Source organism: Triticum urartu, chromosome 5A (genome assembly GCF_056163025.1).
Source record: "Triticum urartu cultivar PI428250 chromosome 5A, HENAU_Tu73, whole genome shotgun sequence".
Classification (NCBI taxonomy): domain Eukaryota; kingdom Viridiplantae; phylum Streptophyta; class Magnoliopsida; order Poales; family Poaceae; genus Triticum; species Triticum urartu.
The window spans coordinates 362784207-362856295 of record NC_141877.1 but is presented as its reverse complement, the minus strand read 5'-3'; the positions used below and the strand labels follow the sequence as shown (position 1 = coordinate 362856295).

The 72089-nt window shown below is 45.1% G+C and overlaps 1 protein-coding gene across 1 annotated transcript; it reads left to right on the top strand.

The window, feature by feature from the left end:
- The first annotated feature begins 15454 nt into the window (after positions 1-15454).
- LOC125507032 (uncharacterized) lies at positions 15455-59280 on the top strand. Its single transcript, XM_087523961.1, has 5 exons — positions 15455-15566; positions 56195-57112; positions 57207-57260; positions 57378-57447; positions 59028-59280. Exons 1-5 carry the CDS (start codon positions 15455-15457, stop codon positions 59152-59154), a joined length of 1281 nt encoding a protein of 426 aa, XP_087380087.1. The 3' UTR covers positions 59155-59280.
- The last annotated feature ends 12809 nt before the right edge of the window (positions 59281-72089 follow it).

Sequence of the window (72089 nt, the reverse complement as noted above, 5' to 3'; positions counted from 1 at the left end):
CAAACTATCGGTGTTAGTTTTGGTAATGAGTCTCATGAGTTTAATTTTTCCAAGTTTAGTAGAAATATTCATGAAAAAGAATTGCCTAGTAAGGATGAATTAATTGGTCTTGCTTCTATTGTTGTACCACCTACTGATCCTTTATAGCAATATTTGCTAGACCATGAGAATGATTTTCATATGCATGAAAGAAATGAAACAGCTAAAATTTTCTTTGAACAACGTCCTATGCTTAAACACAATTTGCCTATTGAAACTCTGGGAGGTCCTCCTCCATCTAAAGGTGATCCTGTGTTTGAATTAAAACAATTGCTAGAAACTTTGAAATATGCTTATCTTGATGAAAAGAAGATACATCATGTTATTATTAGTGCTAACCTTTCAGAACATGAAGAAGAAAGATTATTGAAAGTTCTGAGGAAGCACCGAGATGCTATTGGATATACTCTTGATGATTTAAAGGGCATTAGTCCCACTCTATGTCAGCACAAAATCAATATGGAACCTGATGCTAAACCCGTTGTTGATCACCAACATCGATTAAATCCGAAGATGAAAGAAGTGGTAAGAACGAAAATATTAAAACTTCTGGAAGCAGGTATAATCTATCCCATAGCTGATAGTATATGGGTAATCCCTATTCATTGTGTTCCTAAGAAAGGAGGTATTAATGTTGTTCCTAATGATAAGAATGAACTTATTACGCAAAGAATTGTTATAGGCTATGGAATGGTAATAGATTTTAGAAAAATAAAGAAAGAAACTAGAAAAGATCATTACCCTGTGCCTTTTATTGATCAAATGCTTGAAAGATTATCTAAGCACACACACTTTTGCTTCCTTGATGGATATTCTGGCTTTTCAAAAATACCTGTTTCTCAACCTGATCAAGAAAAAACCACTTTTACTTGTCCCTTTGGAACATATGCTTATAGACGTATGCCTTTTGGTTTATGTAATGCACCTGCTACCTTTCAAAGATGTATGACTGCTATATTATCTAAATTTTGTGAAAAGATAGTTGAGGTTTTCATGGATGACTTTTCTGTTTATGGGAAGTCTTTTGATGACTTTTTAAGAAATCTTGATCAAGTTTTGCAATGATGTGAACAAACGAATCTTGTCTTGAATTGGGAGAAGTGCCACTTTATGGTTAATAAGGCATTGTCTTGGGTCATAAAATTTCTAAAAGAGGTATTGAAGTGGACAAAGCTAAGGTTGATGCAATTGAGAAAATGCCATGTCCTAAAGATATAAAAGGTATTCGTAGTTTCTTAGGTCATGATGGTTCTATAGGAGATTTATCAAAGACTTTTCAAAAAAGTCTAGGCCTCTTACTAGTCTCTTGCAAAAGGATATTCCTTTTGTTTTTTATGATGATTTTTTAGAAGGTTTTGAAACACTTAAGAAAGCCTTAATTTCTGCACCTATTGTTCAACCACCTGATTGGAACTTGCCTTTTGAAATTATGTGTGATGCTAGTGATTATGTTGTTGGTGCTGTTCTAGGACAAAGAGTTGATAAGAAACTTAATGTTATTCATTATGCTAGTAAAACTCCAGACAGTGCTCAAAGAATTATGCTAATACTGAAAAAGAATTCTTAGCATTTGTGTTTGCCTATGATAAATTTAGACCTTATATTGTTGATTCCAAAGTAACTGTTCACACAGACCATGCTGCTATTAAATATCTTATGGAAAAGAAAGATGCTAAACCTATACTTATTCGATGGGTTCTCTTGTTAAAAGAACTTGATTTACATATCATTGATAGAAAAGGAGCTAAGAACCCAGTTGCTGATAATTTGTCTAGGCTTGAAACTGTGCTTGATGACCCACTACCTATTGATGATAGTTTTCCTGATGAGCAGTTAGCTGCAATAAATGTTTCTCATAGTACTCCTTGGTATGCTAATTATGATAATTACATTGTTGCTAAATATTTACCACCTAGCTTTACATACCAACAAAAGAAAAAATTATTCTATGATTTAAGACATTACTTTTGGGATGACCCACATCTTTATAAAGAAGGAGTAGATGGTATTATTAGACATTGTGTACCTGAGCATGAACAGGGACAAATCCTACAGAAATGTCACTCTGAGGCTTATGTAGGGCATCATGCTGGAGATAGAAGTGCTCACAAGGTATTGCAATCTGGATTTTATTGGCCTACTCTCTTCAGGGATGCCCGTAAGTTCGTCTTATCTTGTGATGAATGTCAAAGGATAGGTAATATTGGTAAGCGTCAAGAAATGCCTATGAATTATTCACTTGCCGTTGAACCATTTGATGTTTGGGGATTTGATTACATGGGACCTTTTCCTTCCTCTAATGGGTATACTCATATTTTGGTTGTTGTTGATTATGTTACTAAATCGGTAGAAGCTATTCCAACTAGTAGTGCTGATCACAACACCTCTATTAAAATGCTTAAGGAAGTTATTTTCCCAAGGTTTGGAGTCCCTAGATATTTAATGACTGGTGGTGGTTCACACTTTATTCATGGTGCTTTTTGTAAAATGCTTGCCAAGTATGATGTTAACCATAGAATTGCATCACCTTATCATCCACAGTCTAGTGGTCAAGTTGAACTTAGCAATAGAGAAATAAAATTAATTTTGCAAAAGGCTGCTAATAGGTCCAGGAAGAATTGGTCTAAGAAATTAGATGATGCACTTTGGGCTTATAGAACAGCATATAAAAATCCTATGGGTATGTCTCCTTATAAAATGGTTTATGGAAAAGCATGTCATTTGCCTCTTGAGTTGGAACATAAAGCATATTGGGCAATCAAAGAGCTCAACTATGATTTCAAACTTCTGGTGAAAAGAGGTTATTTGATATTAGCTCACTAGATGAATGGAGAGCCCAAGCTTATGAAAATGCAAAATTATTTAAAGAAAAAGTTAAAAGATGGCATGACAAAAGAATTCAAAAGCGTGAGTTTAAAGTCAAAGAATATGTTCTTTTGTACAACTCTCATTTCATATTCTTTGCGGGAAAACTCCTCTCAAAATGGGGAAGGCCCATACATCATCGAGGAGGTTTACCGGTCTGGAGCCATCAAAATGAATAATTCTGAAGGTACTAACACGAAGGTTGTCAATGGGCAACGAATAAAGCATTACATCTCAGGTACGCCTATTAATGTTGAAAGTAATATTATCCAAACTATGACACCAGAAGAACACATAAAAGAGTCCTTCCGGAACACTCCAGAATCGTGAAAATAAGGAGGTACGTGATATGGTAAGTAAACAAACTCCGAAAAATCCGCTAAAATATTTTTTTATCATTTTTGGAGTATTTTAGAATTTTGGGAATAAAGAAACTTCCAGGAAGCATCCCCTGGTGGGCACAAGACACCAGGGCGCGCCAGGCTGGCGCGCCCAGGTGGGTTGTGCCCACCTGGGACACCTTCTGTACTCTGTTTTTCTACCATATACTTGTCCTCTGAGATAAAAAAATCTATTTATACTCCCCGAACCTATTGATCACCGCATCGCGAAGAAATCCCATGTTCTCTTTTCTTGCTATTTTCTGCATAGACCTAAAAATATGTCTTCCCAAGACACTGAGGGAGAGAGCTATGTTGATGATCTCATCGCAAACCCCAAGTCCTATGGGGATGAGGGGCATTATAGCTGGACCTCCGAAGAAGAAGAAGATGAATCGCTTCCTCCCTAGTTCAAAAACGAGAGCATGGAGGCGTTATGCAAGAGGATAATAAAACTTGAGATAGATAATTGCGAGTTGATGATGGATAATTTTATTCTCTGTCAGAAGCTAGAGGAAGCGAAGGGCAAATCTTCTACCTTCTCACCACCACCATTACCTTCTTCTTCACCACCATCACCCTCTTCACCACCAAAGGAGAATTGAGTATTGGGTATGGGCACTCCCCTTGGCTTCCGCCAAGCTTGGGGGAGGTCCCCCAGTATTGTATCATCCCACTATCTTTATGCTTTTACTTATTTTAGTTCGATCCTTTTGCTTTAGATGAATAAAAGTTTAGTTCGATCCTTTTTATTTGTGAGTTTGCTTAGTGATCTATCCTTGTAATCGTGTGCAAGTTATATAATAAAGTTTAGTATGAGTTTTTGCTTTCTTTACTTTCATGTTGCAAATTAAAGAAAAGAAATAAGAAAGGAAACAGATAAAATAAAGGAAAGAAATAAAGAAAATATTATATACTAATCCTATGGTAGGTGATGGCACCACATAAGGAAAAGTATAAGTAGAAAAAAATATTAGAGATTGACAAACATAGCATTTGTTAATGATGCAACTCATGAAAGAATTAATAAGGGAAGAGAAGATTCACATATAAATATACTATCCTAAAAATATTTTGTGATTGTGAGCCCTCATCAAAATATTATATGCCAAAATTGTTGATGTTGGACAAGGAAGACAACTTAATGATTTATGTTTGTTCATATTCACATAGAAGACATATTGTCATAGATCCTTTAACATGTGGTGCTTGCCCACTATCTTTGCTAGCCAAAAATTCCGCACTAAGTACAGATACTACTGGTGCATCCAAAAACCTTCAAACCCAAATCTTATTTTCAAGTGTCCACCATACCTACCTAGGGAATGAGCAAGATCCCTCAAGTAAGTTGTCACCGGTGCAAAAAGGCAATAAAAATTGCTTCTAAAAGTGTGAGATCATTTAGTGTAAGAGAAAATTGAGCGTTACACAAACTTGTTGAAGGAAATATGCCCTAGAGGCAATAATAAAGTTGTTATTTCTATTTCCTTATATCATGATAAATGTTTATTATTCATGCTAGAATTGTATTAACCGGAAACTTAGTACATGTGTGAATACATAGACAAATGGAGTGTCCCTAGTATGCCTCTACTTGACTAGCTCGTTAATCAAAGATGGTTAAGTTTACTAGCCATAGACATGTGTTGTCATTTGATGAACGAGATCACATCATCAGAGAATGATGTGATGGACAAGACCCATCCGTTAGCTTAGCATAATGATCGTTTAGTTTTTTTGCTATTGCTTTCTTCATAACTTATACATGTTCCTCAGACTATGAGATTATGCAACTCCCGAATACCAGAGGAACACCTTGTGTGCTACCAAATGTCACAACGTAATTGGGTGATTATAAAGATGCTCTATAGGTGTCTCCGACGGTGTTTGTTGAGTTGACATAGATCGAGATTAGGATTTGTCACTCCGTATATCGGAAAGGTATCTCTGGGCCCTCTTGGTAATGCACATCACTATGAGCCTTGCAAGCAATGTGTCTAATGAGTTAGCCACAGAATGATGCATTACGGAACGAGTAAAGAGACATGTCGGTGACGAGATTGAACTAGGTATGATGATACCGACGATTGAAACTCGGGCAAGTAACATACCGATGACAAAGGGAACAACGTATGTTGTTATGCGGTTTGACCGATAAAGATCTTCATAGAATATGTAGAAACCAATATGAGCATCCAGGTTCTGCTATTGGTTATTGACCGGAGATATGTCTCGGTCATGTCTACGTAGTTCTCGAACCCGTAGGATCCGCACGCTTAACATTCAATGATGATTTGTATTATGAGTTTCGTGTTTTGATGAACTGAAGTTTGTTCGGAGTCTCGGATGAGATCACAGGCATGACGAGGAGTCTCAAAATGGTCGAGACATAAATATTCATATATTGGAAGGTTACATTCAGACACTGGAATGGTTCGAGTCATTTCGGATAAGTTTTGGAGTACCGGGGGTTACCGGACCCCCCCCCCATCGGGAAGTTCATGGGCCTTCATGGGCCCTAGTGGAAAGGAGAGGAGGGCTACAAGGGAGCCCCCCCCCCCCGGCCAGTCTGAATTGGACTAGGGAGGGGGCGGCACCCCCTCTTTCCTTCTCCCCTCTTCCTCCTTCCCTCCTTCTCCCTCTCTTGGATGGAAGGGGACTCCAACTAGGATTGGGAATCCTAGTTGGACTCCCCATGGCGCGCGCCCCCTCTAGGCCGTCCTCCTCCTCCTCCCCCCCTTTATATACATGGGAGGGGGCACCCCAAAGGACACACAAGTTTCTCTTAGCCGTGTGCGGTGCCCCCCTCCACAGTTACACACCTCGGTCATATCGTTGTAGTGCTTAGGCGATGCCCTGCGTCGGTAACTTCATCATCACCATCACCACGCCGTCATGCTGACAGAACTCTCCCTCGGCCTCAACTGGATCAAGAGCTCGAGGGACGTCATCGAGCTGAACGTGTGCTGAACGCGGAGGTGACTTACGTTCGGTACTTGGATCGGTTGGATCGCGAAGACGTTCGACCACATCAATCACGTTACTAAACACTTCTGCTTTTGGTCTACGAGGGTACGTGGACACACTCTCCCCTCTTGTTGTTATGCATCTCCTAGATAGATCTTGCGTGATCATAGGAATTTTTTTGAAATACTGCGTTCCCCAACAGTGGCATCCAAGCCAGGTCTATGCGTAGATGTTATGTGCACGAGTAGAACACAAAGAGTTGTGGGCGATAACAGTCATAATGTTTACCAGCAATGTCTTACTTTGATTCGGCAGTATTTTTGGATGAAGCGGCCCAGACCGACATTACATGACCGTGTTCATGAGACTGGTTCTACCGACGTGCTTCGCACACAGGTGGCTAGTGGGTGTCTGTTTCTCCAGCTTTAGTTGAATCGAGTTTAACTACGCCCGGTCCTTGTTGAAGGTTAAAACAACACACTTGATGAAAAATCATTCTGGTTTTGATGCGTAGGTAAGAATGGTTCTTGCTAGAAGCCCATGGCAGCCACGTAAAACTTGCAACAACAAAGTAGAGGACGTCTAACTTGTTTTTGCAGGGCATGTTGTGATGTGATATGGTCAAGACGTGATAAGATATAAATTGTTGTATGAGATGATCATGTTCTGTAACAGTTATCGACAACTGGCAGGAGCCTTATGGTTGTCGCTTTATTCTATGAAATGCAATCGCCATGTAATTGCTTTACTTTATCACTAAGCGGTAGCGATAGTCATAGAAGCAATAGTTGGCGAGACGACAATGATGCTACGATGGAGATCAAGGTGTCAAGCCGGTGACGATGGTGATCATGACGGTGCTTTGGAGATGGAGATCAAAAGGAACAAGATGATGATGGCCATATCATATCACTTAGTTTGATTGCATGTGATGTTTATCCTTTATGCATCTTATTTTGCTTAGTACGGCGGTAGAATTACAAGATGATCTCTCACTAAATTTCAAGGTACAAGTGTTCTCCCTGAGTATGCACCGTTGCTACAGTTCATCATGCCGAGACACCATGTGATGATCGAGTGTGATAAGCTCTACGTTCACATACAACGGGTGCAAGCCAGTTTTGCACAAGCAGAATACTCATGTTAAACTTGACGAGCCTAGCATATGCAGATATGGCCTTGGAACACTGAGACCGAAAGGTCGAGCATGAATCATATAGTAGATATGATCAACATACTGATGTTCACCATTGAAAACTTCTCCATCTCACGTGATGATTGGACATGGTTTAGTTGATATGGATCACGTGATCATTTAGATGACTAGAGTGATGTCTATCTAAGTGGGAGTTCTTAAGTAATATGATTAATTGAACTTTAATTTATCATGAACTTAGTACGTGATAGTATTTTGCATGTCTATGTTGTTGTAGATAAATGGATCGTGCTACTGTTCCTTTGAATTTTAATGTGTTCCTAAAGAAAGCTAAGTTGAAAGATGATGGTAGCAACTAAACGGACTGGGCCCGTAACTTGAGGATTATCCTCATTGCTGCACAGAAGAATTACGTCCTGGAAGCACCGCTAGGTGCAAAGCCCACTGCAGGAGCAACACCAGATGTTATGAACGTCTGGCAGAGCAAAGCTGATGACTACTCGATAGTTCAGTGTGCCATGCTTTACAGCTTAGAATCGGGACTTCAACTATGTTTTGAACGTCATGGAGCATATGAGATGTTCCAGGAGTTGAAGTTAATATTTCAAGCAAATGCCCGAATTGAGAGATATGAGGTCTCCAATAAGTTCTATAGCTACAAGATGGAGGAGAATAGTTCTGTCAGTGAACATATACTCAGAATGTCTGGGTACCACAACCACTTGACTCAACTAGGAGTTAATCTTCCCGATGATAGTGCCATTGACATAGTTCTTCAATCACTGCCACCAAGCTACAAAAGCTTCATGATGAACTATAATATGCAAGGGATGGATAATACAATTCCCGAGCTCTTCGCAATGCTAAAGGCTGCGGAGGTAGAAATCAAGAAGGAGCATCAAGTGTTGATGGTCAACAAGACCACTAGTTTCCAGAAAAAGGGCAAAGGGAAGATGGGGAACTTCAAGAAGAATGGCAAGCAAGTTGCTGTTCAAGTGAAGAAGCCCAAGTCTAGACCTAAGCCTGAGACTGAGTGCTTCTACTGCAAAGGGACTGGTCACTGGAATCGGAACTGCCCTAAGTATTTGGCGGAAAAGAAGGATGGCAAAGTGAAAGGTATATTTGATATACATGTTTTTGATGTGTACCTTACTAATGCTAGTAGCGCATGGTTATTTGATACTGGTTCTGTTGCTCATATTTGCAACTCGAAACAGGGGCTACGGATTAAACGAAGATTGGCTAAGGACGAGGTGACAATGCGTGTGGGAAATGGTTCCAAAGTCGATGTGATCGCCGTCGGCACGCTACCTCTACATCTACCTTTGGGATTAGTATTAGACCTGAATAATTGTTATTTGGTGCCGGCGTTAAGCATGAACATTATATCTGGATCTTGTTTGATGCGAGATGGTTATTCATTTAAATCAGAGAATAATGGTTGTTCTATTTATATGAGTAATATCTTTTATGGCCATGCACCCTTGATGAGTGGTCTATTTTTATTGAATCTCGATAGTAGTGATACGCATATTCATATTATTGAAGCCAAAAGATACAAGTTTAATAATGATAGTGCAACTTATTTGTGGCACTGTCGTTTAGGCCATATTGGTGTAAAGCGCATGAAGAAACTCCATGCTGATGGGCTTTTGGAATCACTTGATTATGAATCACTTGATGCTTGCGAACCATGCCTCATGGGCAAGATGACTAAAACTCCATTCTACGGAACAATGGAGCGAGCAACAGACTTATTGGAAATAATACATACTAATGTATGTGGTCCGATGAGTGTTGATGCTCGCGGCGGGTATTGTTATTTTCTGACCTTCACAGATGATTTGAGCAGATATGAGTATATCTAGTTAATGAAACATAAGTTTGAAACATTTGAAAAGTTCAAAGAATTTCAGAGTGAAGTGGAAAATCATCGTAACAAGAAAATTAAGTTTCTACGATCTGATCGTGGAGGTGAATATTTGAGTTATGAGTTTGGTCTTCATTTGAAACAATGTGGAATAGTTTCACAACTCACGCCACCTGAAACACCATAGCATAATGGTGTGTTCGAATGCCGTAACCACATTTTATTAGATATGGTGCAATCTATGATGTCTCTTTCTGATTTACTGCTACCGTTTTGGGGTTATGCTTTAGAGATGGCTGCATTCACATTAAATAGGGCACCATCGAAATCCATTGATACGACACCATATGAATTGTGGTTTGGAAAGAAACCCAAGTTGTCATTTCTTAAAGTTTGGGGCTGCGATGCTTATGTGAAAGAGCTTCAACCTGGTAAGCTCGAACCCAAGTCGGAGAAATGTGTCTTCATAGGATACCCAAAGGAGACTGTTGGGTACACCTTCTATCACAGATCCGAAGACAAGATATTTGTTGCTAAGAATGGATCCTTTCTAGAGAAGGAGTTTCTCTCGAAAGAAGTGAGTGGGAGGAAAGTAGAACTTGATGAGGTAACTGTACCTTCTCCCTTATTGGAAAGTAGTTCATCACAAAAATCAGTTTGAGTGATTCCTACACCAATTAGTGAGGAAGCTAATGATGATGATCATGAAACTTCTGATCAAGTTACTACTGAACCTCGTAGGTCTACCAGAGTAAGATCTGCACCAGAGTGGTACGGTAATCCTGTTCCGGAGGTCATGTTACTTGACCATGATGAACCTACGAACTATGAGGAAGCGATGATGAGCCTAGATTCCGCGAAATGGCTTGAGGCCGTGAAATCTGAGATGGGATCCATGTATGTGTTGGGGAACGCAGTAATTTCAAAAAAAATCCTATGCACATGCAAGATCATGGTGATGCATAGCAACGAGACAGGAGAGTATCATCTACGTACCCTCATAGACCGTAAGCGGAAGCATTATGACAACGCGGTTGATGTAGTCATACATCTTCAAGATCGACCAATCTAGCGCCGAAGGTACGGCACCTCCGTGATCTGCACACGTTCAGCTCGGTGACGTCCCGCGAACTCATGATCTAGTAGAGCTTCGAGGGAGAGTTTCGTCAGCACGATGGCATGATGACGGTGATGATGCTGCTACCAGAACAGGGCTTCGCCTAAGCACTGCTATAATATAACCGAGATGGATTATGGTGGAGGGGGGCACCGCACACGGCTAAAAGATCAACGATCAACTTGTGTAGAGGGGGGCACCGCACCGTATATAAAGGAGTGGAGGAGGGGGAGGGCCGACCCTCTCTATGGCGCGCCCTAGGGGAGTCCTACTCCCTCCGGGAGTAGGATTCCCCCCCCCCCTTCCAAGTAGGAGTAGGAGAGGAAAGAAGGAGGAGAGAGGGAGGAAGGAAAGGAGGGCCGGCCCCCTCCCAATTCGGATTGGGCTTGGGGGGTGCACATCCCTCTTTTCCCTTCCCTTTCCTCTATTCCACTAAGGCCCAATAAGGCCCATATACTCCCTGGGGGTTCTAGTAACCTCCCGGTACTCCGAAAAAATGCCCGAACCACTTGGAACCATTCCGATGTCCAAATATAGGCTTCCAATATATCGATCTTTACATCTCGACCATTCTGAGACTCCTCGTCATGTCTGTGATCAAATCCGGGACTCCATACTACCTTCGGTACATCAAAACACATAAACTAAGAACATGGATCATCACCGAACATTAAGCGTGCGGACCCTACGGGTTCGAGAACTATGTAGATGATACGTCTCCAACATATCTATAATTTTTGATTGCTCCATGCGATATTATCTACTGTTTTGGACATTATTGGGATTTATTATCCACTTTTATATTATTTTTGGGACTAACCTATTAACCGGAGGCCCAGCCCAGAATTGTTGTTTTTTGCCTGTTTTAGGGTTTCGAAGAAAAGGAATATCAAACGGAGTCCAAACGGAATGAAACCTTCAAAAACGTGATTTTCTCATCAGATAAGATCCAGGAGACTTGGATCCTCCATCAAGAAAGCCACGAGGCAGTCACGAGGGTGGAGGGCACCCCCCCGCTAGGGCGTGCCCCCTGCCTCATAGGCCCCTCGAAGCTCCACCAACGTACTTCTTCCTCCTATATATATCCACGTACCCCCAAACGATCAGAGACGGAGCCAAAAACCTAATTCCACTGCCGCAACTTTCTGTATCCATGAGATCCCATCTTGGGGCCTGTTCTGGAGCTCCGCCGGAGGGGGCATCGATCATGGAGGGCTTCTACATCATCATCCAAGCCCCTCCTATGAAGTGTGAGTAGTTTACTTCAGACCTACGGGTCCATAGTTAGTAGCTAGATGGCTTCTTCTCTCTTTTTGGATCTCAATACAATGTTCTCCCCCTCTCTCATGGAGATCTATTCGATGTAATCTTCTTTTTGCGGTGTGTTTGTTGAGACCGATGAATTGTGGGTTTATGATCAAGTCTATCTATGAATAATATTTGAATCTTCTCTGAATTCTTTTATGTATGATTGGTTATCTTTGCAAGTCTCTTCGAATTATCAGTTTGCTTTGGCCTACTAGATTGGTTGTTCTTGCCATGGGAGAAGTGCTTAGCTTTGGGTTCGATCTTGTGGTGTCCTTTCCCAGTGACAGAAGGGGCAGCAAGGCACGTATTGTATCGTTGCCATCGATGATAACAAGATGGGGTTTTATCATATTGCATGAAACTATCCCTCTACATCATGTCATCTTGCTTAAGGCGTTACTCTGTTTTTAACTTAATAATCTAGATTCATGCTGGATAGCGGTTGATGAGTGGAGTAATAGTAGTAGATGCAGGCAGGAGTCGGTCTACTTGTCTCGGACGTGATGCCTATATACATGATCATACCTAGATATTCTCATAACTATGCTCAATTCTGTCAATTGCTCAATAGTAATTTGTTCACCCACCGTAGAATACTTATGCTCTTGAGAGAAGCCACTAGTGAAACCTATGGCCCCCGGGTATCTTTCTCATTATATCAATCTCCATCACTTTATTATTACTTTGCTTTTACTTTGCTTTTACTTTTCACTTTGCATCTCTATACCAAAAATACCAAAAATATTATTTATCATCTCTATCAGATCCCACTTTTGTAAGTGACCGTGAAGGGATTGACAACCCCTAAGCGCGTTGGTTGCGTTGACTATTGTTTTTGTGTAGGTACGAGGGACTCGTGCGTAGCCTCCTACTGGATTGATACCTTGGTTCCCAAAAACTGAGGGAAATACTTACGCTACTTTGTTGCATCATCATCTCCTCTTCGGGGAAATCCAACGCAGTGCTCAAGAGGTAGCAAGAAGAATTTATGGCGCCGTTGCCGGGGAGTCTGCGCAAAAGTCAACATACCAAGTACCCATCACAATCCCTATCTCCCGCATTACATTATTTGCCATTTGCCTCTCGGTTTCCTCTCCCCCAAATTCACCCTTGCCGTTTTATTCACCCTCTCTCTCTCTCTCTCTATCCTCCCTCTCTTTCTCTGTTTGCCTTTTTGTTTGCTCGTGTGTTAGTTTGCTAGCTTGTCGTTATGTCAAGTCCTTTACCTTCTGCCTCTATGTCTGAAATTGGGGAAATTATTGTCGATATGGGCAATAATAATATCATGAAAAATTCTGATGCTCCTACTAAAGAACCTACCATCTTCCATACAAAAAAATTCCGTGTTGGTAGTGGTAATATTATTGGAAAAGGAGTTATTCAAGATTTCTTTACTTGTGTTGGTGCTTTACCTTCTATGGGAAGTTCTATCCTTCATAGAACTAGTAGTCTTGCGGACGCTATTGCCATGCTTGTAGTTGAACTTGAAAGACAATTCATGCACATACATCCTTCCATACAAAGGATTTTTCTGGAATTTTCTAATATTGAGCATTCTTCTGTTAAGCGTGCCGCTACTATATTTTTGGCTCATGAGTTTAGATTCATAATAAAAGAAGCCAAAGAAATCTTTGCGCATTATAGGGTGCACGCTTTCCGCCCTCCCATAGAGGTTATCCTCTTTGATCAAGAAGAAATAATGCGCTTTCAATCTCTAGACTATGTTGCTTTCAATGAAAATCTTAGAAAAAGGGTTCCTACCAATGTTTTAGTTGATAGAATTTCTGAACTTAATGACGATTTGGCTATTCGAAATAATGAACTAGGATATTCTCTTGAATATAATATCACAAAGTCCTGTCAAAAGAATGCTTATAATGATGAATTGGTTGTGCATTATGAAGGACCAAAGGAGGAACCTATACCTCCCAAGGTTGATCTTGGGGACTTTTGTCCCATTAAATTTAGCCCTTTTGATTACTTTTGCTTGCCTCAAAGAAAACTTGCTGCTGAACGTAGATAATACGAAATGAGTTTTAATAATCTATCTTACTATTATGGCAATACCTAGATCTATTCTTGCTTGTTATGCCTAGCTAGGGGCGTTAAACGATAGCGCTTGTTGGGAGGCAACCCAATTTTATTTTTATTCCTTGCTTTTTGCTCCTGTTTAGTAATAAATAAATTATTTATCTTCTGTTTTGGTTGTGTTTTTTGTGTTTAATTAGTGTTTGTGCCAAGTAGAACCGTTGGGAAGACTTGGGGAAAGTCTTGTTGAACTTGCTGTAAAAAAACAGAAACTTTAGCGCTCACGAGAACTGCTGTCATTTTTATTTGGAGAGTGCTATTTAGTTAATTCTTTTTGCAGATGATTAATAGATAAATTCCTCACTTCCAGAAATTTATTTTAGATTTTTGGGGTTCCAGATCTTGCGCTAGCTACAGATTACTATAGACTGTTCTGTTTTTGACAGATTCTGTTTTTCGTGTGTTGTTTGCTTATTTTGATGAATCTATGGCTAGTAAAATAGTTTATAATCCATAGAGAAGTTGGAATACAGTAGGTTTAACACCAATATAAATAAAGAATGAGTTCATTACAGTACCTTGATGTCACATCCCTACCTTTACCTTGACCTAGACTAGCTAGTCATGTGTGCATCATGTTTAAATTTCAATGAATTTGAATTGGGGACTGTTGAAACCCTGGCACAGATGAATCCAACTAGGTTCAAAAAAATTTATTTTCAATGAACCCAAAATTCCTTTGGAAAAGTTCATCATTTTTGAATTGTTCTAGAACCTCTGCCATAAAAATGGTGCACATTTTCCTAGGTCACTTTGGATTTTTGAATGAATTCATAAAGTATTTGAATTTGGGCATTTAATTGCAATGAATAATTAAAATGCCCAAATAATTCTGAAAGTGGTTGAGGGCTATTGGAAATATTTTCAAAAGTGCCCACAATTATTTTTAGAGTTTTTGAAAAAGGCTTAGCATTTTATTTAAGTCAAAACAATTGCAGAAAAATAGAAAACAGAACAGAAAAATAAAACAGAACACAAACTTACCTGTAGCCTACCTCGGCCCAGTTACTGTGAAGCCCAGCCCACGCAGCCATCTGCCAGTCGTCGTCCTCCTCTTGATAGAAGGACGCGAGGGCGTGTGCCCACCGCGCGCCGGCACGTGCCGGCCACCTCCTGCTTACCTGCTCGCCGCTGGAGGCACCCGAGGGCGCCACGCACTCCCCTCAACCCCTTGCACCTCTCCCCTCTCTCCCAGGACTCCCTCTCCCTCCTCTGCTCGCTTCCGCAGCGCCACCGAGTGCTACCGTCGCCGCCGCTCGTCGTTGCCGCGTCCACCGGCCCTCCCTCGCCCATCCAGCGTGTCTAGAAGAACCGCCGCGGTCCGCTACGTCGTCTCGCCCGAGCCCCGAGCGCTCGCGCGCGTCGACGCGACCACCCTGACCTCGTCTTCATCGTTCGGACGCCGAGATCGCCGGCGACCTCCCGTCCTCATCAGACCCTCCCCGAGCTCACCGACCCGCTCGTCGTGTTCTATGTGAGCTTCTGATCATCCTCCCCTCTCCGTTCTCTCTCTTGCACTCTGTAGCCGCCACGCCCCTCTCGCCCGACTGCGCCGCCGCCTGCACTCGCCGCCGACACGACTCCGGCGACCATTTCGTCCAGGCGTCGTGTCCAACACACTCGCTGCCTCGCGTAGCCGATGTAGGGGTCACGCACGCGCTTCCATGACCACTGCTTCTGCATCACCGCGCTCACCCGAACGCCGCCGCCGCCCCGAGCTCGTTTCCGGCGAGCTCCGGCCGTCCCCGCTGCCACCACATGCCACGCTGGATGCGGGTGAGCTCCAGCTCCCCACAGCTACCCTCGCTGCTCGTTTGGGCGCCGGGGAAGCGATCCCGACGCGCTCCGCCGCGTCTGGACTCACCGGCGGCTAAACGCCGGCGACCGCTGACCCGTTGACCGGCGTGGGTTGACCCCACTACCCGGTTTGACCTCCCCCTCTCTCTCACTAACTTGCGAGCCCCGCCCGACTAATTACTCTAGTTAGCACTAATTAACTAGTTAGGTTAGTTACTACAGTCACTGACTAGTGGGCCCTGCCCAGTTAGTTAGGGCTAACTAACTTAGTTAGTTGACTGGGTCACTGACCAGTGGGTCCCACTGGTCAAGTTTGACCTGGTCGACGCTTGTTGACTGTCGACGTCACCCTGACGCAGTGCTGACGCAATAATGTAATTTCTGGATTAAAAACAATTCTGGAAATCCCTGAAATTGCTTTAAACTTCCAAAAATCATAGAAATTCAACCGTAGCTCAGAATGAAATAAATTATATATGAAAAATGATCAGAAAAATCCAAAGAATATGAATATGGCATTTTCATGCATGTTTGAACAACTTATGCCTACTGATCAGGTTAAATCAAACAAGGGGCATTTAAATAATCACATATGGAGTTGAATTTGAATCTCTGGTTCAAACCAACTTCATTTAATCTAGTTTTAGTTGCATTAGCTCAAATCACAAAATATTGCCATGTCATAATCATGCATCATATTGTTGCATTGCATTGATTGTGTCCCCTCTCATTTGCCGGTGTTTGTCCCCTCTTAGTAGACGTGGTTTCGACAATGAGTTCGATGACACCGATGAAGAGCTATACTATCTTCAGAAGTGCCAGGCAAGCAAAACCCCCTTGTTCATTCCGATACAATCCCACTCTCTCCTCCTGCTCTCTTTTACTGCATTAGGACAACAACGATTCAACTGTTGCATGATGCGGTAGTTGAACCCCTTTCCCCTGCATGACCTGTCATTGCCATAGTAAATAGATGAAACCCACTAGCATGAGTAGGAATTGTTTGAGCCCTGATGTGCCTACTCATTCATGCTTGTTGTCATGCCTGCTACTGCTTAGAGTTGAGTCAAGTCTGATTCATCGGGAATGAATTGGAACATGGTGAACATGTCCTACCGTTGAGAGCTAAGTGTGTGAACACGATTTGGTAAAGGTAGCGGTGAGAGGCCATGTAGGAGTACATGGTGGGTTGTCTCATTGTAGTCGTCCTCAGGAACTGAGTTCTGTGTTTGTGACCCATGAACAGTTACTACCACACATTGGGCTCCGGGCGCTCCAAGCTCCCTCGACTTATTAATCAACCTGATCTCTGTCCAGGAGTTGCAACTAGTTTCTGGTGTTTGTAGGTAGTGTTAGTAGTCTACCAGGTGGCACCCGGTACAGGTGGGCTTGGGACAGACTAGGCACAGTGGCCCGGTGTACCAAGTGTCACCCAGATGGTGGGCTTGGGAACCCTGCTCACATCGTTTGGGGCCATGAGCGACACCCCGGCCGGATCTCCTTGCGGATGGAACCCGAATAGGCGATAAACCTGGACTAGAGACTTGTTGGTTAGTCAGGTCGTGGCCGACTCCCTCGCCAGGCTTCCGCTTGAAGGTTGCCGAGATACACGATCTGTACATGGTGGTAAGTGGCGAGAGCGTGTGTGAAGAAGTACACCCCTGCAGGGTTATCATTATCTATTCGAATAGCCGGATTCCTCGGATATGGAAACTTGGACCCCTTGCATAGTTCATAGACAAGTGAAAGTGGATACTCTAAAATGTGCAAGATAAGCGTGAGTGCTATGGATGGCGTTCTCGTAGGGAGACGGGAGCGGATCCATAGTGGTGTATTGGTATGGTGAATATGTGGACTCGTGTGTGCCACCTCAAAAGAGTTACTTGTAGTCATAGTTTAGGTTAGCCACTGAGTCAAAGCTGGCTTGCTGCAGTCAAACTCCACCACCCCCCTTTGTAGATATTGATGCATATGTAGCTCGTTCTGATGTAAGTCTTGCTGGGTACATTTGTACTCATGTTTGCCTATTTTATGTTTTGTAGAGAGACGTCAGTCTCGCTAGTAGTTCCGTGTGGACTTCGACGTTTAGCTTGATACCTCAGCTACGGTCTTGCACCCTCAATAGGGTCTTGTAGATAGTCAGGCTTCTGAGCCTTCTTCATTTGTAGTTGTCTGTACTCAGACAAGTTAAGCTTCCGCATGTGCTTGTTGCTTGTATGCTCTGTATGTTGGGTCATGAGACCCATGTTTGTAATACTTGGCTCCTCGGAGCCTAATGAATAAATACTCTGAGTCGTAGAGTCTTGTTGTGATGCCATGTTGTATTGCACATATTGAGCATATTGTGTGTATGATTGAAATGCTTGGTATGTGTGGGATCCGACAACCTAGTTGTTCATCCTTGGTAGCCTCTCTTATGGGGAAATGTAGTCTTGTGCTTCCATGAGCCATAGTAGTCCGCTACATCCCGGTTCACCGGAGTCCTGCTAGCCCAGCACTACTGCTCCGGAACACTTGACTGGCCGGCATGTGATTCACTCCGTTCCTGTGTCTGTCCCTTCGGGGAAATGTCACGCGGTGACATCCGGAGTCCTGCCTAGCCTGCTACAGCCCGGTTCACCGGAGTCCTGTTAGCCCAGTGCTATAGCCCGGATTCGCACGCTGCTGACCGACATGCTCGATGTTGATTCATGTATGCCTGTCCCCATAAGTTAGTGCCACTTTGGGTTCACGACTAGTCATGTCGGCCTGGGTTCTTTGTCATATGGATGCTAGCGACACTATCATATACGTGAGCCAAAAGGCGCAAACGGTCTCGGGCCATGGTAAGGCGACACCCGTGGGAATACCGTGCGTGAGGCCGCAAAGTGATATGAGGTGTTACCGGCTAGATCGATGTGACTTGGAATCGGGGTCCTGACACTTGAAGTGGTCTTTTGTTTTCTTTCGCTAACGGAGCTCACGAGATTTTCTACTTTAAGTTTTGTGTTGTGAAGTTTTCAAGTTTTGGGTAAATATTTGATGGGTTATGGAACAAGGAGCGGCAAGAGCCTAAGCTTGGGGATGCCCATGGCACCCCCAAGATAATCTAAGGACACCTAAAAGCCAAAGCTTGGGGATGCCTCGGAAGGCATCCCCTCTTTCGTCTACTTCTATCGGTAACTTTACTTGGAGCTATATTTTTTTTCACCACATGATATGTGTTTTGCTTGGAGCGTCTTTTATGATTTGAGTCTTTTCTTATTAGTTTACCACAATCATCCTTGTTGTACACACCTTTTGAGAGAGCCATACATAATTTGGAATTTGGTAGAATAATCTTTGTGCTTCACTTATATCTTTTGAGTTATATAATTTTGCTCTAGTGCTTCACTTATATCTTTTAGAGCACGGTGGTGGATTTGTTTTATAGAAACTATTGATCTCTCATGCTTCACTTAGATTATTTTGAGAGTCTTAATATCATGGTAATTTGCTTAATAATAATATGCTTGGTATAGATTTGTAAAACTTTCTTTTGAGTGCGTTGAATACTGAGAAAAAATTGATGCTTGATAATTGTTTTGAGATATGAGGATGGTGATATTAGAGTCATGCTAGTTGAGTAGTTGTGAATTTGAGAAATGCTTGTGTTAAAGTTTGTGATTCCCGTAGCATGCACGTATGGTGAACCGTTATGTGATGAAGTCAGAGCATGATTTATTTATTGATTGTCTTCCTTATGAGTGGCGGTCGGGGACGAGCGATGGTCTTTTCCTACCAATCTATCCCCCTAGGAGCATGCGTGTAATACTTTGCTTTGATAACTTCTAGATTTTTGCAATAAGTATATGGGTTCTTTATGACTAATGTTGAGTCCATGGATTATACGCACTTTCCTTCCTTCCACCATTGCTAGCCTCTCTAATACCGCGCACTTTTCGCCGGTATCATACACCCACCAAATACCTTCCTCAAAACAGCCGCCATACCTACCTATCATGGCATTTCCATAGCCATTCCGAGATATATTGACATGCAACTTTCCACCGTTCCGTTCATTATGACACGCTCCATCATTGTCATATTGCTAGCATGATCATGTAGTTGACATCGTATTTGTGGCAAAGCCACCGTTCATAATTATTTCATACATGTCACTCTTGATTCATTGCATATCCCGGTACACCGCCGGAGGCCTTCATATAGAGTCATATTTTGTTCTAAGTATTGAGTTGTAATTGTTGAGTTGTAAGAAAAATAAAAAGTGTGATCATCATCATTTTTAGAGCATTGTCCCAAGTAAGGAAAGGATGATGGAGACTATGATTCCCCCACAAGTCGGGATGAGACTCCGGACAAAAAAAAAGAGGCTATAAAAAAGAGAAGGCCCAAAAAATGAGAGAAAAAGAGAGAAGGGACAATGTTACTATCCTTTTACCACACTTGTGCTTCAAAGTAGCACCATGATCTTCATGATAGAGAGTCTCTCATTCTGTCACTTCCATATACTAGTGGGAATTTTTCATTATAGAACTTGGCTTCTATATTCCAATGATGGGCTTCCTCAAAATGCCCTAGGTCTTCGTGAGCAAGCAAGTTGGATGCACACCCACTTAGTTTCTTTTGTTGAGCTTTCATATACTTATAGCTCTAGTGCATCCGTTGCATGGCAATCCCTCACTCACATTGATATCTATTGATGGGCATCTCCATAGCCCGTTGATATGCCTAGTTGATGTGAGACTATCTTCTCCCTTTTGTCTTCTCCACAACCACCATTCTATTCCACATATAGTGCTATATCCATGGCTCACGATCATGTATTGCGTGAAGATCGAAAAAGTTTTGAAAATGTCAAAAGTATGAAACAATTGCTTGGCTTGTCATCGGGGTTGTGCGTGATTTAAATACTTTGTGTGGTGAAGATAGAGCATAGCCAGACTATATGATTTTGTAGGGATAGCTTTCTTTGGCCATGTTATTTTGAGAAGACATAATTGCTTTGTTAGTATGCTTGAAGTATTATTATTTTTATGTCAACATGAACTTTTGTCTTGAATCTTTCGAATCTGAATATTCATACCACAATTAAGAAGATTTACATTGAAATTATGCCAAGTAGCACTCCGCATCAAAAATTATGTTTTTATCATTTACCTACTCGAGGATGAGCAGGAATTAAGCTTGGGGATGCTTGATACGTCTCCAACGTATCTATAATTTTTTATTGCTCCATGCTATATTATCTACTGTTTTGGACATTATTGGGCTTTATTATCCACTTTTATATTATTTTTGGGACTAACCTATTAACCGGAGGCCCAGCCCAGAATTGTTGTTTTTGCCTGTTTTAGGGTTTCGAAGAAAAGGAATATCAAACGGAGTCCAAATGGAATGAAACCTTCGGAAACGTGATTTTCTCATCAGATAAGATCCAAGAGACTTGGACCCTCCGTCAAGAAAGCCACGAGGCGGTCACGAGGGTGGAGGGCGCCCCCCCTAGGGCGCGCCCCCTGCCTCGTGGGCCCCTCGAAGCTCCACCGACGTACTTCTTCCTCCTATATATATCCACGTACCCCCAAACGATCAGAGACGGAGCCAAAAACCTAATTCCACCGCCGCAACTTTCTGTATCCACGAGATCCCATCTTGGGGCCTGTTCCGGAGCTCTGCCGGAGGGGGCATCGATCACGGAGGGCTTCTACATCATCATCCAAGCCCCTCCGATGAAGTGTGAGTAGTTTACTTCAGACCTACGGGTCCATAGTTAGTAGCTAGATGGCTTCTTCTCTCTTTTTGGATCTCAATACAATGTTCTCCCCCTCTCTCGTGGAGATCTATTCGATGTAATCTTCTTTTTGCGGTGTGTTTGTTGAGACCGATGAATTGTGGGTTTATGATCAAGTCTATCTATGAATAATATTTGAATCTTCTCTGAATTCTTTTATGTATGATTGGTTATCTTTGCAAGTCTCTTCGAATTATCAATTTGGTTTGGCCTACTAGATTGGTTGTTCTTGCCATGGGAGAAGTGCTTAGCTTTGGGTTCGATCTTGCGGTGTCCTTTCCGAGTGACAGAAGGGGCAGCAAGGCACGTATTGTATCGTTGCCATCAAGGATAACAAGATGGGGTTTTTACCATATTGCATGAAACTATCCCTCTACATCATGTCATCTTGCTTAAGGCGTTACTCTGTTTTTAACTTAATACTCTAGATGCATGCTGGATAGCGGTCGATGAGTGGAGTAATAGTAGTAGATGCCGGCAGGAGTCGGTCTACTTGTCTCGGACGTGATGCCTATATACATGATCGTACCTAGATATTCTCATAACTATGCTCAATTCTGTCAATTGCTCAACAGTAATTTGTTCACCCACCGTAGAATACTTATGCTCTTGAGAGAAGCCACTAGTGAAACCTATGGCCCCCGGGTCTCTTTCTCATTATATCAATCTCCATCACTTTATTATTGCTTTGCTTTTACTTTGCTTTTACTTTTCACTTTGCATCTCTATACCAAAAATACCAAAAATATTATTTATCATCTCTATCAGATCTCACTTTCGTAAGTGACCGTGATGGGGTTGACAACCCCTAAGCGTGTTGGTTGCGTTGAGCTATTGTTTTTGTGTAGGTACGAGGGACTCATGCGTAGCCTCCTACTGGATTGATACCTTGGTTCTCAAAAACTGAGGGAAATACTTACACTACTTTGCTGCATCATCCTCTCCTCTTCGGGGAAATCCAACGCAGTGCTCAAGAGGTAGCAGTAGACATGACCGAGACATGTCTCCGGTCAATAACCAATAGCAGAACCTGGATGCTCATATTGGATCCTACATATTCTACGAAGATCTTTATCGGTCAAACCGCATAACGGTATACGTTGTTCCCTTTGTCATCGGTATGTTACTTGCCCGGGATTCAATCGTCGGTATCTCAATACCTAGTTCAATCTTGTTACCGGCAAGTCTCTTTACTCATTCCATAATGCTACATCTCGTAACTAACTCATTAGCTACATTGCTTGCAAGGCTTATTGTGGTGTACATTACCGAGAGGGCCCAGAGATACCTCTTTGACAATCGGAGTGACAAATCCTAATCTTGATTTATGCCAACTCAACAAACACCATCGGAGACACCTGTAGAGCACCTTTATAATCACCCAGTTACGTTGTGACGTTTGGTAGCACACAAAGTGTTCCTCCGGTATTCGGGAGTTGCATGATCTCATAGTCATAGGAACATGTTAGTTATGGAGAAAGCAATAGCAACAAACTAAACAATCATGGTGCTAAGCTAACAGATGGTTCAAGTCAATCACATCATTCTCTAATGATGTGATCCCGTTAATCAAATGACAACTCATGTCTATGGTTAGGAAACATAACCATCATTGATTCAACGAGCTAGTCAAGTAGAGGCAAACTAGTGACACTCTATTTGTCTATGTATTCACACATGTACTAAGTTTCCGGTTAATACAATTCTAGCATGAATAATAAACATTTATCATGATATAAGGAAATATAAATAACAACTTTATTATTGCCTCTAGGGCATATTTCCTTCAGTCTCCCACTTGCACTAGAGTCAATAATCTAGATTACCTTGCAATGATTCTAACACCCATGGAGTCTTGGTGTTGATCATGTTTTGCTCGTGAGAGAGGCTTAGTCAACGGGTCCGCAACATTCAGATCCGTATGTATCTTGCAAATCTCTATGTCTTCCTCCTTGACTTGATCGCGGATGGAATTGAAGCGTTTCTTGATGTGCTTGGTTCTCTTGTGAGATCTGGATTCCTTTGCCAAGGCAATTGCTCCAGTATTGTCACAAGAGATTTTCATTGGACCCGATGCACTAGGTATAACACCTAGATCGGATATGAACTCCTTCATCCAGACTCCTTCATTTGCTGCTTCTGAAGCAGCTATGTATTCCGCTTCACACGTAGATCCCGCCATGACGCTCTGCTTCGAACTGCACCAACTTACAGCTCCTCCATTTAATAAAAACACGTATCCGGTCTGTGACTTAGAGTCATCCGGATCAGTGTCAAAGCTTGCATCGACGTAACCGTTTACGACGAGCTCTTTGTCACCTCCATATACGAGAAACATATCCTTAGTCCTTTTCTAGTATTTCAGGATGTTCTTGACCGCTATCCAGTGATCCACTCCTGGATTACTTTGGTACCTCCCTGCTAAACTTATAGCAAGGCACACATCAGGTCTAGTACACAGAATTGCATACATCATAGAGCCTATGGCTGAAGCATAGGGAACACCTTTCATTTTCTCTCTATCTTCTACAGTGGTCGGGCATTGAGTCTAACTCAACTTCACACCTTGTAATACAGGCAAGAACCCTTTCTTTGCCTGATCCATTTTGAACGTCTTCAAAACTTTATCAAGGTATGTGCTTTGTGAAAGTCCAATTAAGCGTCTTGATCTATCTCTATAGATCTTGATGCCCAATATATAAGCAGCTTCACCGAGGTCTTTCATTGAAAAATTCTTATTCAAGTATCCTTTTATGCTATTCAGAAATTCAGTATCATTTCCTATTAACAATATGTCATCTACATATAATATCAGAAATGCTACGGAGCTCCCACTCACTTTCTTGTAAATGCAGGCTTCTCCAAAAGTCTGTATAAAACCATATGCTTTGATCACACTATCAAAGCGTATATTCCAACTCCGAGAGGCTTGCACTAGTCCATACATAGATCGCTGGAGCTTGCACACTTTTTTAGCACATTTTGGATCGACAAAACCTTCTGGTTGCATCATATACAACTCTTCTTTAAGATATCCATTAAGGAATGCAGTTTTCACATCCATTTGGCAAATTTCATAATCATAAAATGCAGCAATTGCTAACATGATTCGGACGGACTTAAGCATCGCTGCGGGTGACAAGGTCTCATCGTAGTCAACTCCTTGAACTTGTCGAAAACCTTTCGCAACAAGTCGAGCTTTGTAGACAGTAACATTACCGTCAGCGTCAGTCTTCTTCTTGAAGATCCATTTATTCTCTATGGCCTGCCGATCATCGGGCAAGTCAACCAAAGTCCATACTTTGTTCTCATAAATGGATCCCATCTCAGATTTCATGGCTTCAAGCCATTTTGCGGAATCTGGGCTCATCATCGCTTCCTCATAGTTTGTAGGTTCGTCATGGTCAAGTAACATGACTTCCAGAACAGGATTACCTTACCACTCTGGTGCGGATCTTACTCTGGTTGACCTACGAGGTCAGTAGTAACTTGATCAGAAGTTTCATGATCATCATCATTAGCTTCCTCACTTACTGGTGTAGGAATCACTGGAACTGATTTCAATGATGTACTACTTTCCAATAAGGGAGAAGGTACAATTACCTCATCAAGTTCTACTTTCCTCCCACTCACTTCTTTCGAGAGAAACTCCCTCTCTAGAAAGGATCCATTCTTAACAATGAATGTCTTACCTTCGGATCTATGATAGAAGGTGTACCCAATAGTCTCCTTTGGGTATCCTATGAAGACACATTTCTCTGATTTGGGTTCGAGCTTATCAGGTTGAAGCTTTTTCACATAAGCATCGCAGCCCCAAACTTTAAGAAACGACAACTTGGGTTTCTTGTCAAACCACAGTTCATAAGATGTTGTCTCAACGGATTTAGATGGTGCCCTATTTAACGTGAATGCAGTAGTCTCTAAAGCGTAACCCGAAAATGATAGTGGTAAATTAGTGAGAGAGATCATAGATCGCACCATATCTAGTAAAGTACGATTATGACATTCGGACACACCACTACGTTGTGGTGTTCCAGGTGGCATGAGTTGCAAAACTATTCCACATTGTTACAAATGAAGTCCAAACTCATAACTCAAATATTCGCCTCCACGATCAAATCGTAGAAACTTGATTTTCTTGTTACGATGATTTTCCACTTCACTCTGAAATTCTTTGAACCTTTCAAATGTTTCGGACTTATGTTTCATTAAGTAGATATACCCATATCTGCTCAAATCATCTGTGAAGGTGAGAAAATGATGATATCTGCCGCGAGCTTCAATGTTCATTGGACCACACACATCAATATGTATGATTTCCAATAACTCTGTTGCTCGCTCCATTGTTTCGGAGAACGGAGTTTTAGTCATCTTGCCCATGAGGCATGGTTTGCAAGTACCAAGTGATTCCATAAGTCCATCAGAATGGAGTTTCTTCATGCGCTTTACACCAATATGACCTAAACGGGAGTGCCACAAATAAGTTGCACTATCATTATCAACTCTGCATCTTTTGGCTTCAATACTATGAACATGTGTATAACTACTATCAAGATTTAGTAAAAATAGACCACTCATCTGGGGTGCATGACCATAAAAGATATTACTCATATAAATAGAACAACCATTATTTTCTGATTTAAATGAATAACCGTCTCGAATCAAACAAGATCCAGATATAGTGTTCATGCTCAACGCTGGCACCAAATAACAATTATTTAGGTCTAATACTAATCCCGAAGGTAGATGTAGAGGTAGCATGCCGACGGCGATCACATCGACTTTGGAACCATTTCCCACGTGCATCGTCACCTCGTCCTTAGCCAATCTTCGCTTAATCCGTAGCCCCTGTTTTGAGTTGCAAATGTTAGCACTGAACCAGTATCAAATACCCAGGAACTACTGCGAGCATTACTAAGGTACACATCAATAACATGTATATCAAATATACCTTTCACTTTGACATCCTTCTTCTCCTCCAAATACTTGGGGTAGTCCCGCTTCCAATGACCAGTTCCTTTGCAGTAGAAACACTCAGTCTCAGGCTTAGGTCCAGACTTGGGTTTCTTCACTTGCGCAGCAACTGGCTTGCTTTTCTTCTTGAAGTTACCCTTCTTCCCTTTACCCTTTTTCTTGAGACTGGTGGTCTTGTTGACCATCAACACTTGATGTTCCTTCTTGATTTCTACCTCCGCAGCCTTTAGCATTGCGAAGAGCTCGGGAATCGTTTTATCCATCCCTTGCATATTATAGTTCATCATGAAGCTCTTGTAGCTTGGTGGCAGTGAAAGAAGAACTCTGTCAATGACACTATCATCAGGAAAATTAACTCCCGGTTGACTCAAGTGGTTGTGGTACCCAGACATTCTGAGTATATGTTCACTGACAGAACTATTCTCCTCCATCTTGCAGCTGTAGAACTTATTAGAGACTTCATATCTCTCAATCCGGGCATTTGCTTGAAATATTAACTTCAACTCTCGGAACATCTCATATGCTCCATGATGTTCAAAATGTCGTTGAAGTCCCGGTTCTAAGCCATAAAGCATGGCACATTGAACTATCGAGTAGTCATCAACTTTGCTCTGCCAGGTGTTCATAACATCTGGCGTTGCTCCTGTAGCGGGTTTGTCACCTAGCGGTGCTTCCAGGACGTAATTCTTCTGTGCAGCAATGAGGATAATCCTCAAGTTACGGACCCAGTCTGTGTAGTTGCTACCATCATCTTTCAACTTATCTTTCTCTAGGAACGCATTAAAATTCAACGGAACAACAGCACGGGCCATTGCTACCTCTTGAGCACTGCGTTGGTTTTCCCTTGAAGAGGAAAGGGTGATGCAGTAGAGCAGCGTAAGTATTTCCCTCAGTTTTTGAAAACCAAGGTATCAATCCAGTAGGAGGCCACGCACGAGTCCCTCGCACCTACACAAACAAATAAACTCCTCGCAACCAACGCGATAAAGGGGTTGTCAATCCCTTCACGGTCACCTACGAGCGTGATATCTGATAGATATGATAAGATAATGTTTTTGGTGTTTTTATGATAAAGAGAAATAAAGATGCAAGTAAAATAAATGGCAAAGGAAATAACTAAGTATTGGAAGATTAATATGATGGAAAATAGACCCGGGGGCCATAGGTTTCACTAGAGGCTTCTCTCGAGAGCATAAGTATTACGATGGGTGAACAAATTACTATTGAGCAATTGACAGAATTGAGCATAGTTATGAGAATATCTAGGTATGATCATGTATATAGGCATCACGTCCAAGACAAGTAGACCGACTCCTGCCTGCATCTACTACTATTACTCCACACATCGACCGCTATCCAGCATGCATCTAGAGTATTAAGTTCAAGAGAACAGAGTAACGCTTTAAGCAAGATGACATGATGTAGAGGGATAAACTCATGCAATATGATATAAACCCCATCTTGTTATCCTCGATGGCAACAATACAATATGTGCCTTGCTTCCCCTATTGTCACTGGGAAAGGACACCGCAAGATTGAACCCAAAGCTAAGCACTTCTCCCATTGCAATAAAGATCAATATAGTAAGCCAAACCAAACTGATAATTCGGAAAGACTTGCAAAGATAACCAATCATACATAAAATAATTCAGAGAAGATTCAAATATTGTTCATAGATAAACTTGATCATAAACCCACAATTCATCGATCTCAACAAACACACCGCAAAAGAAGATTACATCGAATAGATATCCACAAGAGAGGGGGAGAACTTTGTATTGAGATCCAAAAAGAGAGAAGAAGCCATCTGGCTAATAACTATGGACCCGTAGGTCTGAAGTAAACTACTCACACTTCATCGGAGAGGCTATGGTGTTGATGTAGAAGCCCTCCGTGATTGATACCCCCTTCGGCGGAGCTTCGGAAAAGGCCCCAAGATGGGATCTCGTGGATACAGAAAGTTACGGCGGTGGAATTAGGGTTTTGGCTCCGTATCTGGTAATTTGGGGGTACGTAGGTATATATAGGAGGAAGGAGTACGTCGGTGGAGCAACATGGGCCCCACGAGGGTGGAGGGCGCGCCTGGGGGGGTAGGCGCGACCCCCTACCTCATGCCTTCCTTGTTGATTGCTTGACGTAGGGTCCAAGTCCCGAAGGTTTCCGAAGGTTTCATTCCGTTTGGACTCCGTTTGATATTCTTTTTCTGCGAAACCCTAATAGGCAAAAAAACAGCAATTCTGGGTTGGGCCTCCAGTTAATAGGTTAGTCCCAAAAATAATATAAAAGTGTATAATAAAGCCCAATAATTTCCAAAACAGGATATAATATAGCATGGAACAATCAAAAATTATAGATACGTTGGAGACGTATCAGCCATCTATCTACAACAACATAGACATGCAAAATACTATCAGGTACTAAGTTCATGATAAATTAAAGTTCAATTAATCAAATTACTTAAGAACTCCCACTTAGATAGACATCTCTCTAATCATCTAAGTGATCACGTGATCCATATCAACTAAACCATGTCCGATCATCACGTGAGATGGAGTAGTTTTCAATGGTGAACATCACTATGTTGATCATATCTACTATATGATTCACGCTCGACCTTTCGGTCTCCAGTGTTCCGAGGCCATATCTGCATATGCTAGGCTCGTCAAGTTTAACTCGAGTATTCTGCATGTGCAAAACTGGCTTGCACCCGTTGTATGTGAACGTAGAGCTTATCACACCCGACCATCACGTGGTGTTTGGCACAACGAACTGTAGCAATGATGCATACTCAGGGGGAACACTTATACCTTGAAATTTAGTGAGAGATCATCTTATAATGCTACCGCCGAACTAAGAAAAATAAGATGCGTAAAGGATAAACATCACATGCAATCAATATAAGTGATATGATATGGCCATCATCATATTGTGCCTTTGATCTCCATCTCCAAAGCACCATCATGATCACCATCGTCACCGGCTTGACACCTTGATCTCCATCGAAGCATCATTGTCATCTCGCTAACTATTGCCTCTACGACTATCGCTACCGCTTAGTGATAAAGTAAAGCAATTACATGGCGATTGCATTTCATACAATAGAGCGACAACCATATGGCTCCTCCCAGTTGCCGATAACTGTGTTACAAAGCATGATCATCTCATACAATAAAATTTAGCATCATGTCTTGACCATATCACATCACAACATGCCCTGCAAAAACAAGTTAGACGTCCTGTACTTTGTTGTTGCAAGTTTTACGTGGCTGCTACGGGCTGAGCAAGAACCGTTCTTACCTACGCATCAAAAACCACAACGCGGTATAGTGATTGCTTTTTAATCTTCAGAAAGAACCCTGTTCATTGAATCCGATTCAACTAAAGTTGGAGAAACAGACACCCACTAGCCACCTGTGTGCAAAGCATGTCGGTAGAACCAGTCTCGCATAAGCATACGCGTAATGTCGGTCTGGGCCGCTTCATCCAACAATGCCGCCGAATCAAGAATCAACTAGTGATGGCAAGCAATATGTATATACCCACGCCCACAACTCCTTTGTGTTCTACTCGTGCATATAACATCTACGCATAAACCTGGCTCGGATGCCACTGTTGGGGAACGCAGTAATTTCAAAAAAAAATCTACGAACACGCAAGATCATGGTGATGCATAGCAACGAGAGGGGAGAGTATCGTCTACGTACCCTCATAGACCGTAAGCGGAAGCGTTACGACAACATGGTTGATGTAGTCATACGTCTTCCTGATCGACCGATCTAGCACCGAAGGTACGACACCTCCGTGATCTGCACACGTTCAGCTCGGTGACGTCCCGCGAACTCACGATCCAGTAGAGCTTCAAGGGAGAGTTTCGTCAGCACGACGACGTGATGACGGTGATGATGATTCTACCAGAACAGGGCTTCGCCTAAGCACCGCTACGATATAACCGAGGTGGATTATGGTGGAGGGGGCACCGCACACGGCTAAAAGATCAATGATCAACTTGTGTATCTATGGGGTGCCCCCCTCCCCCATATATAAAGGAGTGGAGGAGGGGGAGGGCCGGCCCTCTCTATGGCGCGCCCTAGGGGAGTCCTACTCCCTCCGGGAGTAGGATTCCCACCCTTCCAAGTAGGAGTAGGAGAGGAAGGAAGGAGGAGAGGGGGAGGAAGGAAAGGGAGGCCGTCCCCCCTCCCAATTCGGACTGGGCTTGGGGGGCACGCCTCCCTATTTTCCCTTCCCTCTCCTCCATTCCACTAAGGCCCAATAAGGCCCATATACTCCCCCTGGGGTTCCGGTAACCTCCCGGTACTCCAGAAAAATGCCCGAACCACTCGAAACCATTCCGATGTCCAAATATAGGCTTCCAATATATCGATCTTTTACGTCTCGACCATTCCGAGACTCCTAGTCATGTCCGTGATCAAATTCGGGACTCCGAACTACCTTCGGTACATCAAAACACATAAACTCATAATACCGATCGTCACCGAATGTTAAGCGTGCGGACCCTACGGGTTCGAGAACTATGTAGACATGACCAAGACATGTCTCCAGTCAATAACCAATAGCGGAACCTGGATGCTCATATTGGCTCCTACATATTCTATGAAGATCTTTATCGGTCAAACCGCACAACGGTATACATTGTTCCCTTTGTCATCGGTATGTTACTTGCCCGAGATTCGATCATCGGTATCTCAATACCTAGTTCAATCTTGTTACCGGCAAGTCTCTTTACTCGTTCTGTAATGCTACATCCCGTAACTAACTCATTAGCTACATCGCTTGCAAGGCTTATTGTGGTGTACATTATCGAGAGGGCCCAGAGATACCTCTCCGACAATCAGAGTGACAAATTCTAATCTTGATTCATGCCAACTCAACAAACACCATCGGAGACACCTGTAGAGCACCTTTATAATCACCCAGTTACGTTGTGACGTTTGGTAGCACACAAAGTGTTCCTCCGGTATTGGGGAGTTGCATGATCTCATAGTCATAGGAACACGTATAGTTATGGAGAAAGCAATAGCAACAAACTAAACGATCATGGTGCTAAGCTAACGGATGGGTCAAGTCAATCACATCATTCTCTAATGATGTGATCCCGTTAATCAAATGACAACTCATGTCTATGGTTAGGAAACATAACCATCATTGATTCAACGAGCTAGTCAAGAAGAGGAAAACTAGTGACACTCTGTTTGTATATGTATTCACACATGTACTAAGTTTTAGGTTAATACAATTCTAGCATGAATAATAAACATTTATCATGATATAAGGAAATATAAATAACAACTTTATTATTGCCTCTAGGGCATATTTCCTTCAATATGAGAACAAAGTATGGACTTTGGTTGACTTGCCCGATGATTGGCAAGCAATAGAGAATAAATGGATCTTCAAGAAGAAGACTGACGCTGACGGTAATGTTACTGTCTACAAAGCTCAACTTGTTGCGAAAGGTTTTCGACAAGTTCAAGGAGTTGACTATGATGAGACCTTCTCACCCGTAGCAATGCTTAAGTCTGTCTGAATCATGTTAGCAATTTCCGCATTTTATAATTATGAAATTTGGCAAATGGATGTCAAAACTGCATTCCTTAATGGATATCTTAAAGAAGAGTTGTATATGATGCAACCAGAAGGTTTTGTCGATCCAAAAGGTGCTAACAAAGTGTGCAAGCTCCACCGATCCATTTATGGACTGGTGCAAGCCTCTCGGAGTTGGAATATATGCTTTGATAGTGTGATCAAAGCATATGGTTTTATACAGACTTTTGGAGAAGCCTGTATTTACAAGAAAGTGAGTGGGAGGTCTGTAGCATTTCTGATATTATATGTGGATTACATAATGTTGATCGAAATGGTACTGTATTTCTGAATAGCATAAAAGGATACTTGAATAAGAATTTTTCAATGAAAGACCTCGGTGAAGCTGCTTATATATTGGGCATCAAGATCTATAGAGATAGATCAAGACGCTTAATTGGACTTTCACAAAGCACATACCTTGATAAAGTTTTGAAGAAGTTCAAAATGGATCGGTCAAAGAAAGGGTTCTTGCCTGTGTTACAAGGTGTGAAGTTGAGTCAGACTCAATGCCCGACCACTGCAAAAGATAGAGAGAAAATGAAAGTCATTCCCTATACCTCAGCCATAGGTTCTATCATGTATGCAATGTTGTGTACCAGACCTGATGTGTGCCTTGCTATTAGTTTAGCAGGGAGGTACCAAAGTAATCCAGAAGGGGGTCATTGGACAGCAGTCAAGAACATCCTAAAATACCTGAAAAGGACTAATGATATGTTTCTCGTTTATGGAGGTGACAAAGAGCTCGTCGTAAATAGTTACGTCGATGCAAGCTTTGACACTGGTCCGGATGACTCTAAGTCACAAACCGGATATGTATTTTTACTGAATGGTGGGGCTGTTAGTTGGTGCACTTCTAACCAAAGCGTCGTGGCGGGATCTACGTGTGAAGCGGAGTATATAGCTGCTTCAGGAGCAGCAAATGAAGGAGTTCATATCCGATCTTGGTGTGATACCTAGTGCATCGGGTCCAATGAAAATCTTTTGTGACAATACTAGTGCAATTGCCTTGGCAAAGGTATCCAGATTTCACAAGAAGACCAAGCACATCAAGAGATGCTTCAATTCCATTCGCGATCAAGTCAAGGAGGGAGACATAGAGATTTGCAAGATACATATGGATCTAAATGTTGCAGACTCGTTGGCTAAGCCTCTCTCACGAGCAAAACATGATCAGCACCAAGACTCCATGGGTGTTAGAATCATTACTGTGTAATCTAGATTATTGACTCTAGTGCAAGTGGGAGACTGAAGGAAATATGCCCTAGAGGCAATAATAAAGTCGTTATTTATATTTCCTTATATCATGATAAATGTTTATTATTCATGCTAGAATTGTATTAACCGAAAAATTAGTACATGTGTGAATACATAGAAAAACAGAGTGTCCCTAGTATGCCTCTACTTGACTATCTCGTTAATCAAAGATGGTTAAGTTTCCTAGCCATAGACATGTGTTGTCATTTGAAGAATGGGATCACATCATTAGAGAATGATGTGATGGACAAGACCCATTCGTTAGCTTAGCATAATGATTGTTTAGTTTTTTCTGCTATTGCTTTCTTCATAACTTATACATGTTCCTCAGACTATGAGATTATGCAACTCCCGAATATCGGAGGAACACCTTGTGTGCTATCAAACGTCACAACGTAACTGGGTGATTATAAAGATGCTCTATAGGTGTATGCGATGGTGTTTGTTGAGTTGGCATAGATCGAGATTAGGATTTGTCACTCCGTATATCGGAGAGGTATCTCTAGGCCCTCTCGGTAATGCACATCACTATGAGCCTTGCAAGCAATGTGTCTAATGAGTTAGCCACGGGATGATGCATTACGGAACGAGTAAGGAGACTTGCCGGTGATGAGATTGAACTAGGTATGATGATACCGATGATCGAATCTCGAGCAAGTAACATACCGATGACAAAGGGAACAACGTATGTTGTTATGTGATTTGATCGATAAAGATCTTTGTCAGTGTCAAAACCGGCGGATCTCAGGTAGGGGTCCCGAACTGTGCGTCTAGGCCGGATGGTAACAGGAGGCAAGGGACACGAAGTTTTACCCACGTTCGGGCCCTCTCGATGGAGGTAAAACCCTACGTCCTGCTTGATTAGTATTGATGATATGGGTAGTACAAGAGTAGATCTACCACGAGATCAGAGAGGCTAAACCCTAGAAGCTAGCCTATGGTATTATTGTTGATGTGTATGTTGTCCTACGGACTAAAACCCTCCGGTTTATATAGACACCGGAGAGGGTTAGGGTTACATAGAGTCGGTTACAATGGTAGGAGATCTGAACATCCGTATCGCCAAGCTTGCCTTCCACGCCAAGGAAAGTCCCTTCCGGACACGGGACGGAGTCTTCAATCTTGTATCTTCATAGTCCAGGAGTCCGGCTGAAGGTATAGTTCGGCTATCCGAACACCCCCTAATCCAGGACTCCCTCAGTAGCCCCTGAACCAGGCTTCAATGACGACGAGTCCGGTGCGCAGATTGTCTTCGGCATTGCAAGGCGGGTTCCTCCTGCAAGTACTTCATAGAAGATTTTGAACACAAAGATAGTGTCCGGCTCTGCAAAATAAGTTTCCACATATTGCCATAGAGAGAACAATATTTACACAAATCTAATCTGCTGATGTACTCCGTAGTGTGACATCACACCACGGCCAAGCTTTTATTCAAACCGTTTTACTGTCCCATCTTAGCACGTTATGCGAGGCGGTTTCCTTGGCACGTCTTGTTAAAGCAGAGATCGTGTCCCCTTATTCCGGGATTCTCATTAATACGGGCGTGGGTAACCCAACCGCGCCATTGATTACGGCGCTTGGAGATAAGCGAGTTTTACCAGGCTGGTGGGGACACGTAGTTGTGCCCACCCATATAAGGGGATAAGGATCCACCTTTTCACCCACGCCTTCTTCCTCCTTTGCCTATCCATTCTTGCGCACTCGAGCTCCAGCGCCCAAGTCCGCACTACCACCTCAACCTTCTCCAGTCATGTCCGGAGCGGGAGGCAAGTGGATGGTCTCCTCCATCACGGAGGGACACATCAAAAAGCTGAGGAAGGCCGGATATCTGGCTAGCGACATCGCGCACCGGCTTCCCGAAAAGGGGCAGCTCATCCCCACTCCTGGGCCCCATGAGAGGGTGGTATTCCTCCCCCATTTCCTCCGTGGACTGGGCTTCCCTCTGCATCCATTTGTCCGGGGGCTCATGTTCTACTACGGCCTGGATTTCCACGATCTGGCTCCGAACTTCGTCCTCAACATCTCGGCATTCATCGTCGTGTGTGAGGCGTTCCTCCGCATCCGCCCCCATTTCGGCCTATGGCTTAAGACTTTCAACGTCAAGCCAAAGGTGGTGCGCGGTAGCCAGGCGGAGTGCGGCGGTGCCATGGTTGGCAAGATGGCCAACGTCCTGTGGCTTGAGGGCTCCTTTGTGGAGACCCTGAAGGGGTGGCAATCATGGTGGTTTTATGTCACCGAGCCGCGCGACGCCGAATGGGTCGCACCCCCTAAGTTTCGATCCGGCCCCCCTATGCGGCTCACCTCCTGGAAGGAGACAGGCCTGTCTTGGGGTAAAAAAGGAGAGCTGACCGGACTCCAAACATGCATCCAAACCCTGGTGGACAAGAAGCTCAAGCTTGTCAACGTAGTCCAGGTTATGCTCATCCGCCTGATCCTCCCGTGTCAACAACAGGCCTTCAATCTGTGGGAGTTCGACCCGGCGCTGTTGGGGAACCTAGCATAAATTCAAAGTTTTCCTACGTGCCACCAAGATCTATCTATGGAGTCATCTAGCAATGAGGGAGGAGTGGATCTACATACCCTTGTAGATCGCGCGCGGAAGCGTTCAAGAGAACGGGGTTGATGGAGTCGTACTCGTCGTGATCCAAATCACCAATGATCCTAGCGCCGAACGGACGGCACCTCCGCGTTCAACACACGTACAGAGCAGCAACGTCTCCTCCTTCTTGATCCAGCAAGGGGAGAGGAGAGGTTGATGGAGATCCAGCAGCATGATGGAGTGGTGGTGGAAGTAGCGGGATTCCAACAGGGCTTCGCCAAGCGCTGCGGGAGGAGGGAGATGTGTCATGGGAGGGAGAGGGAGGCGCCAGGGCTTAGGTCCGGCTGCCCTCCCTTCCCCCCCACTATATATAGGGCCAAGGGAGAGGGGGGGCGCAGCCTTGGCCCTTCCTCCAAGGAAGGGTGCGGCCAGGGAGGAGTCCATCCTCCCCAAGGCACCTAGGAGGTGCCTTCCCCCTTTAGGACTCTTTCTTTCCCTTATCTCTTGGCGCATGGGCCTCTTGGGGCTGGTGCCCTTGGCCCATATAGGCCAAGGCGCATGCCCCTACAGCCCATGTGGCCCCCCGGGGCAGGTGGACCCCCTTGGTGGACCCCCGGACCCCTTTCGGCACTCCCGGTACAATACCGATAATGCGCGAAACTTTTCCGGCGACCAAAACAAGACTTCCCATATATAAATCTTTACCTCCGGACCATTCCGAAACTCCTCGTGACGTCCGGGATCTCATCCGGGACTCCGAAAAACTTTCGGGTTACCGCATACTAATATCTCTATAACCCTAGCGTCACCGAACCTTAAGTGTGTAGACCCTACGGGTTCGGGAGACATGCAGACATGACCGAGATGACTCTCCAGTCAATAACCAACAGCGGGATCTGGATACCCATGTTGGCTCCCACATGTTCCACGATGATCTCATCGGATGAACCACGATGTCAAGGACTTAATCAATCCCGTATACAATTCCCTTTGTCTAGCGGTACGATACTTGCCTGAGATTCGATCGTCGGTATCCCGATACCTTGTTCAATCTCGTTACTGGCAAGTCTCTTTACTCATTTCGTAATACATCATCCCGTGATCAACTCCTTGATCACATTGTGCACATTATGATGATGTCCTACCGAGTGGGCCCAGAGATACCTCTCCGTTTACACGGAGTGACAAATCCCAGTCTCGATTCGTGCCAACCCAACAGACACTTTCGGAGATACCTGCAGTGTACCTTTATAGCCACCCAGTTACGTTGTGACGTTTGGCACACCCAAAGCACTCCTACGGTATCCGGGAGTTGCACAATCTCATGGTCTAAGGAAACGATACTTGACATTAGAAAAGCTTTAGCATACGAACTACATGATCTTGTGCTAGGCTTAGGATTGGGTCTTTGTCCATCACATCATTCTCCTAATGATGTGATCCCGTTATCAATGACATCCAATGTCCATGGTCAGGAAACCGTAACCATCTATTGATCAACGAGCTAGTCAACTAGAGGCTTACTAGGGACATGGTGTTGTCTATGTATCCACACATGTATCTGAGTTTCCTATCAATACAATTCTAGCATGGATAATAAACGATTATCATGAACAAGGAAATATAATAATAACTAATTTATTATTGCCTCTAGGGCATATTTCCAACAGTTTCCCACTTGCACTAGAGTCAATAATCCAGTTCACATCGATATGTGATTAACACTCAAGGTCACATCCCCATGTGACTAACACCCAAAGAGTTTACTAGAGTCAACAATCTAGTTCACATTACCATGTGATTAACACTCGATGAGTTCTGGGTTTGAACATGTTATGCTTGTGAGAGATGTTATAGTCAACGGGTCTGAATCTTTCAGATCCGTTTGTACTTCGCAAATCTCTATGTCATCTTGTAGATGCAGCTACTCCGCTATATTTGCTGCCATTTCAAATAACTATTCTACTTGGAGATATTCTAAATTGTTGCTCCATTATACGTATCCGGTATCTCTACTCAGAGCTATCCGGATAGGTGTTAAGCTTGCATCGACGTAACTCTTTACGTCGAACTCTTTATCACCTCCATAACCGAGAAACATATCCCTATTCCTCTAAGGATAATTTTGACCGCTATCTGGTGATCTACTCCTAGATTACCTTTGTACCCTCTTGCCAGATATGTGGCAAGGCACACATCAGGTGCGGTACTCAGCATGGAATACCGTATAGAGCCTATGACAAAAGCATAGGGGACGACCTTCGTCCTTCCTCTTTCTTCTGCCGTGGTCGAGCTTTAAGTCTTAACTTCATACCTTACAACTCAGGCAAGAACTCCTTCTTTGACTGGTCCATCTTGAACACCTTCAAGATCATGTCAAGGTATGTGCTCATTTGAAAGTACCATTAAGAATTTTGATCTATCCTTATAGATCTTGATGCTCAATGTTCAAGTAGCTTAATCCAGGCTTTCCATTGAAAAATACTTTCCAAATAACCCTATATGCTTTCCAGAAATTCTACGTCATTTCTGATCAACAATATGTCAGCATATATTTATCAGAAATTCTATAGTGCTCCCACTCACTTCTTTGGAAATACAAGTTTCTCATAAACTTTGTATACACCCAAAACTTTGATCATCTTATCAAAGCATACATTCCAACTCCGAGATGCTTACTCCAGTCCTTAGAAGGATTGCTGGAGCTTTGCATACTTATTAGCATCTTTCAGGATTAACAAAACCTTCCGGTTGTATCACATACAACCTTTCCTCAAAAATCGTCGAGGAAACAATGGTTTTTGGCATCCTATCTGCAAGATTTCACAAATAATGCATTAATTGCTAATATAATTCCAATAGACTCTTAGCATCGCTACGAGTGAGAAAGTCTCATCGCAGTCAACTCCTTGAACTTGTCGGAAAACATCTTAAGTCGAGCTTTCTTAATGGTGATACCTACCATCATTGTCCGTCTTCCTTTTAAAATCCATATGTACCTAACAGCCTTACGACCATCAAGTAGTTCTCCCAAAGTCTACACTTTGTTTTCATATATGGATCCTCTCTCGGATTATATGGCCTCGAGCCATTTTGGAATCCAGGCCCACCATCGCTTCTCCATAGCTCGTAGGTTCATTGTTGTCCAGCAACATGACTTCCAAGACAGGATTACGTACCACTCTGAAGTAGTATGCATCCTTGTCATCCCACGAGGTTTGGTAGTGACTTGATCTGAAGTTTCATGATCACTATCATAAGCTTCCACTTCAATTGGTGTAGGTGCCACAGGAACAACTCATGTGCCCTGCCACACACTAGTTGAAGAGATGGTTCAATAACCTCATCAAGTCTCCACCATCCTCCCACTCAATTCTTTCGAGAGAAACTTTTCCTCGAGAAAGGACCTGATTCTAGAAACAATCCCTTATTGCTTTCGGATCTGAGACAGGAGGTATACCCAACTGTTTTGGGTGTCCTATGAAGATGCATTTATCCGCTTTGGGTTCGAGCTTATCAGCCTGAAACTTTTTCACATAAGCGTCGCAGCCCCAAACTTCTAAGAAATGACAGCTTAGGTTTCTCTAAACCATAGTTCATATGGTGTCATCTCATCGGAATTACGTGGTGCCCTATTTAAAGTGAATGTGGTTGTCTTTAATGCCTAACCCATAAACTATCATGGTAATTCGATAAGAGACATCATGGTATGCATCATATCCAATAGGGTGCAGTTATGATGTTCGGGCACACCATCACACTATGGTGTTCCAGGCTGTATTAGTTGTGAAACAATTTCCACAATGTCTTAATTCTGTGCCAAACTCGTAATTCAGATATTCATCTCTATTATCATATCATAGATATTTTATCCTCTTGTCACGACGATCTTTCAACTTCACCCTGAAATTACTTGAACCTTTCAATAATTCAGACTCGTGATTCATCAAGTAAATATACTCAACATCTACTCAAATCATCTGTGAAGTAAGAACATAACGATATCCACTACATGCCTCAGCACTCATTGGATTGCACACATCAAAATGTATTACTTCCAACAAGTTGCTTTCTAGTTCCATTTTACTGAAAACGAGGCTTTCAGTCATCTTGCCCATGTGGTATGATTTGCATGTCTCAAGTGATTCAAAATCAAGTGAGTCCAAACGGTCCATTTGCATGGAGTTTCTTCATGCATATACACCAATAGACATGGTTCGCATGTCTCAAACCTTTCAAAACAAGTGAGCCCAAAGATCCATCAACATGGAGCTTCTTCATGCGTTTTATACCGATATGACTTACGTGGCAGTGCCACAAGTAGGTGGTACTATCATTACTATCTTTTGGCATGAACATGTGTATCACTATGATCGAGATTCAATAAACCATTCATTTCAGGTGTAAGACCATTGAAGGTATTATTCAAATAAACAGAGTAACCATTATTCTCTTTAAATGAATAACCGTATTGCGATAGACATAATCCAATCATGTCTATGCTCAACGCAAACACCAATCTCGATGGCAGAGGGAGCGTACGATATTTGATCAACCTTGGAAATACTTCCAACACATATCGTCATCTCACCTTTAGCTAGTCTCCGTTTATTCCGTAGCTTTTATTTCGAGTTACTAACACTTAGAAACCGAACCGGTATCTAATACCCTGGTGCTACTAGGAGTACTAGTAAAGTACACATTAACATAATACATCCAATATACTTCTATCGACCTTGCCAGCCTTCTTATCTACCAAGTATCTAGGGTAATTCTGCTCCAGTGGCTGTTCCCTTTATTACAGAAGCACTTAGTCTCGGGTTTGGGTTCAACCTTGGGTTTCTTCACTAGAGCAGCAGCTGATTTGCCGTTTCATGAAGCATCCCTTTTTGCCCTTGCCCTTCTTGAAACTAGTGGTTTCACCAACCATCAACAATTGATGCTCCTTCTTGATCTCTACTTTTGTGGTATCAAACATCGTGAATATCTCAAGGATCATCATATATGTCCCTGATATATTATAGTTCATCACGAAGCTCAAGCAGCTTGGTGGTAATGACTTCGGAGAACCATCACTATTTCATCTGGAAGATCAACTCCCACTCGATTCAAGCGATTGTTGTACTCAGACAATCTGAGCACAAGTTCAACAATTGAGCTTTTCTCCCTTAGTTTGCAGGCTAAGAAAATCGTCGGAGGTCTTATACCTCTTGACGTGGGCACGAGCCTGAAATCCCAATTTCAGCCCTCGAAACATCTCATATGTTTCGCGACGTTTCAAAACGTCTTCGGTGCCTCAACTCTAAGCCGTTTAACTTAACTATCACGTAGTTATCAAAATGTGTATGTCAGATGTTCGCAACATCCATAGACAACGTTCGAGGTTCAGCACACTGAGCGGTGCATTAAGGACATAAGCCTTCTATGAAGCAATGAGGACAAACCTCAGTTTACGGACCTAGTCCGCATAATTACTACTATCAACTTTCAACTAAATTTTCTCTAGGAACATATCTAAACAGTAGAACTTAAGCGCGAGCTACGACATAATTTGCGAAGACCTTTTGACTATGTTCAGGATAATTAAGTTCATCTTGTGAACTCCCACTCAGATAGACATCCCTCTAGTCATCTAAGTGATTACATGATCCGAGTCAACTAGGCCGTGTCCGATCATCACGTGAGACGGACTAGTCATCATCGGTGAACATCTTCATGTTGATCGTATCTACCATACGACTCATGCTCGACCTTTCGGTCTCTTGTGTTCCGAGGCCATGTCTGTACATGCTAGGCTCGTCAAGTCAACCTAAGTGTTTCGCGTGTGTAAATCTGTCTTACACCCGTTGTATGTGAACATTAGAATCTAACACCCGACATCACGTGGTGCTTCGAAACAACGAACTGTCGCAACGGTGCACAGTTAGGGGGAACACTTTCTTGAAATTATTATGAGGGATCATCTTATTTACTACCGTCGTTCTAAGTAAACAAGATGCATAAACATGATAAACATCACATGCAATCAAATAGTGACATCATATGGCCATCATCACTTTGCTCCTCTTGATCTCCATCTTCGGGGCTCCATGATCATCATCGTCACCGGCATGACACCATGATCTGCATCATCATGATCTCTATCATCGTGTCTTCATGAAGTTGTCTCGTCAACTATTACTTCTACTACTACAGCTAACGGTTAGCAATAAAGTAAAGTAATTACATGACGTTTATGTTGACACGCAGGTCATAAATAAATTAAGACAACTCCTATGGCTCCTGCCGGTTGTCATACTCATCGACATGCAAGTCGTGATTCCTATTACAAGAACATGATCAACCTCATACATCACATATATCATTCATCACATCCTTTTGGCCATATCACATCACATAGCATACCCTGCAAAAACAAGTTAGACGTCCTCTAATTGTTGTTTGCATGTTTTACGTGGCTGCTATGGGTTTCTAGCAAGAACGTTTCTTACCTACGCAAAAACCACAACGTGATATGCCAATTGCTATTTGCCCTTCATAAGGACCCTTTTCATCGAATCCGATCCGACTAAAGTGGGAGAGACAGACACCCGCTAGCCACCTTATGCAACTACTGCATGTCAGTCGGTGGAACCAGTCTCACGTAAGAGTACGTGTAAGGTCGGTCCGGGCCGCTTCATCCCACAATGCCACCGAATCAAGATTGGACTAGTAACGGTAAGCATATTGAACAAAATCAACGCCCACAACTACTTTGTGTTCTACTCGTGCATAGAAACTACGCATAGACCTAGCTCATGATGCCACTGTTGGGGAACGTAGCATAAATTCAAAATTTTCCTACGTGTCACCAAGATCTATCTATGGAGTCATCTAGCAACGAGGGAGGAGTGGATCTACATACCCTTGTAGATCGCGCGCGGAAGCGTTCAAGAGAACGGGGTTGATGGAGTCGTACTCGTCATGATCCAAATCACCGATGATCCTAGCACCGAACGGACGGCACCTCCGCGTTCAACACACGTACGGAGTAGAGACGTCTCCTCCTTCTTGATCCAACAAGGGGGGAGGAGAGGTTGATGGAGATCCAGCAGCATGACGGCGTGGTGGTGGAAGTAGCGGGATTCCAACAGGGCTTCGCCAAGCGCTGCGGGAGGAGGGAGATGTGTCATGGGAGGGAGAGGGAGGCGCCAGGGCTTAGGTCCGGCTGCCCTCCCTTCCCCCCCACTATATATAGGGCCAAGGGAGAGGGGGGGCGCAGCCTTGGCCCTTCCTCCAAGGAAGGGTGCGGCCAGGGAGGAGTCCATCCTCCCCAAGGCACCTAGGAGGTGCCTTCCCCCTTTAGGACTCTTTCTTTCCCTTATCTCTTGGCGCATGGGCCTCTTGGGGCTGGTGCCCTTGGCCCATATAGGCCAAGGCGCACACCCCTACAGCCCATGTGGCCCCCCGGGGCAGGTGGACCCCCTTGGTGGACCCCCGGACCCCTTTCGGCACTCCCGGTACAATACCGATAATGCGCGAAACTTTTCCGGCGACCAAAACAAGACTTCCCATATATAAATCTTTACCTCCGGACCATTCCGGAACTCCTCGTGACGTCCGGGATCTCATCCGGGACTCCGAACAACTTTCGGGTTACCTCATACTAATATCTCTATAACCTTAGCGTCACCGAACCTTAAGTGTGTAGACCCTACGGGTTCGGGAGACATGCAGACATGACCGAGATGACTCTCCGGTCAATAACCAACAGCGGGATCTGGATACCCATGTTGGCTCCCACATGTTCCACGATGATCTCATCGGATGAACCACGATGTCAAGGACTTAATCAATCCCGTATACAATTCCCTTTGTCTAGCAGTACGATACTTGCCCGAGATTCGATCGTCGGTATCCCGATACCTTGTTCAATCTCGTTACCGGCAAGTCTCTTTACTCGTTTCGTAATACATCATCCCGTGATCAACTCCTTGATCACATTGTGCACATTATGATGATGTCCTACCGAGTGGGCCCAGAGATACCTCTCCGTTTACACGGAGTGACAAATCCCAGTCTCGATTCGTGCCAACCCAACAGACACTTTCGGAGATACCTGTAGTGTACCTTTATAGCCACCCAGTTACGTTGTGACGTTTGGCACACCCAAAGCACTCCTACGGTATCCGGGAGTTGCACAATCTCATGGTCTAAGGAAACGATACTTGACATTAGAAAAGCTTTAGCATACGAACTACATGATCTTGTGCTAGGCTTAGGATTGGGTCTTTGTCCATCACATCATTCTCCTAATGATGTGATCCCGTTATCAATGACATCCAATGTCCATGGTCAGGAAACCGTAACCATCTATTGATCAACGAGCTAGTCAACTAGAGGCTTACTAGGGACATGGTGTTGTCTATGTATCCACACATGTATCTGAGTTTCCTATCAATAAAATTCTAGCATGGATAATAAACGATTATCATGAACAAGGAAATATAATAATAACTAATTTATTATTGCCTCTAGGGCATATTTCCAACAGGCGCAGCATCAAACTCTAAACAGGCTCTTCGACACGACGTACGAAGATGCCTGGAGGATGCTTTTCAAGGGCGCCGAGGCTCCTGCATCCGCTACCGAGGATCGCGGATTCAGCGTGCAGTGTCACATGCTCGCGGTAATCAGTTTTCCATAGTTTTACTCTATGCGGGATCTAAGCTCCCTTTCCTCTGACCGAATTGGCAGGTGACGTCCGGACAGATCAACTGTCTGGCCCCTTTGCCCGAAGGCCCAGCGGACGCTCGCTTGGCGAGGCTGCTGGTTCCGGCGCCCTATGTGGTGCCGGAGAAGAAGGCCACTAAAAGGGCCACGGGGACTTGAAAGAGCGCCCGGCGCCAGGAGGTGTCGGATTCATCATCCGACGGTCCCGGAGCGCCTTCCTCTCGCGAAGATGAGGAGGAAGAAGAAGAAACCTCTCCTTCTCCAGCGGGAGGAGAGAAGAAAAGGAAGGCCGCCCTCCCTGAGGAGGCCGGAGGGTCCAAGAAGGGGAAAACCCTTCCTCCGGACTACTCCGCCGACGCCGATGACGGCGGAGATGAGTGGCAGCCCAGGGCCAAGCCCCTGGCAAAATCGTAAGTATCCGGATACCGGAGTAATTCATAGTATTCGTTTATTGCACAGCTTTCCCTTATGTCGAATTTGCTTATGCAGCCCACCCAAAGACTGGCTCGATGCGTCGTCGAGCGGCTCACTGGACTCGTCGGATGTGAACTCGCTTCCGACGGCTTCCTCCCCCCGCCCTACGGACGACACCGAGGTGTTGTCCCAATAGGTTCCATGCAGGGAGGAGGTGGTCCCGGAGGCGCCGCAAGGCGACCTCCCGGACTCCAGGAGTAAGGGGGTGAAACCCCCCAGGGCTCCAAGTTCGGCTCTAGGCCGGACACTGCTCCAGAACCTTCAAAGGTTCCGGAGTCCGGCGGGGGACCTCCTTCCAAGAGGAGCAAGTCCACCGTGCCGGCGGCCTCCGTCCAACCGGAGGCGCCGGACAATATGCTGGAGGCGCTACAAGGCGCCTCCATCGACGAGGAGCACCGCGCTATTATGAGTGCGGTGGTCCAGAAGGTTCAGTCCGCAAAAAACGGACTGACTGAAGCTTGTACTAGCCTTTTGACAGGCTTCGAGGTAAGTAAAGAAAGTGTAAATAATAGTACCGCATAGACAGTACCCCCTGATGCTCTGTTTGGCGTTCAGGAAGAAAAGCCGAATAGAGGATCAAACAGAATTCGCAGGAGTCTAACAAAAATGAGTCGATATGCATGTGCAGGCTACCCTGCTTGCGTCCGCCGCACTGACTGCGGAAGTGGACACGCTAAAGTAGGACCTCGAAAGGTCCGAGCAAGAGCTCGAGCGTGCCAAGAAGTAGCTCGAGGACAATGAAGGTAAGAAATACCTTGGTTGAATATGTATATATAAAAAAGGTGCAATTGCAAGAAATGACAGGATTAACATGGCTATTGTAGGGGCCACATCTGAGGTGGCGACCCTTAAGCAAGCGCTGCTCGAGGCCGAGAAGAGTGCGGCCGCGAAGCGCACCGAGCGGGAGAGGTATGAGGCCGAGGTTGGCAAGGTGCGGCAAGACCTCCAGGTTCTCATGAAGAAACATGAGAGTTTGGAGCTTGACTCGAAGACGCGAGCGTCCGAGCTCACGGCGGCTATTGAAAATGCCAAGTCTGCCAAGACCGAATCCCAGAAGACCCTCCAGGAGTTGGATGAGGTGAAGAAGATAGCGGCGGGTAAGGCATTCTTTATGCAAAGTAAACACGTAAACGTGAGTTACTTGATACTTACCCAAATCCGGAGCTCTCCAGGGGCATTTGCAGATCTTCCCTGGAGTGTATCCGATGCCGCCGCATTCTATCGAGCCGAGGAGGGCAGCTCAACGGAGAAGGTGTTCTGGTCTCAGTATGCTGAGGCCGGACACCCCGTGTCCCTGAGCGACCAGCTGAAGCAAGTGGTCGAGCTCCATAAGGCGGCCGAACAGGCCATGAAGGGCCTCCTAGTTTGGCTGTGGCCTGGAGAGGCTCTGCCTAGGAGCTATTTCGGGCTGGTGCGGCGGCTGGTGGAGGCCTGTCCAAGGCTCGAAGTCATCAAGCGCTCCATCTGTATTGAAGGTGCCCGTAGGGCCTTTGCCCGTGCTAAGGTGCACTGGGGCAGGCTGGATGCAGAGAAGCTTGTGAAGGACGGGCCACCAGCGGGGAAAGAGCATCGCAAGCCCAAAAATTACTATAAGGATGTTCTGAAGGGTGCCCGCCTTGTGGCGGATGAATGTACTACGGATGTAATTTTTGAGTAAAACTCGCTCGTGTTTGTCCTGTGCGCTGAAAACTTGTTCATATGCGCTGAGCAATGCTGCTTGAATTTAAAATATTACCTTCTGTGCGGCTGTTTATCAATACTGAAAGATGGCGAGTCGTCGGCTTCTGCCCCCTTGCCGCTAGTGCTGGGGTGTTTGGGGATAAACCTGGGCGCTCTTTTTCCCATATTTGGGTTCTTCGAGGGAGGCGCTCAGCCCAACGAACGAGGCAATTGGACTATAATGCGTGAACACTCTCACTTAGCCATAGAATTCTATAATTTTAAATTTCGGCGAAGCCCCTAGTATTCGGAAGACCGAGTTCGGGGCGCTATCCACGCCTTGGCCGGACAGAGCCGACTCCTCGCCCTAAGCGGCATAAGTCTTTAGGGACTCGAAAAAACCTCTCGAACAGCGACCAGCTCTCGCTTCATCATGACAGTCAGTTTTAGCTTTCTCCACTGAGGTGCTCGGCCCAGCTCAACTGGGGCACAATCGCAATGGTTCTCCTAGTGCTACCTTAGCCGATATAGCGGAACGTAAGGCACCAAAACATAGGAGCCGGGCAAACCCAACTATTGACCCAAGACATGATTCGGAGCCGATGCATATAGTGCTATAAGTTCGGGTGCCGCACTTGTGAAAGTGTTCGGACTTCTCACACCATATTGAGGGGTGCTAAAAGCCCCTGGCGTATTTTGGCCGTACCAAGCTGTACGGGTGCAACATGTCGTTAAGGAACATTTATTAAAAAGATAATGCAAAAAATAGACAAAAGCTATGCGTTGTTTAAAAATAGCTGCGATCAAAGCAGAACGATACAAGTAATGCGATAAACGAAAAGTTGGACTATTTAACATGTCTGCTCCAGGGGCAAGCTGTGGAATAGTATGCGAAACAGGTATACTGCTCGTGATAGAGACCACCTGGGATTTCCGTAATGCGGCAGGGCTTGTCTGCTTCCCTGGTCCTTGCATCGTTTGTGCGGCAATTGAACTGCCGAACAGGCCTTCCGAAGAGTAAAGTCCTGGAAGTAAGAGAAAAGTAAAAAATCGGCAGCCCCTGGTGCGGTTTAAGTTGTGTTTTGGGCGTGCCGTGATGGTGCCCCTCCCCCTATGCCCATGGTATTTCTAGAGCGTAGTTATGTGCGCGAAGTATTGGCGTCGCCTTTTTGCGAGGGTTGGGGTTGGGGCCGCATTGCTACGCCTGCTCGGAACGTGCCAGGCGGTCTTGTTGTAGGTTACTCCGGGCGCGCTTGACGGTGTCCGGAAGTTTAATGGCCGTACTGGAGAGCTTCCTGAAGAGGCTGCTTCGTACTTCCACTGCAAGGGCCGCCGTGTGCTCCTCCGTTCAGAGGGAGCGTTCGGCGTTTCCATTGACCGTAATTACTCCACGAGGGCCTGGCATCTTGAGCTTAAGGTATGCATAGTGCGGTACCGCATTGAATTTGGCAAATGCGGTTCGTCCAAGCAGTGCATGATAGCCACTGCGGAATGGAACTATGTCGAAGATCAATTCCTCGCTTCGGAAATTATCCGGGGATCCGAAGACCACTTCAAGTGTGACTGAGCCTGTACAGTTGGCCTCTACACCTGGTATTACGCCTTTAAAAGTCGTTTTAGTGGGCTTAATCCTCGGGGGATCAATGCCCATTTTTCGCATTGTATCCTGGTAAAGCAGGTTCAGGCTGCTGCCGCCGTCCATGAGGACTCTAGTGAGATGAAATCCGTCAATAATTGGGTCTAGAACCAATGCGGCAAATCCTCCATGACGGATGCTAGTGGGATGGTCTCTTCGATCAAAGGTGATCGGGCAGGAGGACCATGGGTTGAACTTTGGGGCGACTGGCTCTACCGCATATACGTCCCTTAACGCGCGCTTCCGCTCCCTTTTGGGGACGTGGGTGGCGTATATCATGTTCACCGTCCGCACTTGTGGGGGAAAACCCTTCTGTCCATTGTTGTTCGGCGGCCGGGGCTCCTCGTCGTCATCGCTATGCAGCCCCTTGTCTTCATTGTCGGCGCTTAGCTTGCCTGCCTGCTTGAACACCCAACAATCCCTATTGGTGTGATTGGCCGGCTTTTCGGGGGTGCCATGTATTTGGCACAAGCGGTCGAGTATTCGGTCCAAGCTGGACGGGCCCCTAGGATTCCTTTTGAATGGCTTCTTCCGCTGACCGGATTTAGAGCCTCTGGATCCGGCATTAACTGCCGTATCCTCAGCATTGTCGCCGTTAATGCGGCGCTTCTGCTGTTGCGACGCGACCTGCCACTAATGTCACTGGTGTCCGAACTACCAGGGTTCTTGGTCATATTGTTGCTACGAGCGAGCCAGCTGTCTTCTCTCGTGCAAAAGCGGGTCATGAGTGTCGTGAGTGCTACCATAGATTTCGGCTTTTCCTGTCCGAGGTGCCGGGCCAGCCACTCGTCACGGATATTGTGCTTGAAGGCTGCTAGGGCCTCAGCGTCCGGACAGTTGACTATTTGATTTTTCTTTGTTAGGAACCGTGTCCAGAATTGTCTGGACGATTCCTTTGGCTGCTGGATTACGTGACTTAGGTCATCGGCGTCTGGGGGTCGCACATAAGTGCCCTGGAAATTGTCGAGGAATGCGGCTTCCAGGTCCTCCCAACAACTGATTGATCCTGTTGGCAAGCTGTTGAGCCAATGCCGAGCTGGTCCTTTAAGCTTGAGTGGGAGGTATTTGATGGCGTGAAAATCGTCGCCGCGGGCCATGTGGATATGAAGGAGATAATCCTCGATCCATACCGCAGGGTCTGTTGTGCCATCATATGATTCGATGTTTACGGGTTTGAAACCCTCGGGGATTTGATGATCCATTATTTCGTCTGTAAAGCACAGTGGGTGTGCAGCGCCTCTGTACTGGGCGATATCATGACGTAGCTCCAATGAGCTTTGTCTATTGTGTTCGGCCCTGCCGAATTTTTGGCCGGCGTGACGGTTACTGTCTCGAGCCGTGGGGTGCCCACGCGATCCGTAGATCGATCGTGTTTGCCTTGCCTTGTCCTCCAACATGTCTTGTAAGTTCGGCGCATATTCCTGTGCCTTGGTACGGGGTGCAGCTTGAGTGGAGGGCCGGGAGGCCTCTCTGTCGCGGCCACAAGGTGGCCGTTCGGCCGCATCAAGTGCTTCCTCCTCTAATCGGGGTAGCAACTTGCGCTTTGGGTAACTCTTGGAGGGGCGTTCGAGTTTATGCTCTTCAGCTGCAAGGACTTCAGTCCATCTGTCAACCAGCAAATCTTGATCAGCTCTGAGTTGTTGCTGTTTTTTCTTGAGGCTTCTTGCCGTGGCCATAAGCCTGCGTTGGAAACGCTTTTGCTCAACGGGATCCTCTGGCACGACAAATTCGTCGTCGCCGAGGCTTGCCTCGTCTCCGGAGGGAGGCATATAATTATCGTCCTCGACCTCTCTGTCTGCCGCTCTCTCATGAGGGCTGGTTTCTCCATCCTCCTGTGCTAAACCTTGCTGGAGGGGGTTTTCTTCGGCACTCTCCGGAGTATTATTATCTCCCGTGCTGGAATCACCGTTTTTGTGTTGGCAGGATTTTGAGCGGCGCCGCTGACGCCGGCGCTTGGGCTGTTTCTTGGAGGGGTCATCCTCCGTCGTTCCATCGCCCTCTCCCTATTTTGGGGTGTCCACCATGTATATGTCATATGACGAGGTGGCTTTCCAGGGCCTAGTAGGCGCTGGTTCTTCATCATCTCCTTCATCGGCGTCCATACCGTCGATGTCTTCGGAGTCGAAGTCGAGCATGTCTGTTAAGTCATCGACAATGGCTACAAAGTGGGTGGTGGGTGGGTTTTGAATTTCTTCATCGTCCGTACCCCAACCTTGCTGACCGTAGTCTGGCCAGGGCTCTCCTGATAAAGAGAGAGACTTCAGTGACTTCGGGATATCGCCGAAAGGCGAGTGCTGAAAGATGTCTGCGGCAGTGAACTCCATGATCGGCGCCCAATCGGATTCGACTGGCAGGGGCGCAGAGGGTTCGAAGTCCAGAGAGGAGTCCGGCTCCTTGGAGTCACGAGCCTCGCAGAGTATGGGGCTGGTGTTCGGCTCAATCGCCGTTTGGATCGCAGCCCCCGAGGTGGCGTCCAACCGCCCATCCTCGATCGGCGCAGTTGACTCCGAACTAAGGGTCGGAGCCGGTGCGGGTGCGGCCTCCAGGGCACCGTTCGGCGGCAGAGTTAGATCATGCTCGTCATGACAGTGCGGCACGCTCGGCAGTGGTTCGAATCCGTCAAAGATCAAGTCCCCGCGGATGTCAGCCGTGTAGTTTAAACTTCCGAATCTGACCTGATGGCCAGGGGCGTAGCTTTCGATCTGCTCTAGATGGCCAAGTGAATTGTCCCGCAGTGCGAAGCCGCCAAAGACGAAGATCTGTCCGGGGAGGAAGGTCTCACCCTGGACTGCATCACCATTGATGATCATAGGAGCCATCGGGCCTGACGGCGACGGCATAGAGGAACTCTCAATGAAAGCACCAATGTCGGTGTCAAAACCGGCGGATCTCGGGTAGGGGGTCCCGAACTGTGCGTCTAGGCTGGATGGTAACAGAAGGCAAGGGACACGAAGTTTTACCCAGGTTCGGGCCCTCTCGATGGAGGTAAAACCCTACGTCCTGCTTGATTAATATTGATGATATGGGTAGTACAAGAGTAGATCTACCACGATATCAGAGAGGCTAAACCCTAGAAGCTAGCCTATGGTATGATTGTTGATGTGTATGTTATCCTACGGACTAAAACCCTCCGGTTTATATAGACACCGGAGAGGGTTAGGGTTACATAGAGTCGATTACAATGTTAGGAGATTTGAACATCCGTATCGCCAAGCTTGCCTTCCACGCCAAGTAAAGTCCCTTCCGGACACGGGACGGAGTCTTCAATCTTGTATCTTCATAGTCCAGGAGTCCGGCTGAAGGTATAGTTCGGCTATCCGAACACCCCCTAATCCAGGACTCCCTCAATCTTCATGGAATATGTAGGAACCAATATGAGCATCCAAGTTCCGCTATTGGTTATTGACCGGAGATATGTCTAGGTCATGTCTACATAGTACTCGAACCCGTAGGGTCCGCACGCTTAACGTTCAATGACGATTTGTATTGTGAGTTTCGTGTTTTGATGAACCGAAGTTTGTTCAGAGTCCCGGATGAGATCACGGATATGCCGAGGAGTCTCGAAATGGTCGAGACACAAAGATTCATATATTGGAAGGTTACATTCGTACACTGGAATGGTTCGAGTCGTTTCGGAGTACCGGGGGTTACCGGAACCCCCCCCCCCCTGCGCGGAAGTTGATGGGCCTTCATGGGCCCTAGTGGAAAGGAGAGGAGGGCCACAAGGGAGGCCGCACGTCCCCCCCATGGACAGTCCGAATTGGACTAGGGAGGGGGGCGGCGCCCCCTCTTTCCTTCTCCCCTCTTCCTCCTTCCCTCCTCCCTCTCTTGGATGGAAGGGGACTCCAACTAGGATTGGGAATCCTAGTTGGACTCCCCATGGCGCGCGCCCCCTCTAGGCTGGCCTCCTCCTCTTCCCCCCTTTATATATGTGGGAGGGGGCACCCCAAAGGACACACAAGTTTCTCCTAGGCGTGTGCGGTGCCCCCCTCCACAGTTACACACCTCGGTCATATCGTTGTAGTGCTTAGTCGAAGCCCTACGTCGGTAACTTCATCATCACCATCACCACGCCATCGTGCTGACGGAACTCTCCCTCAGCCTCAACTGGATCAAGAGCTCGAGGGACGTCATCGAGCTGAACGTGTGCTGACGCGGAGGTGCCGTACGTTCGGTACTTGGATTAGTTGGATCGCGAAGACGTTCGATTACATCAACCGCGTTACTAAATGCTTCCGCTTTCGGTCTACGAGGGTACGTGGACACACTCTCCCCTCTCATTTCTATGCATCTCTTAGATAGATCTTGCATGATCATAGGATTTTTTTGAAATATTGCGTTCACCAGCACTTGTGATGGTGAATAATAAAAGCGACAGACTGCATAATAAAGGTCGCTATCACAAGGGTCAATGTAACATGACGTTCTTTTGCACTAAGGGATTGAGCATACAAACAAATAAGCGCATGGCAACCTCTGCTTCCCTCTACGAAGGGCCTATCTTTTACTTTTATGTATTTACTTTTATGCAAGAGTCAAAGTTTTTCTCTCTATTCCTTTTATTTTTTTTCTCTTTTGGCAAGCATCATGTGGTGGGCACATATGTCCATTCGAATATGGGTGGCATGAGTTATTATTGTTGACATCACCCTTGAGGTGAGTATGTTGGGAGGCGAAACCATAAGCCCCTATCTTTCTACGTGTCCGGTTGAAATGTTTTGCTCATGGGTACAAGGTGAGTGTTGGCAATCATAGAAGACTATATGATGGTTGAGTATGTGGACTTGCCTAAAGGCTCCGACATGTGACCCTTCCTGAAAAGATGATGAATTGTAGTTGCAAAGTTGACTGAGAACATAGTGTGTTGGTTTCTAATAGAGTTTTTTTGCTTTATACTTTGATTGTGTGATGAACTATTACTTATTCATGAGAAGTATATGATAAAAGTCCTATGTTTAATTTTGTTGTTGTTATAATAATCAACATGATGCTTCTATGTCCGTATTTTGTTTTTATCGACACCTCTCTCTCAAAGCATGTGGACATGTTTTTTTATTTCGGTTTTCGCTTGAGGACAAGCGAGGTCTAAGCTTGGGGGAGTTGATACGTCCATTTTGCATCATGTTTTCTTACTGTTATTTACAATGTTTTTATCCATAATAATGCTTCTTGGAGTAATTCTAATGCCTTTTCTCTCATAATTTGCAAGGTACACACTAAGGGGGAGAATTCTGGCAGCTGGAAATCTGGACCTGAAAAAGCTACGTCAGGCCACCTATTCTGCACAACTCCAAACAAGCTGAAACTTCACGGAGATTTTTTATGGATTATTTAAGAATTATTGGAGCAAATAACTACCAGATGGGGCCCACCAGGTGGGCACAACCCACCTGGGCGCGCCAGGGAGCCCAGGCGCGCCCTCGTGGGTTGTGCCCTCCTCGGCCCACCTCCGGTGCCCATATGTTGGTATATAAGTCATTTTGACCTAGAAAAAATAAAGGGAGGGCTTTTGGGATGAAGCGCCGCTGCCTCGAGGCGGAACTTGGGCAGGAGCACTTTTGCCCTCCGGTGGAGCGATTCCGCCGGGGGAACTTCCCTCCCGGAGGGGGAAATCATCGTCATCATCATCACCTACAATTCTCCCATCTTGGGGAGGGCAATCTCCATCAACATCTTCAACAACACCATCTCCTCTCAAACCCTATTTCATCTCTTGTGTTCAATCTTGTTACCGGAACTATAGATTGGTACTTGTGAGTGACTAGTAGTGTTGATTACATCTTGTAGTTGATTACTACATGGTTTACTTGGTGGAAGATTATATGTTCAGATCCTATATGCTATTTAATACCCCTCTGATCATGAGCATGTTTATCATTTGTGAGTAGTTACCTTTGTTCTTGAGGTCACGGGAGAAATCATGTTGCAAGTAATCATGTGAATTTGATATGTGTTTGATATTTTGATAGTATGTATGTTGTGATTCCCTTAGTGGTGTCATGTGAACGTCGACTACATGACACTTCACCATATTTGGGCCTAAGGGAATGCATTGTGGAGTAGCAATTAGATGATGGGTTGCGAGAGTGACAGAAGCTCAAACCCCAGTTTATGCGCTATTCCGTAAGGGACCGATTGGATCCAAAAGTTTAATGTTATGGTTAGAATTTATTCTTAATACTTTTCTCGTAGTTCCGGATGCTTGTGGGAGGTTTAATCATAAGTAGGAGGTTTGTTCAAGTAAGAATAACACCTAAGCACCGGTCCACCCACATATCAAATTATCAAAGTAGCGAACACGAATTAAACCAACATGATGAAAGTGACTAGATGAAATTCCCGTGTACCCTCAAGAACGCTTTGCTTATCATAAGAGACTGTTTTGGACCGTCCTTTGCCTCAAAAGGATTGGGCTACCTTGCTGCATTTTTGTTACTAGTATCGTTACTTGCTTGTTACAAATTATCTTGCTATAAACTACTCTGCTACTTACAATCTCAGCACTTGCAGACATTACCTTACTGAAAACTACTTGTCATTTCCTTCTGCTCCTCGTTGGGTTCGACACTCTTACTTATTGAAAAGAGCTACAATTGATCCCCTATACTTGTGGGTCATCGGCGCAGGAGCCTCTCCAGCGGCGTTGACGAGCTCGGCGATGCGGTCCAGCCAGTCCTCATAGAGGTCGTCGGCCGAGCGATAGCGCAGGAGCTCGCGCGCCATGAGCAACGCAGCCTGTGTAACACCCTGGATTTTGGCTTTTTCTTTTTCTTTTGATTTCATTTGAGTTATTGTTTTGATTTGCTTTTCCGTGGCTCTGTGATCCAAAAACTTGGGAAGATCATGTCTTCCTAGGTTTCATAGTGGCTTGTCATGCTCTAAATCATCCCAAGACCCTGTCATTTCTCATCCTAACCCAAATCCCAATATTCTTTTATTGGGAATATTCCTTTTTTATTTAAGAAATAATTCTTTTGCCCTAGGTTGTGAAGCAACCTATATTTCTGTCACTCCCAAAATTCCCAAATAATGCTCATAAATTGTTTGGGTCATATCCTCCTAAAATATGTCAAAACCTTTCCTTGGCATCATCAAAGATAATTCACAAATATTACTTTTCTCATTCTGCCCTAAGTGGCTTTTTGAGAAGGAAGTGTCATTTATCTTTGCTTGATTGACCCCAAACTTTTTGGACACCTTTTCATGTCCATATCATTGCCTCCTGTCAAAATTCAACTCAATTTTCCTAGTGAATATTACTGAGCAATTTTTCAAAGTTCCTGTCTAAGGGAATTCTTTGTGAAGGAAGTACTAGCTAGGTTAATACAATTGAGTTGAAATTTTGGGTCCTTAATATGATCAAATCATCACTCTCCTCAAGATTTGGGCTCATTTCATCACTCTATGTGACCTCAGCATCAAATCTTGATTTCTGGTCGGATTTTCAGGTTGTGAAGCAACTATATTTTATATTGCTTCAGTTAAGCTGAACATTTACCAGGACAATATCCTATCCATATCAACTCTCTCCACAAATTTTTGGCTCATTTTATCTAGCCAATTTTCCTCAGCTATTTTTCTTAAATTCTGTCCAGAGAGCTGCGTTGTGAAGCAAGTACCATTTTGGTATTTCCAAATGGCATGAAACATTTACATCAGCTTCATATCACCAAATAACTCATCTTCTCCAATTTTCAGCTCATGGAAATCATTTTTGTGAGTGCTACTTCATCATTTCCAAATCTGACCAGTGGGCCACTCTCTACAGCAAGTGCACTCTAGAGAGCTCCATTTCGTCTGATATTTGGTCACCACAATTACCTTAGCTTGTTATCAAGCTAGGCCAAAGCCCAGAGTCTTTGCACTGCTCTAGATCTCACAATTCGCATCAAACAGGTTGCCGCTAAAACGTTTTGGAGCTTGGTGCTAATCTCTTCTTTGCCCCTGGGATCTTTTCTTTCTTCATTGCAACTAAAGGCACTAAGGACTATCTACTGGACATGGTCGGTCGGGCCAAAACGTGCCGCGTGCGCTAGTTCACGCGGTGACCACGGGTCATGCCAGCCAAATCTCGTGCTCTGGCACATTCTCGTCCTTGTTCCGGCCTCTTCCCTCCGCGTCTCGACGCCTCTCCTTGTCCAGGAGCACCCCCGTGCTCATTTGCATCCTCTGGTGCCCAGGCCCGCCTTATCTCGTCGTCGTTCGGCCGCAAACGCCATGCCCGTGCCGCGTCCAGCCCCTGTCCTCCATTAGAGCCACGTTGGAGCTCGCCCATGATGCTCTAGTTCCCTCCCCTCGGCTATTTAAGGAGTGCCCGACCTCCTCCGCAGCTCGTGCACCCCTCCCCCTCTCTTCTAGCTCACCGGAGCTCGCTGCCAGTGCCCCAACCGCCGCGGCCATCGCCGGCCTCCTATCGATTCCGACCGCCCTAGTCCCCCTCCACTCCTCTAGGTCACACCAGGAGACCACCCCGACCCCGGCGCACCTCTCCCTCCACTCTCCCCGCCGCCGGAGCCCCTGTGGCCGCTGTCCCCTAGTCCGACCACCGCCTCCCCGCTTCTTTGTCGCCGCAAGAGCTCCGTCGCGCCGGCCCTTCCTGGTGCTGCTGCTGCGTCAGGTGGACGCGGAGCCGTCTCCCGAGCCCGCCGGTGGCCTCCTCTTGGCCGGAGGTGGCCGGAGCCGGCCATATCGCCGGCGCCCTCCCCTGCCTCGCCTCCTCTATTTCGATCAGGGGCAGGGCGAGGAGGAAGAAGACGGGGGCCAGGCAGGCCCCCTCCTCCTCGCGGACCCCACTCGTCAGCCACTGGGCGTTGACCAGCCCCGGGCCCACGCGCATTTAAGTGAAAACGTATGTGTTAGTTACGTTTTCCCCGAAGCAAAGCATATTCTGGAGCTCTTCGGCTGTAAGTGCGCTTTCTCAGTTCTGAAAACGTAACTTTACTTAGTGTGCTTTCTGTTTTAACCTCCAAGGGCCTGTTTGTGAATATTATTTTACAGATTGGTCCCTGAACTTCTTCCTTCCGTATCTCCGCGATTGTAACTCCGATCGAGGTGAAACCAACGCCCGCTTCTTCGTCTCATCGAGATCTTTCTGTTGGTGCCATTTTCACTAGGTGGTCTCACTGTGAAAATGACCTTTGTACCTTGCTTCTAACCATCCCCTTCAAGAGAGAAGTATGTCCGGCATTTCGTTTTGTGGCTTCACCGCACTTCTTCCCGGAGTCTCCGTCACCCCCAGGCAAGCCACAACAGCCACTTGCATGATAAGCATGTAGTAGCCATGGTTTCTACTTGAATATTTAATAAATGTTTGACCATTTACTGCCTGCTTATTTGCTGCTACTGTCGTTGTTTCGATTATGCTCGTGGATTCATGTCCACCTTCATGCTATGTTCTGATGCATCTTGTTATCTTGTACTACTTGCTAGTATTATTTTCTCCTGTCATGCTTGGTAGTAGTAGCACATGCTAGTGGTAGTGTTGTTCATTCTAATGCATGCTTACCGTTTGTTATCCAGTACCGTTGCATCTAGTTGGTTACATGCTTACTTGGTAGTATTCTTGTTGTGTTCTTGCATGGTATTTATTTCTGATGCTAGTGGTCATGCTATGCTCATGTGTAGTGTTATGCTCATGCTCGCCAGTATGCCATGCTCGGTTTCATAAATGATCCATTATTGTTATGCATGATGATTATGTTGCACCTCCATGCTTATGATGATATCATGATCCTGCATTGTAGTTGAATCATGTTATTTTAATATGGCTCAGCTTATTACATTCAAGTTTAACCGGACTTAAATGAACTTGAACAACTGTTGGCTGAGTCATAGTGCCATCGAAATCGAGCTGACCAGTGCAAGCACACTTGCTTTATGGGGGCTCCTAACTAGGTCTATTGTCATGCCTCTCATCGGTGCCTCCATCTAGGGAAGGTTATGGGCGCGCGCTACCTTGGCCAGGTAGGCGGACATAAGCCTTGTGAGCCCGAGTTTGGCTATGTGCACATGTCCCCGTTTGGGACCGGTTTTGTCTTGCCACGACGGTGGTCGTTGGATGTCCAGAGTGGCATTGGGGCCACCCATGACTTAGCCCAAAGGGGAGTTTGTCAGAGTGGTTGGGAGAGTGTCATGGCAATAGATCAGTTTTGTCGGAACGCCGTTGGTCCACCCAAATGGGAACACGAGGCCATGGGTTCCGTGGTGTGGGTACAGTGTGCTAACCTTTGCAGAGTGTTTAATCTATTGATAGCCATGCCCGCGGATAAGGGCCCAGTTCGTAGTAGGTCACACTATAGGTCAACAGTAATAATAACATGTTTAATAATAACCCCGGTTCGATGATGAAAGAAGTTGGTTGATCTTCATGTGATCGTGAGAGGATCACAGTGGTATCGAGGATACCTAAGATGGTTGAGGTTTATGGTGTTATGCGAGAATCAAGGGTAAAGATCAAGCTCCTTGTGGTCATGTAATGATTACTACGGTATTGTTAATACCAAGCTTGATTTGATCCTGAGGTGATCGTGTGATGACCATGATGGTAAGTGATCCATGCGGTGGTTACAAGTAACCCTGAACAGAGTAAGTCGGTGCATGATATTGTTAACATGATGCATGCTAGTATCATCATATGTTCATGTCGTGCTCATCTGGTATTCTTCTAGCTGTATCATGTCCATGCCATGTTATTCTGCTAGTATCATGTTCATCATTGCTAAGTAACCTGTGATTGCCATGTTGTTGTTTGTCTTGATTGCTTTCGTTGCTGTGAGCTTGCAAGTATATTCAATGTACTGACCTGGCGTGTCATGCCAGTTTGCAGGTCATGCCTTGTCAGATTGCTTGTTTGCCGAGGATCTTGAGTTTGCGAGCTAGGATAAACATTCCAGCCAGCGTCCCTGCGGAGTGGAGTCCATCGTCGTGGCCGTTGTTCCGCTGCTAGAATATATTCTGCCGCTATGTGTTGTTCTGTTGCTTGCATAGAGCAACCTTAGCAGGCGTAGTGTCAGCGTGCCGATGTAATCCCCTTGTGTCCATATCGATTGTAATAAAGAGCTAATTTGTTCTATGCCAAGCAGTGTCGTATTCCAGAGACTTAACTCGATCTCTGGGCTGGAATATGGGGCATTCCGGTCTCTCTGAGCCGGGGTGCCACAGCCTGCATGTTTGCCGGCCCGCGACGAGCATGGGAGGACGAAGCAGCGGCTGGAGTCAGCGACGGAGTGGCGGTGCGACCATCGCGCCACACGGAAGGCGGCATCGATGAGTCCTACTGCTCATGGACCACGGGGCCGCTGGCGGCGTTAGCCGCAGGTGATGGGGAGCAGCGAGGGGCATCATCGCCCGCAAGCTCTATCTGAGCAACGCGGGGCGGCGAGGGATGCTCGGCGCTCAGCACGAACTCGACGAGCGTCGGCCATGAGAATTGTGGAATGGCAGAGGAACGACCAACAGGAGAGAGGCTTCTACACGCCCCTACCTGGCACGCCAAATGTCGGATTCAGGGCTCCACAGACCCAAGAAAAGGTTCGAGCTCTGGGGCGTGTGCGAAGAACTCAACCTCTCAAGCCAACCAATCGTCGCTCTCACGACCTAGCTCGATGAACGGGGAAGGAAAGAGACACGACAGTTTACCCAGGTTCGGGCTATACCTTGCGGTGTAAGACCCTACTCCTACTTTGGGGTGGATTAGTCTCGTGAGGGGCTGAGGATGAACTAGTACAGAGGAAGAACAACCTCAGGAGGTCTGTTCTTGTGTAGGTGTGAGCAAGAGAAGTCTCCCTCCCTTCTACGGTGGTGGCTAAGCTATATTTATAGTGGCCTTGGTCCTCTTCCTCCAAACAAAGGCGGGAAGGGATCCCACAATGGCCAATTTGGAAGGGGGACAAGAAGTACATCCTATCCTGACGAAAGGTGGTCTTTGCCTGCAAAGCTTCTGGTCGTGACGCCGTGGTGGGCTCGGTGATGACATTCGTCCTGGCGTCCTGGCAGTCTCGGTCTTGTTACACAGGAATGGAAACCATTTGGTGATTCCTCGAGACCCCACGCCCGCGCTGGCCTCCTTAGCACCAAATAGGAAACCTGCTGCTCTATGCCCGCTGGCGCCCGCCTGGCCTTGGTCGTCATGGCTTGTGTCACCTCGACCTCATGAGGTGAATGCTTGCATAGGAATCTCCACTCCTCAGGAGCCAGCCTAGGGAGGCCGCTCCCTCCGGAGGTCTTGGTGTCATCCGCCTCGCGAGGCTTGGCCCCTTGTGAGGGTCTTGTCTTGCCGAAGCTGAAGATGGGCCGTACCAAGCCGTCGGTGCAGCCACGCCGTCGGCCACAGGCAAGCAAGTCTGGGTACCCTGGTTCCTAGAACGCTGACAGAAGTCGCTGGACAATCCGAATGAGTTACGGTGATAAATATGCAACCGAATGCATATTTATCGATGCAACCCTTTCGGGCGGGAGACGCCTAGGTTACGCGACTTAGCATGAAAATGAAATGCACTTACATGATCAAAAGAGCGTAGGAGGTGAAGGTGGATTCGTAGCTCACCCTCGGCTGTAGAGGAAGTAGTCGAACAACAGCGGGATCACGGACCAAAAAGTTCTACCAATGATGATTCCAAGGAGATGAAATAGCACAAATCCTGCAAATTTTACCGATCGAGTCAAGAAAATTTAGGACATCACATCACATAAATAAATCATCGACACTTCAGACTATGAAAAAAACTTTGACCCCTCGACGATCCTCGACCCTCCTTCCCGACCCTCGACCCTCGACCTTCTTTTCTTTCTTTTTCTACTTTTTCTACATCTTTTTTTCATCTTCTTCTTCCTTCTTTTTCATCATCTTCTTCTACTTCTTCTTATTTTTTCATCACCTTCTTCTTCCTTCTTTTTCATCATCATCTTCTTCTTCTCCTTCTTCTTATTCTTCTTCTCCTCCTCCTCCTCCTCCTCTTCTTCTTCTTCTTCTTCTCCTCCTCCTCCTCCTCCTCCTCCTCCTCCTCTTGTTCTTCGCCTTCTTCTTCTTCTTCTTCTCTTTCCCATTTTCTCCTCCTCCTCCTCCTATTCTTCTTATTATTATTTTCTTCTCCTCCCCCTTTTCTTCTTCTTCTTCTTCTTCTTCTTCTTCTCCTCCTCCACCTCCTCTTCTTCTTCTTCTTCTTCTTCTTCTTCTTCTTCTTATTTTCTTCTCCTCCCCCTTTTCTTCTTCTCCTCCTCCTCCTCCTCTTCTTATTCTTCTTAACCTAACTAACCTAGAACTAACCTAACTATAACCTAGAACTAACCTAACTAACACTAGTAACTAACCTAACTGACAGTAGAAAAAAGAAAAAAAATAGGAGGGAGAGGCTCACCGGAGTGGGGCGGTGGGGCAGCGGGGCAGCGGGGGCTGTGGGGCGCCGGGTCATCGGGGGCTGTGGGGCGCCGGGTCATCGGGGCGGCGAGGGCGGCGGGGCGCCTCGTCGTCGGAGCGGCGGGGCGATGGGCCGCGCAGGGGCGGGTGGTGAGGCGGCGACAGTGGGGTGGTACGGCGACAGGGTGGTGGGGTGGTGCGGTGACGGGATGGTGGGGTGGGGGGCGGCGGCGATGTGCGGTCAGGGGCGGCGTGGGGTCGGGGCGACGGCGGTGGCGTGCGGTCGGGGTCGGGGGCGGTGGCGGGGTGTAGTCGGGGCGGGGGTGGCGTGGGGTCGGATCAGCGGTCGGGCGAGGCGGGGTGCGGTCGGGGGCGACGGTCGGGGGCAGCAGCGGGGTGCGGTCAAGGAGATGGAGAGAGAGAAGAGAGAGGGGCCCGAGTGGGTAACAGCCCGTTAGGTAGTGGCTAATTTTCCGTTAGCTAGCGAACAACAAAGAAACTTTGCCGTCAGCTAGCAGACGGCACAGAGGGGGGATGGGCCAGGCCCCACGCGCCGGCCTCCACTGGACCCCACCCCACCTCTTTGTCGTCCGCTAGCTGACAGCAAAGAACATGCTGATGGCAAATAATATCTTTGTCATCAACCAGTTCTTTGTCGTCTATTTTTTGTAAGCAAACAACAAAGGCCTTCTTTACCGTCAGCTAGCACACGGCAAAGAACTGGCTGATGGCAAATTCTCTCATTCCAGTAGTGGGGGATTTTGCCCACTCTTGGCAAGGTGGGACTAAAACATCTCCTGAGTCGTCTCCCCTACAATACGGACTCTAAAACCAGTCTATGAGTATTATTTTGAAATTACATGGGCCGGACCCAAAAATAAGGTGGCGCGGCACCTGTATTAAACTATGGATAAAATTTATGAAAGGCCATCTTGAATATTTCTTTCATGTCCTTCTATGTCATCATGGTGGATCCAAAGTGTTGAAAACTCCACCAGAAACTCCGTTCTTGTTCTCCTTGCGCGCGCCATCCTCTCCATGCTTGATCATGCTCCAATGTACAATGTTCTTGTTCATGCTAGGTCCTTCATTTGTAAGCAAAACAAATGTATCCAATTTATGCAGCATCATATTCTCATGAATATTAGAATCATTACCAAGAAACGAAAGTACCTGCTAATTTAATTGGCGTGCGCGAGCTCTAGTAATTGGTCCATTATATGTAGCAGTAGGGATTGTGGGTGTAAATGTGGTAGTGATGTCCTCATCATCCTCCCTTTCTTGAATTGAAGTCGTCCTCGACGGAAGCTCATCTTCCTCACCCAAATAAGACTTCAAATCGGCAATGTTAAAAGTGGGACTAACCCCAAAATCTGCAGGTAGCTCAAGTTTATATTCATTATCATTTATCTTCTCTAACACCTTGAAAGGACCATCAACACGTGGCATTAGCTTTGACTTGCGCAAATCAGGAAACCTATCCTTACGCAAATGTAACCAAACAAGATCCCCAGGTGCAAAGACAACATGTTTTCTAGCCTTATCTCCAACAAGTTTATATTTGGCATTCGTGCGCTCTATACTAACTCATGCATTTTTTAGATCAATTCAGCATGTTGTTTAGCATCATAATTAACCTTCTCCGAAGATGGAAGAGGCAAAAAATCAATGGGTGCACGAGGTAGGAAACCATACACAATCTCAAAAGGGCACGTCTTAGTAGTAGAATGCAGCAAACGATTATAGCAAATTCAATATGAGGCAAGCATTCTTCCCACATTTTAAGGTTATTCTTCAAACAACCTAAGCATAGTAGACAATGTTCTATTGACTACTTTAGTTTGTCCATCAGTTTGGGGGTGACATGTAGTACTAAAGATCAGTTTAATCCCCAACTTAGCCCATAAACATCTCCAAAAGTGTCTGAGAAATTTAGTATCATGATCTGAAACAATTGTATTTGGCACACCATGCAGGCGAATAATTTCATGAAAGAACAATTTAGCAACATTAGCAACATCACTTTTATGACATGGTATAAAGTGTGCCATTTTCGAGAATCTATCCATGACAACAAATATGCTATCCTTCCCCTTCTTTGTTCGAGGTAAACCTAAAATAAAGTCCATTGATATATCCTCCCATGGAACACTAGGTGTCGGTGTCAAAACCGGCGGATCTCGGGTAGGGGGTCCCGAACTGTGCATCTAAGGCGGATGGTAACAGGAGGCAGGGGACATGATGTTTACCCAGGTTCGGGCCCTCTTGATGGAGGTAATACCCTACGTCCTGCTTGATTGTTCTTGATGATATGAGTATTACAAGAGTTGATCTACCACGAGATCGTAGAGGCTAAACCCTAGAAGCTAGCCTATCATATGATTGTATGTTGTCCTACGGACTAAACCCTCTGGTTTATATAGACACCGGAGGGGGCTAGGGTTACACAGAGTCGGTTACAAGGGAGGAGATCTACATATCCGTATTGCCAAGCTTGCCTTTCACGCCAACGAAAGTCCCATCCGGACACGGGACGAAGTCTTCAATCTTATATCTTCATAGTCCAACAGTCCAACCAAAGGATATAGTCCGGCTGTCCGGAGACCCCCTAATCCAGGACTCCCTCAGTAGCCCCTGAACCAGGCTTCAATGATGATGAGTCCGGCGTGCAGTTTTGTCTTCGGCATTGCAAGGCGGGTTCCTCCTCCGAATACTCCATGGAAGATTTTGAACACAAGGATAGTGTCCGGCTCTGCAAAACAAGTTCCACATACCACCGTAGAGAGAATAATATTTCCACAAATTTAACCCGCTGACAAGTTTAGCAACATGACATCATGTCATGGCCTGGTCATTATTCGAACCTTTTTCTCAACCAGCACTGCACATATCGTGAGGTGATTTTCTTGACACGTCTTGTCAAAGAAGAGATCGTGTCCCCCTATCACGGGATTCTCATCAATACGGATGTGGGTAACCCAACCGCGCCATCAATTATGGTGCTTGGGAAATAAGAGGTTTTACCAGGTGAGTGGGGAGGCACACCGCCTCTTCTGCCCTTATAAAGGGACAAGGATTCACTCTTTTCACCCACGCCTTCTTCCCGATTCATTCCCTTCTGCTCAGGCTACATCGCCCAAGCGTTCAACTTCTCTGCCCACAAAAAGCCTTACAAAGATGTCCGGATCCGGAGCAGGAGGCAAATGGATGGCCTCTACCGTCCGAGAGAAGGATATCAAAAAGCTTCGGGAGGCCGGGTATCTGGCCAAGAAAATCAGCCACCGTCTCCCGACGGCGGGACAGATCGTCCCTACACCAGACCCCCATGAGAGGGTTGTATTCCTCCCTCATTTTGTCCGCGGGCTAGGTTTTCCCCTCCACCCGTTCGTTCGCGGCATCATGTACTATTATGGGATCAATCTTCATGATCTGTCCCCTAATTCCTTCCTCAATATATCGACATTTATTGTCGTGTGCGAGGCTTTCCTCCGCATTTCGCCGCACTTTAGTTTATGGCTGAAGGTTTTTAATGTGAAGCCCAAGGTGGTGGGCGGCGAGCACTCCGAGTGCGGGGGCGCTATGGTGAGCAAGATGCCCAATGTCATATGGCCAACGGGAACCTTTAATGATTCTGTCAAGGAGTGGCAACAGCAGTGGTTCTACATCACTGAGCCGTGCGGCAAGGAATGGGCCGCCTCTCCCGAGTTTCGATCCGGCGCCCCTCTACGGCTTACATCCTGGGTCAAGAAAGGCCTGGATTGGTCCTCGTCTGACGAACTGTCGGTGCTTCAGACGTGTGTTAAAGATATGGGAGATAAGAGCATTGAACTTGTCAACGTAGTCCAGGTGATGTTAGTCCGCCGGATGCTGCCTTGTCAACAGCAGACCTGCAATCTATGGGATTTCGATCCGGCCAGGCACCAAACTTTGCGAAGGTTCTTCGGATCCTCGCACGAGGACATTTGGAAGGTGCTTTTCAAGTCCAGCAAATCATGGCCGGACTCCACCGAAGACCATGGGTACCAACTGTCCCGCCCTTCAAGTTCGGTGAATTTATCAAACTTTTATATCCACATGACCCGTAGGAAGCGCTTAACACATGTTTATTCAATTCCCCCAGAGCTGGATGAAGAAGGCGGAGCGGACACATTGTCCGGCCCCGCTTCCCGAAGACCCGGCCATCCCACTTCTAACGAAGATGCTGGTCCCAGCGCCCTACAAGGTGCCGAAGAAGATGGCCGACGAGGAGGCCAAAAAGACCCGGGGCGGCCTTCGTTGTCACGGCACTTAAGACATAATACCCGAAGGCTCTGATGCCCGTTCCGCCTCCGAAGAGGATAAAAAGGAGGAGGAAGATGAATCCCCTGTGGGGGGAAGCAGGAAGAGGACGGCCTCCGCACCCTTGGAGACCGAACTGCCCAAAAGGGGAAGGGCTTCTCTTCTGGAGGAATCCACTACCGCCGCCGACAGCGACCTGGCATGGGATCCCAGGGCCTAGCCCCTGGTCAACTCGTAAGTATATAAAATCCGAGTACGTTTTAAGCGTCCGGACTCATCGTGGCTTAGTATTTTAACCTTAAGCCATATTTTTGGTAGTCCGGTGAGGTCCCGTACCCAGCAATCCTCATCAGAGGACCTGCTGAGCTCGAATGCTATGGAGAGTGGGACGCCCCAAAAGGCCCTTCCTCCAAACAGGTGCATAACACCGAGGCTTCGTCCCAGGAGGGCCCTGGCCAAGGAGGAAAGGAAGAAACCGTGAAGGCGGCACCTGGAGGTCAAACCACAGGGGCCAGACACGTGGGGGAAAAGATTCCCATAGGGTCTGACGGCGGGGGCGGCCTTGAGTTCGGCTCCTCACCGGATGTGATTCCAGAGGTTTATACGGCTACAGAATTAAGAAGGCAGCCTCCTTCAGCTGGAGGGAATGTGCCTGTTCCGCCGGCGACCTCTGTCCATCCAGAGGTGTCGGATGCTTTATTGGTGGCGTTACGAGACGCCTCCATTGTTGACGAACACCGTGCCCTTATGGGTGTGGTGATTGAGAAGATTCAGTCAACCGGGAGTGGACTGAACGAAGCCTGTATCAGTCTTATAAGAGGCTTTGAGGTATGTTTTATAAGTTGCCGAAGAGTGTCATAGTATATATAGTAGCCCCTGATACCCTGCTCGGTGAAAGAAGGAACCGGACAGGGGATCGCATTGATGATCACAGGAAGACTCATTGAATGATATTGATTTCTCTTCTGTTCCAAGCAGATACATGTATCGGCTGCTGCCTCTCGTACTGCGGAGATCTCCGGACTGAATCAAAGTCTGGAGCGGGCCATAAAAGAAATTGGCCAATTAAAAATGCGGTTGAGGGATAAACAAGGTATGCACAAGCGTTGCGCGCATTTATTGTGAAATAGATGTTCAGTATGAAATAAGCCGCATAATTTGTGCTAGGGGTTATGACCGAAGTCGAGGCCCTCAAAAAGGTCGTTGCCGAGGCCAAGGAAAAGGCGGCCATGGAGCGGACTCTTCGTGAGAAACACGAAGCCAGAGTTATTAAAGCTGAGCAGGAGCTGCAAGAGGCCGTAAGTAAATGCGAGACCTTGGAGCAGAGTTTAATGGAGAAGGAGTCCAAACTCACCAAGGCGCGTCAAGCCACGAGCGACGCCCGGGGGGAAACCCAAAGCGCCCTGCAGGGGATTGAAACGTCTCTGTCGTATCTACTTTTCCAAACACTTTTGCCCTTGTTTTGGACTCTAACTTGTATGATTTGAATGGAACTAACCGGACTGACGCTGTTTTCAGCAGAATTGCCATGATGTTGTTTTATGTGCAGAAAACAAAAGTTCTCGGAATGACCTGAAACTCCACGGAATACCTTACAATAAATAATAAAAAATCCTCGCCAAAGATGAAGACCAGGGGGGCCACACCCTTCTCACGAGGGTGGGGGCGCCCCCCCTAGGGCGCGCCCCCTACCTCGTGGGCCCCCTGGAGACCCCCCGACTCCAACTCCAACTCTATATAACTGCTTTCGGGGAGAAAAAAATAGGAGAGAAGAAATCATCGTGTTTTACGATACGGAGCCGCCGCCAAGCCCTAAAACCTCTCGGGAGGGCTGATCTGGAGTCCGTTCGGGGCTCCGGAGAGGGGGATTTGTCGCCGTCGTCATCATCAACCATCCTCCATCACCAATTTCATGATGCTCACCACCGTGCGTGAGTAATTCCATCGTAGGCTTGCTGGACGGTGATGGGTTGGATGAGATTCACCATGTAATCAAGTTAGTTTTGTTAGGGTTTGATCCCCAGTATCCACTATGTTCTGAGATTGATGTTGCTATGACTTTGCTATGCTTAATGCTTGTCACTAGGGCCCGAGTGCCATGATTTCAGATCTGAACCTACTATGTTTTCATCAATATATGAGAGTTCTTGATCCTATCTTGCAAGTCTATAGTCACCTATTATGTGTTATGATCCGTTAACCCCGAAGTGACAATAATCGGGATACTTACCGGTGATGACCGTAGTTTGAGGAGTTCATGTATTCACTATGTGCTAATGCTTTGTTCCGGTTCTCTATTAAAAGGAGGCATTAATATCCCTTAGTTTCCATTAGGACCCCACTGCCACGGGAGGGTAGGACAAAAGATGTCATGCAAGTTCTTTTCCATAAGCACATATGACTATATTCGGAATACATGCCTACATTACATTGACGAATTGGAGCTAGTTCTGTGTCACCCTATGTTATGACTGTTACATGATGAACCGCATCCAGCATAATTATCCATCATTGATCCAATGCCTACGAGCTTTCCATATACTGGTTTATGCTTATTTACTTTCCCGTTGCTATTGTTACAATCACTACAAAATACCAAAAACATTACTTTGCTTTCATTACTCTTTTGTTACCGTTACCATCACTATCATATTACTTTGCTACTAAACACTCTCCTGCAGATACTAAGTTTCCAGGTGTGGTTGAATTGACAACTCAGCTGCTAATACTTGAGAATATTCTTTGGCTCCCCTTGTGTCGAATCAATAAATTTGGGTTGAATACTCTACCCTCGAAAGCTGTTGCGATCCCCTATACTTGTGGGTTATCAAGACTAATTTCTGGTGCCGTTGCCGGGGAGCATAGCTCTATTCTTTGAGTCACTTGGGATTTATATCTGCTTATCACTATGAAGAACTTGAGAGAACCAAAAACCAAGATCTATCCCTCAACTATGATGGGAGGTAAGGAACTGCCATCTAGCTCTGCACTTGATTCACCTTCTGTTATGAGTAAGCTTGCGACACCTACACTTGCTTCTACTATTCGTTCTGATATGTCGCATGTTATTGATGATGCTACTTCTGCTATGCATGATACTTATGATGAAATTACCTCTATGCCTGATACTACTATGCCACTTAGTGATTTTCTTGAGGAACAACTTGCTAGGGCTAGAGAGATTGAAAATATTGAATCTGATTATGAAGATGAAAGTGATGATGAAGAATCACTTGTTATTCCTGAGGGTTATTTATTTGATCAAGATGCTTCTTTAGCTATTTTAGCCTGCAAAGATAGATATGAACTCAAAAGGTTATTAGCTAAATGGAATAAGCAATCTCTAAATGCTAGGATGAGACCTGACCCTGCTTTTGCTACTTCACCTATATTTGTTGCTGATAAGGATTATGAATTCTCTGTTGATCCTGATATAATTACTTTGGTTGAATCTGATCCTTTTCATGGCTTTGAATCTGAAACTGTTGTAGCACATCTTACTAAATTAAATGATATAGCCACCATGTTCACTAATGATGAGAGATCTCGCTACTTTTATATCCTCAAAATATTTCCGTTCTCATTAAAGGGTGATGCTAAGATATGGTTTAATTCTCTTGATCCTAGTTGTGTGCGTAGTCCCCAGGATATGATTTACTACTTCTTTGCTAAATATTTCCCTGCTCATAAGAAACAAGCTGCTTTAAAGGAAATATACAACTTTGTGCAAATTAAAGAAGAGAGTCTCCCACAAGCTTGGGGGAGGCTTCTCAAGTTACTTAATGCTTTGCCTGATCATCCTCTTAAGAAAAATGAAATACTTGATATCTTTTATAATGGACTAACCGATGCTTCAAGAGATTACCTGGATAGTTGTGCTGGTTCTCTTTTCAGGGAAAGAACACCGGATGAAGCTGAAATCTTATTGAATAATATGTTGACAAATGAAAATAATTGGGCACCTCCTGAGCCAGCTCCTGCTCCAATTAATGATCCTATTCCTAAACCAACTCCGAAGAAGAGAGGTGTTCTATTTCTCAGTCCTGAAGATATGCAAGAGACAAAGAAATCTATGAAAGAAAAAGGTATTAAAGCTGAAGATGTTAAGAATTTACCTCCTATTGAAGAAATACATGGTCTTAATTTACCACCTATTGAAGAAACATATGATCTCAATCCTTTATTTATTGAAGAACCTCCAGACCTCGATAACCCGACATAGGTAGTAAAGGTAAATTCTCTCTATAGATATGATAAAGTTGAAATCCCTCCTACTAAAATTGCTAGCCAATGCTTGGATGAGTTTGATAATTTTATGTTTAAACAAGAAGACTTCAATGCTTATTTTGGTAGACAATTAAAACAAGATGCTGATATGATTAAATACTTGGGTGATTATATGGCTAATATTAAAGGTGAACTTAAAATTGTTAGCAAACATGCTTCTATGGTTACCACTCAAGTAGAACAAGTACTTAAAGCTCAAAAGGAATTGCTCAATGAGATGAATAGTAAGAAAAATAATTATGTTGTTAAAGTGGCTACTAGAACTGGTAGAATGACTCGGAAACCTTTGTATCCTGAAGGCCACCCTAAGAGAATTGAGCAAGATTCTCAGAGAAATAATATAGATGCACATAGTTCTTCTAAAAAGAAGAAAAAGAAAAATGATAGAACTATGCAAACTTCTAGTGAACCTATTGCTGAACCACCTGATAATCCAAATGATATTTCTATTTCTGATGCTGAAACTCAATCTGGCAATGAACATGAACCTAATGAAAATGTTAATGATGATGTTCATAATGATGTTCAACCTAGTAATGATAATGATGTAGAAATAGAACCTGCTGTTGATCTTGATAACCCACAATCAAAGAATCAATGTTATGATAAGAAAGACTTTGTTGCTAGGAAGCATGGTAAAGAAAGAGAGCCTTGGGTTTAGAAACCCATGCCTTTTCCTCCCAAACCATCCAAGAAAAAGGATGATGAGGATTTTGAGCGCTTTGCTGAAATAATTAGACCTATATTTTTGCGTATGCGATTGACTGATATACTTAAAACAAATCCTTGTGCTAAGTACATGAAAGATATTATTACAAATAAGAGAAAGATACCGGAAGCTGAAATTCCACCATGCTTGCTAATTATACTTTTAAGGGTGGAATACCAAAGAAACTTGGAGATCCAGGAGTACCTACTATACCATGCTCCATTAAAAGAAACTATGTTAAAACTGCTTTATGTGATCTTGGAGCCGGTGTTAGTGTTATGCCTCTCTCTTTATATCGTAGACTTGATTTGAATAAGTTGACACCTACTGAAATATCTTTGCAAATGGCTGATAAATCAACTGCTATACCTGTCGGTATTTGTGAGGATGTTCCTGTTGTGGTTGCAAACGTTACCATTTTAACGGACTTTGTTATTCTTGATATTCCCGAGGACGATAGTATGTCTATTATTCTTGGAAGACCTTTTCTTAATACTGCAGGGGCTGTTATTGATTGCAACAAAGGCAATGTCACTTTTCATGTTAATGGTAATGAGCATACGGTACACTTTCCGAGGAAACAACCTCAAGTTCATAGTATCAATTCTATCAGAAAAATTCCATCGATTATATTTGGAGGTTTTGAATTTCCTCTTCCTACTATCAAGAAGAAATATGATATACTTATTATTGGGGATGTGCATATCCCCGCTGAGGTAGCCTACTGTTATTCGAAATTTCTCCAGTTTCATGTTAATCGAAATGAGTTTGTTAACAAGACTTGATCAACCTTTCTAGTGGATTCCTTTTGATGAGCATGAGATGGATGAAACTAGAAGCACAACCTTCTGTACCCTCTCCATACTTTCTGTTATTTAGTTAAAATGAAGTAAAAATAAATAATTTTCTGTCTGTTATCTGATTATCCATGCAATATAAAAATACCTCAAAAATAAAAGTTCTCCAAATGCCCTGAAAATTAAATATGATTTTTTATAGAATATTTGAGGATTTATGGAACAAAGAACACACCAGGGGGGCCAACTGCTCCCCGGCAACGGCGCCAGAAAAAGATCTTGATAACCCACAAGTATAGGGGATCAATTGTAGCCTCTTTCGATAAGTAAGAGTGTCGAACCCAACGAGGAGCTAAAGGTAGAACAAATATTCCCTCAAGTTCTATCGACCACCGATACAACTCTATGCACGCTTGACGTTCGCTTTACCTAGAACAAGTATGAAACTAGAAGTA

Excerpts from the sequence above, each read along its gene's own strand:
- LOC125507032 (XM_087523961.1), top strand. The coding sequence starts at position 15,455 with ATGACCACTGCTTCTGCATCACCGCGCTCACCCGAACGCCGCCGCCGC. Across the intron at positions 15,567-56,194 it reads ACATGCCACGCTGGATGCGG|GACTATCTACTGGACATGGT; the intron begins GTGAGCTCCAGC and ends AAAGGCACTAAG. Across the intron at positions 57,113-57,206 it reads TATTCTGGAGCTCTTCGGCT|ATTGGTCCCTGAACTTCTTC; the intron begins GTAAGTGCGCTT and ends ATTATTTTACAG.